This window comes from Anastrepha obliqua, chromosome 6 (genome assembly GCF_027943255.1).
Source record: "Anastrepha obliqua isolate idAnaObli1 chromosome 6, idAnaObli1_1.0, whole genome shotgun sequence".
In the NCBI taxonomy this organism is placed as follows: domain Eukaryota; kingdom Metazoa; phylum Arthropoda; class Insecta; order Diptera; family Tephritidae; genus Anastrepha; species Anastrepha obliqua.
Window position 1 is genome coordinate 48,237,514 of NC_072897.1, and position 72,089 is coordinate 48,309,602.

The window sequence follows — 72,089 nt, forward strand, 5'->3', positions numbered from 1 at the left end:
AGCTCGATAGTAGTAGTAGATAGGCTTCCCATCAAGCAGCGTGTCTTCCCAACAGCCGAAAAAGTACAGGTTCCAACCGGATCCCTCAGTCTCACAGCGTTACGATAAAATGGAACATTAGGTAGTCTTTAGTGAAAAGGGACGTTGCAGATTGTGCAAGACAGGAACCCCAACGTCCAAATGCCTGAAATGCAAAGTCCACCTTTGCTGTAATAACAATAAAAACTGTTTTTGTCTTATCATACCTAATTTTTCAAAATAAATAAAAATAATTAAAAGTTGTTCGAAGGAAAAAATTTCTTTATTTTGTATACCACCATTGCCCAAAGTTGCTCACAAGCAACTTTCGGCAGCGCTCAAACCGTGGGGCGTGATGACTCAAAATTTTCGAAAAAAATATGTATTTCAGTTCCTCTACGTATTTCAGCCCATACCTGCCAAGGGGGGAAAAAAAATTATTTCTATAAACATCACAAAAATAATCCATTATTAACTTTAATCCATTTTGCTGCCGTTCTAACTGGTGGTCCCAAGCAATTCAGCTCCGTTGTAAATTCCTCCCATTTTTTCGCTGCTTGTACTTTGGTGGAAATCCCTTTTGCGAATTGTGGATTCTCTTCCATTAATGCAACTAGCCTTTCTAATTGCTGTTTGGTACTCACGACTTTCGACCTGCATAATATTAACAAAATTAGTATATATTTATTATTTGGTTACTATAAAACAATAAATAATCGCAAACAACTTACATTTTAGCAAGTTTTCCCACAATACGCTACACAATCGAAAGCAAAATTGCATTCGACTCTAAATTCGGTATACAACGAAAATTTCGACAGCGTTGCACCGCTCATAATACCAAATTGACATTCGATTTTCGATCTTCGACAACCAACGAATATCGAAGATCGAATGCAACTCATAATAGGGGCCTATATTTATTAAAGATGCAATAGAAGTTTGCAGTTTTCTTTTATTTATTTTATATTTCAAAGTTTTATAATCTCTATAAAATGCAGACATGTATTATTCCCTGTGAAAAAAATTTCGTTTGGCAAAGGAACAAATGAATGCATATTCAAATGTACATAAATATGATAAGGCGATGCGTCGTGAGATAGATCATTGCAGTGCGTGTGCACATACATACATACATACATATGTAACACCATACCCTACAAGACAGCTGACTATCATATAAGCACTCATATTATCATCATCACTATCCTCATCCAACTACACATTTTTGTTCTAGCCGTGGGAAAGTTCTGATAGTTTCCCCTTGTCGGTGTGATATTCTATCTCTCTTTTACCAATAGCAATTTCTTATAACTGAAAAATATATCTGCCCTGCTCTAAAGGCATACTAAACTCCTCATTGTTGTCATCATAAACTCATCAGCACAAATGGCCTAAACTCCTCATTTTTGTCATCAGAAACTCATCAGCACAAATGGCTTAAACTCCTCATTGTTGTCATCATAAACTCATCAGCACAAATGGCCTAAACTCCTCATTTTTGTCATCAGAAACTCATCAGCACAAATGGCCTAAACTCCTCATTGTTGTCATCAGAAACTCATCATCACGAATGGCCTAAACTCCTCATTGTTGTCATCAGAAACTCATCAGCACAAATGGCCTAAACTCCTCATTGTTGTCATCACAAACTCATCACCACGAATGGCCTAAACTCCTCATTCGAAATTACACGACGAAAACGAAATTACATTTATATTATTATATTCATTTATTGTTTACAAACTAATTAATATAAAATGTTATATTATATATTTACATATTTAAATTTATTCTAATAATATATATTTTTCATTTCTTGTTTACAAACTAAGAATTTTCATTTACATATTTACAGATTTAAAGATTTTACATATTTACAGATTTAAAGATTTTACATATTTACAGATTTAAAGATTTTACATATTTACAGATTTAAAGATTTTACACATTTACAAATTTAAAGATTTTACATATTTACAGATTTAAAGTTTTTCTATTAATATATTTTTTTTGGTTACATCTATTGTGTATAATAATTTTCAAATTTATAAGGAAAACCTACAATAGAACCTAAAATTGGCCATAATGTCCGATTCGAACTTTTAAATACTTTCAGACCATCAATTCCAACGTCTTTATAAACCTTATCTACATCTTTCAAATATTCAAAATTTTTTGATTTAAAAAAAAACTGAAAAAACTAAAAGAGTTTTAGCGGATAAAGGTATTCCTTCAACCCCAACCTTCTTCAATGTTTGCAGTAAGTCAGTCAATGTACTTTTGTTGTTGCAACTTAAATTTTGATTGTAGACAAATTTATTTCGTGTATGATCTGAAAAAAAGAAAATTTTTGTTAGTTAGTATTTAACTAGTTAAGTTTATGTTAGTAATTTACAATACCTTATTTAAAGTTCACGTTATATTTTCATTGATGACAAATTGCCGCTTTTATTTAATGTATAATCTTCTGAAAAAAAAAAAAAATTATTATTTCTATATTATTATTTCATTATCTATATATATAAAAAGAAGTTACATTTCCTTGGTAATCTTATAACTCAAGAACCGCCGAACCGATTAACACAAAAATTTCAGAGTTCTTTTCTATCTTTGAGGAGGTGGTTTGTGTGAAGTTTGATTGAAATCGGTGCAGCCGTTCCTGAGTTATGACATTTTATGTGAGTAATGGTTTCCTCTCATACGAAATGCCTGTATGGGAAAAACAACAACAAATACACAGCCGCTTATGAGCGTTTCTGTTGTACTGTTGTGGTTGTAAGTGTTGTGTGTTGTATTATGTTAATATTAATTTTGGACGAAAATATAATAAAAACTGGAGCATTCAAGGAACTGGAAAAACATTTTTAACTTTATTTATTTTAGCATAATTTATTTAGCGTAAAAAATTGAAATGGAAATTAAAGAATCAAAGTTTAATTACAAGTTTTTATCGGCTCTTTAACCTTACCTGTATATAGGTGACCACCACAATCAAATTTTAAAAAAGTACAGAAAAGGCTATTGTGACATCTTTAGAAAGTATGTTGAATGAAAAAAATCAACTAATTAACTGTTTAAACATTTTACGAGTTCTATAAAGAAAACTTAATATGAAAAATTTCTTGCGATATAAAGAAAACATTTTATGTATGGTGGTGCGAAGCCCACTGGGAAATGCTAGTTATTATTATTTTTATATAATATTATTATATTTATTATTTTTACTTTTTATGAAAATATTATTTTATCGCAATTTTCACTATTTTGAACAATTATCACAATTTCTTCAGAGCAGCCACAAAACTGCAACTTCACACGTTGTTGTTGTTTTTGTTGTAGCAGCATAAGCATTCTCCATACATATACGGAGAATACTGCTGAAGTGACAGTCCATGTTAAAAATGCTTATGAAACCACGATAAAATCACATTTGGTTAGAATTTGAATACAATATACATACCTGATTTACACTCGATTTATTCACATTTCACTTTTCACTGTAATATTTTAAATAATACTCGTATCACAAAAAACACAACCGCCTTCCACGAGGAAAATTTTTACAATTATGAATAACTAGATGCGCTTTTTGTTTGAAAGCGCGGCTAGAAGTTCCTTTCAATACTTCTTAGTATTGCCAATACCTGGGAGCAACTAATAGTCGGAATGGCTTGCTGCCAGAAATAGAGCACAAAAAATAATTGACGAAAACAATTCGTTTTTACGTTAAAGGAAAAATTTCGCGATTTAAATGTAATACATATAATTAATTGTTTTAAAATATTATATAATATGTTTTTTGGGTTATAATATAATTTTTATAAGACCACTGTCAAATTCAATCACCCTTTCCTGAATACATTTCGAATACATGTAATTCTATTGAAAACTGAGAGTTGGTTTTTGTATGTAAATATGTATGTTTTTTTAAATTTTTGCTTATTTATGTATTTTATACTGAGTGTGCTTATTTTTTATACTTATATGTATCTACATCAATGAAAATAAGGAAACTGTAAATTCCCAATTTTTGTTTTAAAAATACCCAATCAATATTTCTCCCGTTGTAGCATTATTGACGAATAGTATAAAAAGGAGCATTTCAACAGCGCTTTCACGAGAAAAAGAGTTTCACATTTAGTTATCTCTTTTGCTCATTCGACAACTTTCAATTTGTCAATGCGCATGTATTAGAGACTAATAAAATATTTGTCAATGTGTTGGAATTTTTGGCGAAAGTACTCAGCACTGTCTTGTAGGGTAAGAATTGAAGATGCAATTGAACTTTTGCACAAACATAACTAACATAATACATGTATATATTTACATTGATATACATATATGCATGTATATTCACCAATATACCAATATGCTCTTTGAATTCTTGTCTAAAATTAGTTTCGAGTCGAAAAATTAGTAAAAAAATTCATCAAATTTGTATGAAGTTTTTAATCTACTAAAACGCACACAACAAAATGTGAGGTCGTTTTATAATGTATTTTGTTTAAATTCTTCTTTTTAAATTAAATCAACAAACATTAAAGTTACTTTGATTTTAAATGTTGGCGCACAATTTCAAATCTTTATTTGTTTGAAAATATAAATTGAATAAATTTTCGTTTATCAAGGGAACATAGAACTTCACAAGCAAATCCCTTGCAAAATGCCGTCGGCATTCGTCAATTTGATTTCATACAGTAACCAAAAACTGAGCAGAGCCAATGTAGGTGCACATAATTCACTGTAATCAGCTCTGTTAAGAAGTTCCCCGCCGTCGAGTTGAGCGAGGTTTCACTTCATTTTTGACAATTCACACTATTCGTAGCTCATGAGACTTCTCTATACATTAACGTTCTCTGCAACAATAATAGCAATTGCCGATAGTGTAACCAGATGATTAAACAAAGTGGAACTAAATACAGGATGGGCCAAATAAGACCTACTAATGTACGCACAAATAAATCTTTTATTTTTTTCCATATTTATTTTTCTCTTTTTGTAGGTTATAATTGAATTCTTGGAATTTTATTATGGAATCCTACACTACAACACAACGCGTTAAAATTATCGAGTTTTCCTATTCTTACAGTTTTATTATTTCATCATTTAATTTGCTAATGTAAATGTATTATTTTTAGACAAATTGTGTGTTTAGTTTTAGTTCGTTTGATTTGATATTCTATTAATATAGGGGTTTTCAGTAAGAGCGCTTCAACTTTTGAACTGTTTTGAATAAAACACAAACGGTTTGACTTTTTTAACCAATTTTTTTTTATTATCGAGTTTGAACATATACATTTAAGTATGAAATTCGATTTCTTTTGCATGACCAGCGCGTGCACGTTTTACGAAGTCCAATCGTTGAACCCAATTTTCGACCACTCTTTTGCATAAATCGGCCGAAATTCCAGCAATTTCGCGTTCAATATTGGCTCTGAGCTCACGAATCGTCGCCGGCTTGTTACTGTAGACCAATGACTTCACATAACCCCAAAACGGGACGGCTTGTTAAATGGACCGTAAAATGGCCGTAATGCTCTTAAAGTAGCAGCAACAGAACGATTATTTTCATAAAAAATTTGCACGATTTGCAATCGTTGCTCAAGTGTGTAGCGTTCCATGATGAAATGTATACTAATGAAGTTTACAAATGACAAGCGAAAAATAAAAAATATTGCGTCGTTCGCCCTCCCTATCGGAAAAAAGTTGAAGCGCACCTATTGAATAACCCTATATATTGTTTATATTAGCATTATGCCAATAGTCAGTAATAATCTTTACATTTTTTGACTCAATTAAATAAAGAAAATAAATAAAAACTCCTCGGCTAGAGAACAAAAAAACAAAGCTAAATCAAGTTACGGACCACGATAGGCGCCATCAATGAGGTGCATCACGGTGCAGCGCATTACATTAAAGATTGCATGGTGCCAAAGGCAACACGCAAAATAACAACAGCCACATGCTAATCGTTGTTAAACTGTTCTCTTCAGATGACCACAAATGGACACATCTCCTTAAATCAATGGCTGGCTTGTGCAAGTTACGCAAAATATCTCTCAAACTATTTGACATTGGATCAGCCGGATGTGTATATGTGTGTGTATGTATTTATTCTACCAAAGGTGTTGCGTGTGGTGATGTCGTTTGAACTCCGGAGTAAAAAACTACTAACATCAGTTTAGCACAGCAATAGGTTCCAGTGAATAGTGAATTTATGAATAGAACAATACCTGGTTTTACTTTCTCCAATATTGGTAAATGTATAGTTGTTGAATCCGCCCATGACGTCTGGTTCTACGTTACCGGAATGACTCAGGTTTTTCCCGACCAAGGGCTTGCCGCCCCAGTTAACTAGCCCTCTCTACTACACCGTACCTTACCACCGTTACCGCTCAATGAAAAATCTAATACGATTGGTCTTGATGGCATTTATCCCAATTTTTTTTTTAATTTTTTACGGTCTTTATGTTTTAAATATCATTTTAACCTCGTCTCTTTTTCCTCACTGCTGGAAGTCCGCTAAAATCCATCCGATTAGAAAACCTAATGGGAACTTTACGCCCTACCTGGGGACTATGTTTCTTGTCCAAAGTACTTGAGCGTATAATGCATGCTCAGATAAATTATTTTCCGAGTCGAAATATGCTGGTAAATCGGTACTAATATCGTTTTAGATCAAACAGAAGCTGTATAAAAGCGCTAATTAGGGTATCGAACGACATCAGACTCAACATTGATAACGATCGCGTAATTGTATTAAAATTTCTGGATCATTCCAAAGCTTTCGACACTGTTAATCACGAACTTCTGGCCTTGAAATTTAGAAAAATTTTTAACTTCTCATAGATAGCATTACACTTAATAAAGTCATAGGCCCCTATTATGAGTTGCATTCGATCTTCGATATTCGTTGGTTGTCGAAGATCGAAAATCGAATGTCAATTTGGTATTATGAGCGATGCAACGCTGTCGAAATTTTCGTTGTATACCGAATTTAGAGTCGAATGCAATTTTGCTTTCGATTGTGTAGCGTATTGTGGGAAAACTTGTTAAAATGTAAGTTGTTTGCGATTATTTATTGTTTTATAGTAACCAAATAATAAATATATACTAAAATTGTTAATTTTATGCAGGTCGAAAGTCGTGAGTACCAAACAATAATTAGAAAGGCGAATCCACAATTCGCAAAAGGGATTTGCACCAAAGTTCAAGCAGCAAAAAAATGGGAGGAATTTACAACGGAGCTGAATTGCTTGGGAGCACCAGTGAGAAAGGCAACAAAATGGATTAAGCTTAATAATGGTTTTGTTTTTGTGATGTTTATAGAAATACATTTTTTCCCTTGGTAGGTATGGGCTGAAATACGTAGAGGAACTGAAATACATATTTTTTTCGAATGTCGAATAATTGAATAAAGAAAATTTATAACAAAAATAAAACAGAAACTGTGGCGTAAAGGTTTCTATTTAATACTTTTTAGTTTTTCTATAATATTCTCAAAATTTCATTTCTTATGTTTTCTACTTCTCCGTTATTTGACTCCACTTCAATATCTTCAGCATCATCGTACACAATGGGCTGAGCAAGTCCTAGCATACCTTCATTACCAATACTCAATTGGTACGATCCCTGAGCACAAAATCGCAGAACTGTGGCTAGCTTTAACATATTTGGAATGGATTTGGCTCGATTGCACTGCTGCAACTGGTTTTCTGTACTGGACAGTAGGTTCATAAACGCCTCTTTAGATAATCTAAAGTTTTTTCAAAATCTGTAACGAAATTTCTGTAATATTAAGTACGTCAACACTTTTTGAAAATTCTAAACTTACTCAGTGGAAGCCATTTCTAGGGAGTTGGATGCGCCCCTCAACTGTTTTCTACTTCTAGCTAGTTCACTAATCTTTCATCGTTCGATGAATCGTCGAACCACAACTCCGTTGTACTCATTTTCACAAAAAATACTTTTTTTAACTTTTAAAAATGTTGTTAGCAAAGAATTTCAACACAATCGGTTTTTCTTTTATTTTGATTTTCTGTATCAGCTGAGAAAAATTATCTATTGTAAATACGTCGAGCGATCGAAATTCACAATAGTCCTATTCTTCAACGAATGAGCACCATAATACCAAATGAAAATTCGTTCGATCAGCACTTTCGACTACAGTCGAAGATCGAATGTTGCTCATAATAAGGGCCATAGCTCAGTGATCGCTCGCAAGCTGTTTGTGCTGGTGACATTATATAACTAATTACGGAAGTAGTATGGTGGCATTATATACTACTTACCCGTATCTATTGTTCTCGGTCCTCTATTGTTTGTGTTATATGGTAATGATCTTCAAAGCGTGTTGAAATATTGTGATATTCATGTACATATATGCAAATGATATCCAATTATATGTCAGCTGCTCTTTTGTATCTGTCAATAATTGTAATAATAACCTCAATACTGACTTGTTAACGAGAAGTAGGCCTGTGACAATGAGTCACTTTTAAATCCGGGTAAATTACAGTGTATCGTTATTTACAAGAAGACTTTTAATCTCGAAGGCTGCAGGTAAGTGAAATTGTTGACACTGCCAGAAATCAAGGAATAATTTTGAATGGAACTCTACAGTTCTAATGCAATAGACAAGGTATGTGGAATGCTTCGTTTATGAGCTATTCAGCACTTCACCCCAATGAAAAATAGACTGCTTTTAGCTAAAACATTTCTGTTACCAGTAAGTTGCCAATATACACGTACATATAAATGTTCTTATAATACATCCTTGTCCTTGTTCATCTCTTTCTACGTCCACTTTTTTACAGCCTACTATTTCTCTTTTTCAAAAATTTTCCATAAAACATTACTAATGTTATTTCTAAGCTCTCAGAATTAAATATATATAAATATAAAATATATTTTATATTTTATTTATGATTTCTGAAGGAATCGATTCACTTTGAATGTAAGTTTTGTTCTTTACTAAGTAGGTTTTAAAAACTCAAAACAATCGTTTTCAAGCTTTTTAAACTCTTTCCAAATTCAAAAAATGTTCTCTACTCACGTTTCTTCTGACATTTTCAAATCGGTAAACGTGAAAAGCGCAGTTGAAAGAAAAAAGTATTTAAGAATAATTGAGGTTTGTGTGATACAAGAATATCAATCATACGAGCTAAAACTAAACACACAATTTGTCTAAAAATAATACATTTACATTAGCAAATTAAATGATGAAATAATAAAACTGATTTAGAGTACGAGCAATAATTGCATTTGATTCCAAATTCGTTTTGAATATCTTGAGTTAAAAAGGTTAAGACCTTCGTAAAGTTCTCGCCGGAATAAGAAAGTTATTGCGTTGCAAAAGAAGATTTTTTATACCCCATTCTATTGACAGCAAATTGGTGATAAGGTCTCCAAATAATTATTCATATTTTAGTACTTTCTCCCTGACATTTTTCTAGCTGCCTCTAATAAAAATGTGATTTTTATAGTTATGTAAAATATAGGGTGGGCCATGTAAAATTTGCTTTTTGAATCGGCTATAAAAAAAAACTAATCAATATCTTTTCAAACTTGTTTTTTATTTTGAAGATTGAACATTGTCATTTAGGAATAAAAAAATAATATCGTTCAAATGACTGCTACGACTGGCTTTACAGTAGGCCATTCGATCAACCCAATGTGTAAGAATAGAAAAACTCGATAATTTTAATGCGTTGTGTTGTAGTGTAGGATTCCATAATAAAATTCCAAGAATTCAATTATAACCTACAAAAAGAGAAAAATAAATATGTAAAAAAATAAAAGATTTATTTGTGCGTACATTAGTAGGTCTTATTTGGCCCATCCTGTATTTAGTTCCACTTTGTTTAATCATCTGGTTACACTATCGGCAATTGCTATTATTGTTGCAGAGAACGTTAATGTATAGAGAAGTCTCATGAGCTACGAATAGTGTGAATTGTCAAAAATGAAGTGAAACCTCGCTCAACTCGACGGCGGGGAACTTCTTAACAGAGCTGATTACAGTGAATTATGTGCACCTACATTGGCTCTGCTCAGTTTTTGGTTACTGTATGAAATCAAATTGACGAATGCCGACGGCATTTTGCAAGGGATTTGCTTGTGAAGTTCTATGTTCCCTTGATAAACGAAAATTTATTCAATTTATATTTTCAAACAAATAAAGATTTGAAATTGTGCGCCAACATTTAAAATCAAAGTAACTTTAATGTTTGTTGATTTAATTTAAAAAGAAGAATTTAAACAAAATACATTATAAAACGACCTCACATTTTGTTGTGTGCGTTTTAGTAGATTAAAAACTTCATACAAATTTGATGAATTTTTTTACTAATTTTTCGACTCGAAACTAATTTTAGACAAGAATTCAAAGAGCATATTGGTATATTGGTGAATATACATGCATATATGTATATCAATGTAAATATATACAAGTATTATGTTAGTTATGTTTGTGCAAAAGTTCAATTGCATCTTCAATTCTTACCCTACAAGACAGTGCTGAGTACTTTCGCCAAAAATTCCAACACATTGACAAATATTTTATTAGTCTCTAATACATGCGCATTGACAAATTGAAAGTTGTCGAATGAGCAAAAGAGATAACTAAATGTGAAACTCTTTTTCTCGTGAAAGCGCTGTTGAAATGCTCCTTTTTATACTATTCGTCAATAATGCTACAACGGGAGAAATATTGATTGGGTATTTTTAAAACAAAAATTGGGAATTTACAGTTTCCTTATTTTCATTGATGTAGATACATATAAGTATAAAAAAATAAGCACACTCAGTATAAAATACATAAATAAGCAAAAATTAAAAAAAACATACATATTTACATACAAAAACCAACTCTCAGTTTTCAATAGAATTACATGTATTCGAAATGTATTCAGGAAAGGGTGATTGAATTTGACAGTGGTCTTATAAAAATTATATTATAACCCAAAAAACATATTATATAATATTTTAAAACAATTAATTATATGTATTACATTTAAATCGCGAAATTTTTCCTTTAACGTAAAAACGAATTGTTTTCGTCAATTATTTTTTGTGCTCTATTTCTGGCAGCAAGCCATTCCGACTATTAGTTGTTCCCAGGAATTGGCAATACTAAGAAGTATTGAAAGGAATTCTAGGCGCGCTTTCAAACAAAAAGCGCATCTAGTTATTCATAATTGTAAAAATTTTCCTCGTGGAAGGCGGTTGTGTTTTTTGTGATACGAGTATTATTTAAAATATTACAGTGAAAAGTGAATTGTGAATAAATCGAGTGTAAATCAGGTATGTATATTGTATTCAAATTCTAACCAAATGTGATTTTATCGTGGTTTCATAAGCATTTTTAACATGGACTGTCACTTCAGCAGTATTCTCCGTATATGTATGGAGAATGCTTATGCTGCTACAACAAAAACAACAACAACGTGTGAAGTTGCAGTTTTGTGGCTGCTCTGAAGAAATTGTGATAATTGTTCAAAATAGTGAAAATTGCGATAAAATAATATTTTCATAAAAAGTGAAAATAATAAATATAATAATATTATATAAAAATAATAATAACTAGCATTTCCCAGTGGGCTTCGCACCACCATACATAAAATGTTTTCTTTATATCGCAAGAAATTTTTCATATTAAGTTTTCTTTATAGAACTCGTAAAATGTTTAAACAGTTAATTAGTTGATTTTTTTCATTCAACATACTTTCTAAAGATGTCACAATAGCCTTTTCTGTACTTTTTTAAAATTTGATTGTGGTGGTCACCTATATACAGGTAAGGTTAAAGAGCCGATAAAAACTTGTAATTAAACTTTGATTCTTTAATTTCCATTTCAATTTTTTACGCTAAATAAATTATGCTAAAATAAATAAAGTTAAAAATGTTTTTCCAGTTCCTTGAATGCTCCAGTTTTTATTATATTTTCGTCCAAAATTAATATTAACATAATACAACACACAACACTTACAACCACAACAGTACAACAGAAACGCTCATAAGCGGCTGTGTATTTGTTGTTGTTTTTCCCATACAGGCATTTCGTATGAGAGGAAACCATTACTCACATAAAATGTCATAACTCAGGAACGGCTGCACCGATTTCAATCAAACTTCACACAAACCACCTCCTCAAAGATAGAAAAGAACTCTGAAATTTTTGTGTTAATCGGTTCGGCGGTTCTTGAGTTATAAGATTACCAAGGAAATGTAACTTCTTTTTATATATATAGACTAGCAAACCCCGCCCGCTTCGCTGGGCACACTAAAATAGAATAGATATGGTTTAGAACAGAAAAGATATGGTTTTCATATTATTTATTTCTTTATTCTTTATTCCAGCGCTTTGGCATACACAATATTTTTTGTTTTTCTATTTGTTTTTGAGTAAATATATAATGCTGTTGGCTTCCCAACACGTGAACAGCCAACGTATAGTTGACCATGGGTGAATACTGGTTCTTCTAAGTTCATCCCGCATATTTCTAAAGTTCGCCCTTGTGATTTATTGATAGTTATTGCAAATGTTAAGCGAATGGGTAGTTGCAAACGCTTGAATTCAAATGGCAATTCAGGTGGAATCATTGGAATTCTCGGTATTAGAACGTCTTCATTTGATGCCCATATTGTACATACACAACCAAAGGTTACCCGGGTCCACGTTTTGACCTATATCTCGAGATCCCAGTCACGGAGCGGCATGAAAAATACTCAGAACTAAAGCATTCATCAACATCTTCCATTTGATACCCATATTGTACATACACATTCTAGGCTCCACGTTTTGGTCTCTATCTCGAGACCCTAGTCACGGAGCGGCATGAAAAATACTCTGAACTAAAGCATTCACCAACAGCTTCCATCTGATATCCATATTGTACATACACATTCTAGGCTCCACGTTTTGGTCTCTATCTCGAGACCCTAGTCACGGAGCGGCATGAAAAATACTCTGAACTAAAGCATTCATCAACATCTTCCATTTGATACCCATATTGTACATACACATTCTAGGCTCCACGTTTTGGTCTCTATCTCGAGACCCTAGTCACGGAGCGGCATGAAAAATACTCTGAACTAAAGCATTCACCAACAGCTTCCATCTGATATCCATATTGTACAAACACATTCTAGGCTCCACGTTTTGGTCTCTATCTCGAGACCCTAGTCACGGAGCGGCATGAAAACTACTCTGAACTAAAGCATTCATCAACAGCTTCCATTCGATACCCATATTGTACATACACATTCTAGGCTCCACGTTTTGGTCTCTATCTCAAGACCCTAGTCACGGAGCGGCGTGAGAAATACTCTGAACTAAAGCATTCACCAACAGCTTCCATTTGATACCCATATTGTACATACACATTCTAGGCTCCACGTTTTGGTCTCTATCTCGAGACCCTAGACATTTTCCAGGAGACCAAATTGTGAATCTAAACCATTCTCGAATCCCATTGAACACACACAAAAAATTTCATCAAAATCGGTTCAGTCGTTTAGGAGGAGTTCAGTGACAAACACACGAACATAAGAAATATATATATAAAGATAATGAAATAATAATATAGAAATAATAAATTTTTTTTTTTTTTTCAGAAGATTATACATTAAATAAAAGCGGCAATTTGTCATCAATGAAAATATAACGTGAACTTTAAATAAGGTATTGTAAATTACTAACATAAACTTAACTAGTTAAATACTAACTAACAAAAATTTTCTTTTTTTCAGATCATACACGAAATAAATTTGTCTACAATCAAAATTTAAGTTGCAACAACAAAAGTACATTGACTGACTTACTGCAAACATTGAAGAAGGTTGGGGTTGAAGGAATACCTTTATCCGCTAAAACTCTTTTAGTTTTTTCAGTTTTTTTTTAAATCAAAAAATTTTGAATATTTGAAAGATGTAGATAAGGTTTATAAAGACGTTGGAATTGATGGTCTGAAAGTATTTAAAAGTTCGAATCGGACATTATGGCCAATTTTAGGTTCTATTGTAGGTTTTCCTTATAAATTTGAAAATTATTATACACAATAGATGTAACCAAAAAAAATATATTAATAGAAAAACTTTAAATCTGTAAATATGTAAAATCTTTAAATTTGTAAATGTGTAAAATCTTTAAATCTGTAAATATGTAAAATCTTTAAATCTGTAAATATGTAAAATCTTTAAATCTGTAAATATGTAAAATCTTTAAATCTGTAAATATGTAAATGAAAATTCTTAGTTTGTAAACAAGAAATGAAAAATATATATTATTAGAATAAATTTAAATATGTAAATATATAATATAACATTTTATATTAATTAGTTTGTAAACAATAAATGAATATAATAATATAAATGTAATTTCGTTTTCGTCGTGTAATTTCGAATTAGGAGTTTAGACCATTCGTGGTGATGAGTTTGTGATGACAACAATGAGGAGTTTAGGCCATTTGTGCTGATGAGTTTCTGATGACAAAAATGAGGAGTTTAGGCCATTCGTGATGATGAGTTTCTGATGACAACAATGAGGAGTTTAGGCCATTTGTGCTGATGAGTTTATGATGACAACAATGAGGAGTTTAGTATGCCTTTAGAGCAGGGCAGATATATTTTTCAGTTATAAGAAATTGCTATTGGTAAAAGAGAGATAGAATATCACACCGACAAGGGGAAACTATCAGAACTTTCCCACGGCTAGAACAAAAATGTGTAGTTGGATGAGGATAGTGATGATGATAATATGAGTGCTTATATGATAGTCAGCTGTCTTGTAGGGTATGGTGTTACATATGTATGTATGTATGTATGTGCACACGCACTGCAATGATCTATCTCACGACGCATCGCCTTATCATATTTATGTACATTTGAATATGCATTCATTTGTTCCTTTGCCAAACGAAATTTTTTTCACAGGGAATAATACATGTCTGCATTTTATAGAGATTATAAAACTTTGAAATATAAAATAAATAAAAGAAAACTGCAAACTTCTATTGCATCTTTAATAAATATAGGCCCCTATTATGAGTTGCATTCGATCTTCGATATTCGTTGGTTGTCGAAGATCGAAAATCGAATGTCAATTTGGTAATATGAGCGGTGCAACGCTGTCGAAATTTTCGTTGTATACCGAATTTAGAGTCGAATGCAATTTTGCTTTCGATTGTGTAGCGTATTGTGGGAAAACTTGCTAAAATGTAAGTTGTTTGCGATTATTTATTGTTTTATAGTAACCAAATAATAAATATATACTAATTTTGTTAATATTATGCAGGTCGAAAGTCGTGAGTACCAAACAGCAATTAGAAAGGCTAGTTGAATTAATGGAAGAGAATCCACAATTCGCAAAAGGGATTTCCACCAAAGTACAAGCAGCGAAAAAATGGGAGGGATTTACAACGGAGCTGAATTGCTGGGACCACCAGTTAGAACGGCAGCAAAATGGATTAAAGTTAATAATGGATTTTTTTGTGATGTTTATAGAAATAATTTTTGGGCTGAAATACGTAGAGGAACTGAAATACATATTTTTTTCGAATGACGAATAATTGAATAAAGAAAATTTATAACAAAAATAAAACAGAAACTGTGGCGTACAGGTTTCTATTTAATACTTTTTAGATTTTTCTATAATATTCTAAGAATTTCATTTCTTATGTTTCCTGCTTCTCCGTTATTTGGCTCCACTTCAATATCTTCAGCATCATCCGGAAGTTGAACATTATAAAACAAGCAAATGTTGTGCAAAGCTGCACACACTTAATAATTTGTGTTGCTTTTTTTGGAGAATAGTGAAGAGCTCTTGGCTCGGGTGCACTGCTGCAACTGGTTTTCTGTACTGGGCAGTAGGTTTATAAACGCCTGTTTAGATAATCTAAAGTTCTTTAAAAAACTGTAAGGAAATTTCTGTAATATTAAGTACGTCAACACATTTTGAAAATACTAAACTTACTCAGTGGAAGCCATTTCTAGGGGATTGGATGCCCCCTCAGCTGTTTTCTACACCTAACTAGTTCCACTAATCTTTCATCGACCGATGAATCGTCGAACCACAAAACCGTTGTACTCATTTTCACAAAAAATACTTTTTTTAACTTTTAAGAATGTTGTTAGCAAAGAATTTCAACACAATCGGTTTTTCTTTTATTTTGATTTGCTGTATCAGCTGAGAAAAAATTATCTATTATAAATGCGTCGAGCGATCGAAATTCACAATAGTCCTATTCTTTGACGAATGAGCACCATAATACCAAATGAAAATTCGTTCGATCAGCACTTTCGACTATAGTCGAAGATCGAATGTTGCTCATAATAAGGGCCATAGTGTTGCACGCATATGTATGCACTGAAGCAACCATGACCTACCTCACGAGCATCGCATCATATTTCATGCAATAATTAGGGAGTAAGTATCCGAATGATCGATTTCCTGCCTAACAAATGCTAAAACAATTCTCTTCTGCATGTGCGCCTACATATTAGCATGTGCGTATATGCACCCTTGATGCCCTAGCCTATGTACGTATTTACATATATGTGTTTTGACATATACATATATAATTATCCAATCAATAAATTCTTTATAGAAAACGCTTCATTACCAGGCACACAGGAAGATGGCATATGAACATATAAATATGTGAATTTTTTATACATATGCTATACTCTGGCAACTAGAATCATGGCCTAGCCTATGTACTTACATATTTGTGTTCTGAACTTCGAGCAAAACCATGCTTATTAGTATACACATATGCATGTACATACAACCGCACACGCAGGGCACTCACTTTATTCCTCTAAATACGTATGTCGTTGAAAGCTAAAATTCTATGCCTAGCGACTACAAGAACAAAATGCATTCATAGGCGCAGGCGTAGCGACCATCATTCTAGTTGCCATGGTGCTGAACAGCGTAAAATATTCGCGGCGGCGCTGAACAGTTTCAACAAAAACTCATCATCAAAAAATTCATTGATAAATTCGAGCTCATATTATATTTCTACGAGCAAAGTATTTACTTTCATTCATAAAACGAGCCGCCATATGCCAATTTTCTCGACCATTCGAAAATAGTCAATATTGGAATATTTCGCGTAGAATTATTTGCCAATATTTGGTAAATCTTGAATTTTTATTAAATCGAGTGGCCGCGGCTCTGTGCATACAAGTTAGTCCGCGCACCGCCAACTCAAACTAGTGTATTCGAAACTGAACTTGCTTTATTGATTTTTTATTCTTACTTTTATACAATAATTTCGCTTATTTGCTATTATATTTTTATGTACACAGCTTTTTGCATTTCCGTATTATTGCTTTGCCATAATTTATATTTTTGCTAACACATCTTTTTATATCCTAAGCTTACATTTTTGTTTAATAAAAAATGCTTAATACTCGTATCAGTTTACTTTATTGTTTTATAAAAATGCTTAATATTAGTTTTGTTGTTGTTTTATTGGGTGTGCTTATAAAAATGTTTAATTGTAGAAAGTGCGATGTGCTAATAAATGCTTAATATCAGTTTACATTAATGTTTTATAAAAATGCTTAATATTAGTTTTGTTGTTGTTCTATTGGGTGTGCTTATAAAAATGCTTAATTGTAGAAAGTGCGATGTGCTAATAAAGGTGCTTAGTATTAAGTGGTTGTTGTATTGTGTGTGTAGAATGTGTGGTGTGCTAACTCCCCCTTTCTTAAGTGTCAACGTCTCGTTGGCGAAATTCTAGTATTTTATCGCAATTGGCGTATAGTAGGGATGATCGATGTTAGAAAAACATCGATGTTGACATCGATGTCATAATCGAAAGCCAAACATCGATGTTCGATATTTGTCGAAAACTAAACATAGATGTTGGCTAACATCGATGATTTTTGCATTAATAATCACATAAATAAAATTAAAAAAAAAAAACAAATAAATTAAATTTTAAAGTAAACAGAAAAAAATAAAATATAGTTTAAACAAACTGAAAATGTATATATAAAACACAAATAAGATCAAAAAGATACACAACTAATTAAAAATAACATAAATACAGTAAAATCGTTCGAAATTTATTAAGAAACAGAAGATCAAATTATTACAAATTCCTATATTTTTTATCCACTGACTGAAAGAAAAGTAATTTTGATAGAGAAGAACCTTTCAATCTATTTCTTTGCTGGTAAAGAGGAGAGCCACAGTCTTTCGGATGGCGTTGATGTAGCGATAGTACTCAAATATTTCACTGCTTTTTTTTAAATTTCGGATAAGTGGAACCGATGGCATTATTCCAAACTTGGATAGGATCTTGTTTGAGATCAGACACTGGATGAGATCAAATGAGTAAATTATGACAGCCAACGCACGCACAACATAAATATTTATCAACAAACAACAAACGAAAACGAAACGAACAGAAAAGAGGCTCTCTCTCTGTTTTCTGTTCTCTCTCAGAGAGCGTGAGCGCGAGCGAGACGACGAAGAACGTCAACGAAGGAAGGGAACAACCCGTGCGCAGTGCGCACTCGCTCTACTCGCTTGATACTGTGGATGTAAGTTAACATCGATATTCGATGATCGATTCCGTTAACATCGATGTTACGATATTTTTCGTATAGCAACATCGATGTTAAAACATCGATGTTTTTGCTTTCAACATCGATGATCATCGAACATCGATGTTCATCGAGCATCCCTAGCGTATGGTCTATAATTGGTGGTATATAGAATGATGTCTTTTTATGTTGTATGTGTTTAAGATAGAAATATACTGTTGAGGTTAAAAATACTGCGAGAAGAATCGCTGCGAAGCTTGAGCTAATTGATATTATGTTTTTTCGCGATACGTGGTCTATTCTTTTGAGGTTGGTCAAATGAAGCTGATGTATATTAAATATTCTAAATCAAGTTTGATTCGGTTTTCTGTCAGATTGGTTTGGAGTATAGGAGGTAAAATTTTGTAGGAGCTAGTTTGCCAGTTTGAATAGCTAACATTATTCAGGGTTATAGTTTCATTAAGAAATTTTACAATGTAAGTGCCATTTAAAAATATAGATGTGGTATTGTATGTCATATTTCCTATAAAGTTCGAAAGGAAAATTGTTCCTTCTGTAATTAATTCAATTGTAGCTTTATTCTCGTATTGGTAGTTAGCAATCATTGCTGGTTCTGCATATTTGAGAGCTTGAAGTTAGTTTTTGAAAGGCAGTGTTTCTGTTTGGGAAAGGATGTTTGCAATATCTCCTTTATTCAAAATTTGTGAGTGGATAATTCCTTTTTTTGCTAATTGAGTAGCCATAACAATTTTTGAAATTTCCTCCTTAATAATTCCTAATTTATTAAATAAGGTTTGTTCAAATAGTCCAGTATTTCCTCTGTCCATTTCGTCTAAAACTTTATTGTACCCGTCTTATATTTTATTAGTTGTCTTGGTTAAATATTGGCCAAAAATTTGGCCAAAAGTCATTGAAAGATTTTTCAAAATGCAATATAGTATCATCATATAGATAAGTGAAAGTAGTTATTTTGTAAATGTTATAAGTTTTAATGAAATATTTAAGCTTGTGTAATAAGTTAATATAAGTGTAAGGCTTAAATGATCACCATATAGCTATTGTTCTAAACTGTCACTGTTTTACTGAAATGTAGTATTTGTCATTAATTATATTGCATTTTCTCATTAGTTGCAATCATGTAGTATGTGAAAATAGTCAATAGCTGAAAAAATAAATCTGATGTTAGAAATATTGAGAATAATTGTGAAATTTTTTTTTTTTTTACTACTTGTTAATACGCCGATTGAGCCTTGCGCAAAACTCCAGAAGCTATTAACAATTTCTTTACATTAACGTCTTCAGTAGTTCATGTGTAACAAGCTAAAGGTGCGGTTTGCTGCGGTATTTCATTTTCTTTTTAAAAAAAACGAAGTTTTACTGATCTATGCGCGAGTTGACTGTATATCAATCATTTGCCAATAGGGTGTAAAAAGTTAACCAAGTATTAAGAGTCACACAATTTTAACTTATTTAATTCATAATGACTTCATTGAAGAAAAAAGTGGTTCTTCAAATTATGTTAGGTAATAATGACATGAATATATCCGTTGATTCAATTTTAACTAAAATTGGTATCAATAAATCAGATGTAGGTTGTAAAGGATTGGAACGCTTGAAAAATGCTTTAAATAGTTTAAAGTCAAAAAGAAATGCAAAATATCAGCATTGCAGTAGGAAAATAGCTGTCTTTGAGTCACAAAATTCAGAGTGGTTAGATTCTGAATTTACTATTCCTGACTTAGACCTCACAGCTAAAATAAGTAAGACTGAAATACTTAATACTCGATTTTGCAGAAAAATCTACTAGATCGAAAAGACGAAAAGTGTCTAAAATCAGTGAAGAACATGATAATGAGCGTCAGAAACTATTAATGGCTACTAGTCATGCGGCACGAGTTTCAGGGGAAGCAGATTTGCGATCGGTACTTAACGAACTTTCAAAAAGCGAGGAACAGGCTAAGAAAATTAGAAAAATAATGACAACACCTTTTCCTACAATAGAAAAGAAAAGCCCAGAAGTAGCTTTAGCATTTCTTTTCGATAATTCTATGTCTAAACAAGTCTATCAGAATATGCGATTAGCGACCAAATCTAGTGGAGCAGACATTTGGCCTGCGTATAATGCGATTAGAGAAGCCAAAGAAAAGTTAAGACCGTCGAAAGAGTCAATTAAAATTTCTGAAACGTTAGCTGAAGTATCACTTCAAGAACTTTTAAACCACACGGTGAATAGAATAATAGAACTACAAAGAGAAGTTTTACACTCTCTTATTAAAAAAAAATAAAATTACTGAGCTCAAAACTGTTCTGATGTGTTCTTGGGGATTTGATGGGAGTAGTGGGCATTCGCCTTACAAACAAGGTTATGATAGTGTCAATGAGAAACAGACTCCTACAGATGAAAATCTGTTCGTTACTACACTTATCCCCTTAAGGTTATCAAGTGAAGTGGATGTAATTTTGTGGAATAATGTTACATCTCAATCTCCAAGATTTTGTCGCCCTATTCAAATTCGATACGCAAAGGAATCAACAGAAGTAATTCTTGCCCAAAAGAAGGCCATCGAAGAACAAATTCTGAAATTACAAGCCTTTGAAATTTTGATTGAAGGCTGTCGTCTTAAAGTACAATATACATTATTAATGACTTTAATTGACGGTAAGGTATTAAATACGATCCCCAACACGCCATCAATGAAAACTTGTGCTATCTGTCATGCTGTTCCTAAACAATTTAACGATCTATCTAATATAAAGAGTGTGAAATTTATGCCTCATGAGGAGTCACTGTTACATGGAATCAGCCCTTTGCATGACTGGATAAGAATTTTCGAATTTTGCTTGCATGTTTCTTATAAATTGGTTATCAAAAGATGGGATGCCAGAGGCACTAAGAATAAAGAACAGGTAGCATTAAGAAAACAAGAGGTGCAATCAATTCTGTGGGGAAAAATGGGACTCAGAGTGGATAAACCAAAGCCTGGAGGATGTGGTACCAGCAATGATGGAAACACAGCTCGCAGGGCATTTAAAGATAGTAAACTTTTGTCTGATTGCCTTGGTCTTAATCACGAATTGCTTCAACGTTTTAAGGTAATTTTAATTAGCCTCTCTTGTCATCTTCCTCTCGATTCAAGTCGATTTGAAGAATTTTGCACCTCTACTGCAAAACTGTATGTCTCGCTCTATGTCTCAAACGGTTCACAAAATTCTTATTCATAGCGGAGAAATAATAAAAAACAACATCTTACCGGTAGGTATGCTCGGAGAAGAAGCATCTGAAGCAAGAAATAAGGACTACACAAAATTTAGACTCCAGCATAGTAGGATGGCAAATTTGGAAGACTTGTTTTGTAGAGCTATGGACACCTCTGATCCTCTTTTATCGAGTTTACGTTTAAAAGAACGCCTTCAACAAAAAGTTCAATTATCTCTTCCTAAAGAAGTGCAACTTTTATTGAAAGAGGTTGAAGTAGATTCTAATCAATCAGGAAGTACCAATTACGTACAGGTAAGTGAAGAACTAGACGAATATGAAATTGAGGAAATTAAAAAAAAAAAATAAATAATTGGCGCGTACACTTCTGTTAGGTGTTTGGCCGAGCTCCTCCTCCTATTTGTGGTGTGCGTCTTGGTGTTGTTCCACAAATGGAGGGACCTACAGTTTCAAGCCGACTCCGAACGGCAGATATTTTTATGAGGAGCTTTTTCATGGCAGAAATACACTCGGAGGTTTGCCATTGCCTGCCGAGGGGCGACCGCTATTAGAAAGATGTTTTTATTAATTTTGCTTTCACCGAGATTCGAACCAACGACTTCTCAGTGAATTCCGAATGGTGATCACGCACCAACCCATTCGGCTACGGCGGCCGATTGAGGAAATTGATTTTACAAAAAAATCTTATATTTAGATGACATAGAATTATCCGAGGAAGAAGACTCACAATCTGATGTAAATGACGATAATTGAACTCGTAGAGCAAGCAATTAGTATTTACCTATTTTTAAAAAAATTTATAAAAAAATAAAAACCAATAAAATAATATTTAAAAACTTAAAAAAAAAACAACAAAAAATTAAAAAAAAGGAGTCTGAAGTCGCACTGTAACCTCCTCGTGGTAGATTCCGGAAACTACAACTTATTATGTAGGCTAACTGCAGGCGTGTCTCTTTATCTGACATATTGGATCCTCCATTTTCAATTGTTTAAATCTAATTGCAGATTTGTCAACAGCGATACAAAAAAGCCCGAGTAACAAGTTTCAAATTAATCAGATAAAATTAAAAAAAAAGGTCCGCATAAGGGATTTGACATTTTTAATTTCTAAAATCTGGCAGCAGATTCGTAATCAGCGCCCCCAAAAACCCCTAAATACTAAGTTTGGTAAAAAAAAATTAATTTTAAAAAATTTATGTCCGCCATATTGGATCCGCCATTTTGAATTGTTGAAATCTGACTTCATATTCGTAATCAGAGACCATCAAAACCCCTGAATACCAAATTTGGTGAATAAAATCCAATTTTTTAAATTTCATGTCCGCCATATTGGATCCGTCATTTTGAATTGTTGAAATCTGACTTCATATTCGTAATCAGAGACCCCAAAACCTGTACATAGCGGTATTAAAAGTTATAAATTGTTGGTGTTTTGGGAATTATGAATTTTGGCCACTTATAAGGGTCTCCTGGCCCACTGTGAGATGGCTCAAAACTGGACAACAAAGTAGGTGGAGGGGTCTACTCCGACAAACTCGGAGTATGCCAATCATTTCGCTTACCTGATCATTGCAGTGTATTTCAGGCGGAAGTCACTGCCATAAAAAAGGGACTTAAAGAAATAAAAACGAGAGTATTATCCACAAATGAAGTCTTCATTTACTCGGACAGTCAAGCAGCAATAAAAGCGCTGGAATCAAAAACGCACTCGTCAAAAACAGTTTTAGAATGTTTTAAACTACTAGATGATGTATCTAAGTGCTACAAGGTGCACCTTATCTGGGTACCAGGCCACAGGAACATTGAAGAAAACTGTAAGGCGGATGAACTTGCAAAAACCGGTACAACGCTCGATCTCGAACCGGATAAGGCGCTGATACCCATGCCCATAGCTACTTGTAAATTACTTATAGACAGGGAAACCATCAAAAAGGTAAATACAAGCTGGCAAAACCTCACAACATGCGAACTAAGCAGACAGACATGGCCGAACTGGAACAGCGGTCGATCGAAGATCTTGCTAAGATTCAACAGAGAATCTATAAGAAAAATGATAGGTGTATTACCTGGTCATTTTTTAATAGGCAGCCACGCTAGAAGATTAGGACTCCCGTACTTCGATTTCTGTAGAAGCTGTCTTAATACAGAAGAAGAGGAAACAGTCAGACATCTTTTATGTGCGAGTGAAAGCCTAGCTATGAGAAGGCTGCGCACTCTCGATACAGCATTTCTAACCGATGTAGCGGATATAGCCCATCTAAAACTAACGAAGCTCTGCTCGTTTATTAAAGCAACCGGATGGTTTGAAAAGGAACACTTAGAGTAAGGATAAGCTCCAGTGGTATCACAATGGACCTGCGGAAGGTCTAAGTGTGTCTTACGACAACCACCCTACCTACCTACCTACCATATATATATATAGCTGTTATATACCGCCGAGCTTACCTCCAGCAGTATTTGAAAAAATCCTTGACGAAGTGGTCAGAGAAGCCTTGACAACAGCGCCGAATTTAATAGCTGGAGTTATATCGAAATCAAAGAACATGACCCGAATAGCCCGGTTGAATTGAAATGGAAAGTATCCAAGGCGAATGAAAAAGCGGGGCATATTTTCATTTACTGCCAAAGATATAGTAAAGAACGAGTATATATGTATATAGCATTTTTGGAAAACCAAATAACAGAACTAATAACAACGAACAATGTTTTTCCACACATGCCACAATCTAAAGAAGTATGGGATTGTATTAAAAAATTGTCAGCGTTCGTACTCAATTATTTGAGACAAATGGAGGGAAGGCGAAAAAGAGAAAGCATAGCACTAAATAGCTGAAATTCGGTGGTATAATAGTCCACACTTTTCCTGTAATAGTAGATGTAGTAACTAACGGTTGTGCCGTAGGACCATTTTCTAGATAAATTTATTTGGATGCAGGTAAACTGACGATACCGGACATAGAAACGTATCTTTCTATGGTATGACAGAGACATGGTGGGTGGGGGAGTACTGTTATGACAGGGGTGGCGAAAGAAATGCAGAGAATGTATATAAAGCTATCCCAAAAAGATGGTAAAGCAAGGCGTGAAAATATTGCAGAAGAAGAAATTCGTCGTTCGATCGTCATGTCTTATTTCGATGCCCAGGCTATCCTCCCGAAACCTGTAGCATATTAAACGAAGAAAATATTATAGATATTTTGCTGAAATCGGGTGATAACTGGAAGCGAATCTGTGCGCATGCAAAACATATCCACAATGATTTAAGACGCGCGGAGGTTCGTAAACGTTATACCTAACAGCCTATGAGCCAACCAGCCCCGTGAGGTAAATCCATTTTGGCAGTTCCGCGGGAAGTGGTCGATTGTGAAGAGGTGATTATTACGTAGGTATAGCTGTGAGGCTACAAATCGTGCATATTGCTATGCCGGTATGGAAGTACTTGCGAGAGTTTATTCTTCACGGGCGTCATCGCAGCGAAAAAGACACATTTGAAAATACTGGAAAGTAGCTACCTAATGTATGTGTTCATTGCCAATTAAGCAGTGCAAGCAATTAAGCAAAAAGCTATCACCTTCTCAACATGCACCCAGCAAAGGCAAATCAGTGGAAACATTAAAAAATAATATTAAGTAATGTTGTGTTTATAACTTATTAAATTATACACTAAAATAAACAATTAAATAAAATTGTTAACAAGAAAACGAAAATGAACACCACCAAATAGAATTAGAAATTACGATAGTTATTAAGCGCATGTAAAATTTATTAATTTGTGACTTTTATTTAGCAATCCAGTGATTAAACTGAGAAGAATTATTGTGAGACATTTTATTTGAATGAGAACGTAACAAATTCGTAACCAAATTTAGAAAAATCGATTTTATGGATCGGTTTAAAAAATTACAGACATTTTTTTTATTTCTTCTTTCAAGAAATTTCAATGCATTTGTCTATTTCTCTCACATTAGTCAATACTGGGGTATATTAATTACAAAAAAAATTATTTTGCCATCTAAACTATAAGATATAAAATTATGATTACCTAACAGTACGCGCAAAACTGGCAACGCTGCAGATGTAACATATGATGCAGCTGATACCAATGACAGTTTGACAATTTCAACCAAAGTATAAGTGTTATGTTTTATAGATCGGGACGTGCATTCATTTTGCAGGACAACTTGGTTAAGCCTAACCTTTTCTCTTCTATTTGAAGCTTTTATCGACAAGATAAGGGTGCATTTGAATTGAGTGAAGTATTTTAAACTTCACTCATTTTCTGCATTTAATTTGATATAATAAAAAACACCATCTATAAAAATATGCGAGCTAGGTATCCATATGGCGCCCCCACTCACTGACGTTACTATAGTCTCTGTCAGTTGTCCGTGAGATACACAAAATTGAGCAAAACTTGTGCGCGTAGAAAACAGCTGCTTTAGTTTAGTTACATACATATTTGCACAATACATCGGTTTGTGTGCGTTTGTGTTTGATTGTATCGACACAATATTGCCATTCATATGTTTACATAGATACATTTACACACAAAAAAAAGAAGAAGAAGAATCCCACTCCGCGACCTGATGCCGTAGTTATCACAAAAACTGGCAACATGTCATATAGCGACTTATTGAGGGCGGTCAAAACAAATGAAGGCTATAGCCGCTTGGTGAAAATGTGTCACGAATCAGAAAGACAGCCAAAGGAGAGATACTGCTGCAACTTACAGAGCACAGACAGGGCGTACTCGAGAATATAAAGAAGGGATTGCTAAGTTACTGGAAGATCAGACGGAAATAAAAGCGGTCACAAGTCAAGGAACTAAGTAACTTTTGTGAAAGCTCAATTAAAAATTTAAGATCGGAATATGCAGGTACTTAAAAAGCCGCTATAAGCCTTCCAGCGCTATTGAGCGCAGAAAAGATTAAGATTGGCTGGGTTATCTGCAGAATTCGTAGAAAATTGAACCTCACAAAGTGTTATACTATGTATGCCTAGAATACGGACATACGCAACTAAATGTACAAATTCTGAAGACAGGAGTGAGTGTTGTATGAAATGTGGTGGGAAAGGTCATTTCGCAAAAACCTGTGAAAGGGAGTCTTTTTGTATTGTGCGCAATAACAGGATGCAGACGTGGTGGTAGTATGTGAGGAATAAACCAATCCAGACGCTGGAACGTGGGTTTCGGATGGAACAAAGAAGGCAGCTATATGGGTCCTAGGAAATAAGATTATCCAAGATGGGAAACTGGCAGACAAAACCAACTACACTAGAGCAAAAATTTCTGATATTTGTATTGAATTGTATTGAAAAAATTCTTGACGAAGTGGTCAGAGAAGCCTTGACAACATCGCCAAATTTAATAGCTGGAGATTTCAATGCATGGGCCTTAGAATGAGGAAGTAAGTGTACTAATCAGTGAGGGAAAGCCTTATCCTTACTTGACGTTGTGTTATTAAACACTTTAAGAAAAAACCCTTTCGAGAAGAATGGTCGTGGCTCCATTATTGACTTAGCTTTTATAAGCAGATCTCTAGCTGTAAGGAAGAAGTGGCAGATTTGCGACATTTATACCCACGTCGACCACTTGGCCATAATGATCGAAATAAAAAATCCGAAACAAAGTAAATGAAACATCAAGCCTGCTAAAAAAGCCCAGACAATAGGGTGGAAGATCCAGACCATAGACGAAGAGATTTTTAGTCTTATGCTAAACGCTCATCCAACTGACATAAACGTCGCGAATGAGCAAGTTCAACTACTGGTAACACGCCTGACCAAAACCTGTGATGCTGCAATGAAAAAACACACTTACGTGCGGAAACCGGCATAGCTGAACTTAGAGGCGCTTGCCACAAAGCTAGACGACAATACCAAGGAAGCAGAGGAAGAAGTGAAAAAGAATGGTTGCGAGAAGTTTTCAAAATGAAACGCAAGAGCCTCAAAAATACGATTAAAAACGAAAGTCTTCCTGCTTCAAAGAACTATGGTTAAAGCTGATGAAAATCCGTGGGGAGGAGCGTATAGGTTGGTGATGCCTAAGATTAGTGGATGCAAAGGAAAAGCACTGACTGGTTCTGTTATCTTAAAAAAGGTTGTGGAAATCCTTTTCCCAAGACAAAACGATGACCAAGAATACCGACTATCAGCAGACGCAACATTTATCACAGATATACCTACAGTCACGGAAACAGAGGTAAATACAGACGTGGTCCGTTTTGGAACCGCTAAAGCTTTAAGACTAGATGGAATACCTAAAGGAGCTCTTAAACTTGCACTGAAAGAAGACGCAAAACCCTTCACGGAGACGTATCAGAAGTGTTTTCGAGATGGTGTTTTCCCAAATATTTGGAAACAGCAACGACTTGTCTTTCACCGAAACCTAAAAAGACGCCGGGTCAACCAAGTTTGACGTAAAAAATGCATTTAACTCTTAATGCTGGTCCCACATTATGCAAGCTTTAGGCAACCTGGAAACGCCGTCATACCTTTTGCGTTTGATGAGAAGCTATCTATCAGATAGAATACTACTCTATGAAACAGACGAAGGAGTTAAGCAGTATAGAGTAACAGGAGGAGTACCACAAAGCTCCGTGCTGGGTGCTCTATTGTGGGTGCTCCGCATTCCAATACCAAAAACGACCCAATTAATCGGCTTTATGTAGTGCAACAGTTTGCAAACTGAAAAACTGGTTTACATCGTCAAACCTACAGCTTGCCGGCGAAAACATTGAAGCAGTTCTGATCAAAAGCAGAAAAAAATTTAGAACATCACAGTAAGCATAGACCGGCATAACATCAACAGTCAACCGTATTTGAAATACTTGGTAGTCAAGATTGATGCACGCTTAAACTTCAAAGCGCACTTTGAAAAAGCTTGTGAGAAAACAGCACGGGTAAATACGGAGCGTTGCCACGACAGTCGATTCTACGTTACCAAAACGACCCGGACTTATATCCGGCCAAGGACTGTCACTACAGCAGCATTCTCCGTATGTAAGTATGGGGAATTTTTATGCTGCTACAATAACAACAACAACGGCGCTATCTCGAATAATGGCTAACATAGGAGGGCCAGGTCAAAACAGAAGGCTACTACTTGCAAAAGTTACCCAATCCATTGTAATGTATGTAGCACCTGTGTGGGGACAAGCGTTAAAATACGAAACATACGGCAAGATTACAAAATCTCTGTTTCGACAGAGCGCTATTAGAGTCGCAAGCGCTTTTCGCACTGTATCCCATGAAGCTATCGGGGTAATTTCTGGCATAATGCTCCCAGATATAATGGAAGAGTATGTGACAAATGCAGAAGACTTGGCAGGTCGTTAATAGCTGAGGAGCGCAAAGAAATCAGATACGAGAGTCTATCTAAATGGCAAAGACGCTGGGATATAACAACCAAAGGGAGACGGTCACATCGACTCAGTAGAAATGTGCAGGCATGGGTCGATAGAAAACACGGCAGTGCTGACTTTTATATGACGCAGTTCCTAACAGGACAGGTTGTTTTAGAGAATATCGCCACAAGTATGGCCATGATGATGGAGTTATATGCTCATTTTGTGCCAAGGGTGCTTTCCATTTGAATTCAACCGGGCTATTCGGGTCAGGTTCTTCGATCTCGATGTAACTCAAATATGTTGCTCTCTGGTCAAAATAATGAGACACGTATTTTTTTGTTCGCCCGAAAAAGTTTTTTTTCAAGATTTATCGGCAAATTTGTTTTTCGGCTCAAAACCGATTTTTTTAATTAAATAAGAAAAAAATTTTTTTAAATGCTCATAACTTAGTCAAAAATGAACATATTTTAATAATTCTGGGTTCAAAATGATCGTCATTACTTGCACGAGCGATTTCATGTAGAAACAATTGCAAAAACGCAGTTGAACATTTTTTATTTTGCAAAAAAAAAACATTCGAAAGTTTTTCGAAATTCAATATTTCAAAAAGTGTATTTTTTTTTCAACTTTTTCAAAATCAAGAGAACACCTCAAACTTCAATTCAGCTGAATGCCCAGTAGCTAAAATGAGTTGTTTTTGAGTAATAAGAAATTTTTTTTTAAATGCTCATTACTTAGTCAAAAATGAACCCATTTCAATGATTCTGGGTTCAAAATGATTGTCATTACTTTCGTGAGCGATTTCATATAGAAACAATTGCAAAAAGTAGTTGAAGATCTTTTATTTTGCAAAAGTGCAAGCAATTGAGCAAAAAGTTATCACCTTCTCAACATGCATCCATCAAAGGCAAATCAGTGGAAACATTAAAAAATAATATTAAATAGTGTTGTGTTTATAACTTATTAAATTATACACTAATATAAACTATTAAGTAAAATTGTTAACAATAAAACGAAAATGAACACCACCAAATAGCGAGACAGCAGTCGACAGAAGATACGGATCGCCAAATTTAGAAATTACGATAGTTATTAAGCACATGTATAAAGCATTAATTTGTGACTTTTATTTAGCAATCCAGTGATTGAACTGAGAAGAATTATTGTGAGACATTTTATTTGAATGAGAACGTAACAAATTCGTAACCAAATTTAGACAAATCGATTTTATGGATCGGTTTAAAAAAATTACAGACATTTTTTTTATTTCTTCTTTCAAGAAATTTCAATGCATTTGTCGTTTTCTCTCACATTAGTCAATACTGGTATATTAATTACAAAAAAAATTATTTTGCCATCTAAACTATAAGATATAAAATTATGATTACCTGAACAGTACGCACAAAACTGGCAACGCTGCAGATGTAACATATGATGCAGCTGATACCAATGACAGTTTGACAATTTCAACCAAATTATAAGTGTTATGTTTTATGGATCGGGACGTGCATTCATTTTGCAGGACAACTTGGTTAAGCCTAACCTTTTCTCTTCTATTTGAAGCTTTTATCGACAAGATAAGGGTGCATTTGAATTGAGTGAAGTATTTTAAATTTCACTCATCTTCTGCATTTAATTTGATATAATAAAAAACACCATCTATAAAAATATGCGAGCTAGGTATCCATATGGCGCCCCCACTCACTGACGTTACTATAGTCTTTGTCAGTTGTCCGTGAGATACACAAAATTGAGCAAAACTTGTGCGCGTAGAAAACAGCTGCTTTAGTTTAGTTACATATTTACACAATACATCGGTTTGTGTGCGTTTGTGTTTGATTGTATCGACACAATATTGCCATTTATATGTTTACATAGATATATTTATATTACGTTTCCACCAAAAGCAAACACCGTGTTTGCAGGAGTTGTGTTTGGGAGAACTGTCAACTGTTTCCACCGAAAGTTTGGGAGAAACTGTGTTTGAACTGTCTTTTGTTGACATTGTGATATAAGAATTATAAAAATTGATAAAATTATAAAATGGTGCATAAAATTCAATTTGTTATGTTGATTTTATCATTTTATTTTAAAATAATTGATAGTGAGTTGGTCACATATTATTTAAAAAAAAGGTTAAGGGAAAATAAAATAATTTTAAGCGTTGCTGCCAATTTAATGCGTTCGCAAAGTGTATGGTCTTTGGTATTGTAAACAGATTTATGATACATTATTTGTGTATAATGTACATGTATATTTTAGAAACATTCCAGTACCTTTTGGGAAGTAGACTGCCAGAGTAATGGGGACAAGTTTTTCAAAGATAATTTCCGAATGGAAAGATCCTGCTTTGAAAAATTGTGCAGCAAACTTGAAAAAATAGCCAAAAGAAAAACGAACTATCGAAACCCGATTTCACTAAAAAAGCGCGTGGCAATTGCTCTGTATGCACTAGGATCTTCTAGTGAATACAGATCAATTGGACATTTGTTTGGAGTAGGCAAAGCAACTGTTTGCAAAATACTCATCGAGTTTTGCAATGAAGGTGGGACATCTTTGGCTCCAATATATTTGAAAAATTTTCCACTGACAAGGGCGCAAATTGAGAATGGAGTCGCAGATTTTAATGCAATGGGCTATCCACAATGTATTGGAGCAATAGGTAGGTTTATAAGTAATGCGATAAAAATAACGTTTAATCAAACGCATCTTTATTATACAGATGGATGTCATATTGAAATTCATCCAAGAAAAGAAGAAGCCATTGATTACTACAACTACAAAGGGTGGTATTCCGTAGTACTATTGGCTTTGGTAGACGCAAAATATAGATTTGTTTACCAGTCACCGACTAACATTCGTTGCGTACGGTCACTATCTCTTCCGCTGTGTAGTAGTTGTACTCTCTTTGCATTCATATTCGTTTACCTACGTAAACACATTAATAAATTCACTTAAATTGCCCGTGTACAGTTGCTTACGCGAGTGATAACCGAGGGTTTAGTGTTATTATATAGGTGTGAAACAATGCCCCTTGGGGCATCCCCACCTAGGGAAAATAGGTTCGCCCTACTTTCCCCTGGTGTTCATAGCAAGCGTAAAAAACCCAACAAAACGCGAGAATCATACCCCGAACTACCTCCAATTGTTTTTGCGAAAACAGACGACCCTAAATTTATTGTGATAAAATCAAGTGAAGAAACAAAACCAATATCCAATTATTCCTGCTTTGCAGTGCACAAAGCTATATTAGCTATCAGCAAGAACATAATTTCCATTTCTGAGTTGCGTGATGGAAGCCTCTTAGTGCTTACTAAGAATAAAAAAATCGCTGAGAAATTCATATCTTCAAAACTTCTTCCCGGTATATGTTTAATTAATGTAACTTATCAAACAAATCTAAACTGTGTAAAAGGCACCATATTTGCCCCTTTCCTAAACAACCTAACCGATTCAGAAATCGTTGATGGCTTAAAAATGCATGGCGTGATCGCTGCATACAAATTCCAAAAGAAATCACAAGACACTCTAATTCCAACTGGCGCAATACTTCTATCATTCGACAGCTACTCTCTGCCAGAAAAAATCGACGTCGCCTGGAGGAAAGTTTCTGTTCGTCCATATTATCCAAACCCAACGCGATGTAAGTCATGCCAATTACTTGGTCATACTTTAAAATACTGCAAAAATCCTTCCACCTGCGCCATATGCAGCCTACCACCCCATGTAGGGTCCGAATGTTCTAGAACAATGTGCGCAAACTGCGCTGGCGACCACCCATCATTTGCAAGCAACTGCCCAAAGTTCGTACAAGCTAAAGAAATACTAAAAATTAAAACAATAAATAAATGCAGTATGCGCGAAGCAGCAAAAAAATATAATGCCTCTACCACCTCTAAACCCTTCGCTTCAACATTCTCTCAAATCATCGCAAGCACTTCTTCTTCTGCAAAAAGCACAATCATGCAAAGCAAAGAATTGACAACTATGTACCAATAATTCGACAACAACCCAGTCTTCTCTTGCCACCGCCTCCACTAATTCCTCCTATCCCATATATTCTCAAATAACCGCAAACACAGCTCCCTCAACCAAAAATTCAATTATACAAACACCTAAAGAATCGATAGCAACACAAAATTCAATATCATCCCATTCCTCTACTTCTATAGCTTCTACTACCTCTTTCATTCCCTTAACACACCCTCCTCTAAAAACCAGCTTCTCAGCTGACTCTATCGCAAAAACAAGTACAAAGAACGATAATCCCCCTTTGTATTCATTTCCTAATTCGAACAATATAAATTCAACAGTTTTCAACATTCTTAATACGAGTACTAAACCAATTTATACTAACAACTATGATTCCGTTTCTCAGACACAGCTCACCTCAGATTGTGATGACGAAATGTCTACTGTCTCAGTTCTCACTAAGACAAATGACATTTCACCACGCGTCAGCTCAGATTAACCTTCTCAGACGACTCGCTCAGCTCTGCCTCGCAGAACTTTGATACGTAGTCAAGTCGAGCTTAATCTTTCTCTCTACTTAGATCACTTTCCTTTCTTTCTATCCTTATGTTCTCAATTATACAATGGAATATCAATGGCTATTTCAACAACTATATTCACCTTGAAATCCTCATCAATTCTTACTCACCTGCAATTATTCTCTTAAGCGAAACTCACCTTCCTCACAATTACGCACCACATACACCAAGGAAATATATTGGTTACTTTCACAATTTGCCCAGTATTAATACAAATAAACAAGGTACGGCGATACTAATTAGGCGCAATATTCCACACAAACAAATATCAATCGTATCAAATGTATCTTCCATAGCGCTAGAAGTTGACTTGCCTAAAAAAATTGGTATTGTCGGCCTATATATCCACCCTACACAACGTATTGTTTCGAGTGATATCTTAGGAATCATAAAACAACTTCCTTCTGATCTAATTATGGGCGGGGATTTCAATGCTTGGAGTACAATTTGGGGTTCCGCGTATACCAACTCAAGAGGCGAATGTATCGAAGATGTTTTAATGTCCTCAAACCTTATATGTCTAAATGACGGGTCTGCAACACACTTCTCCACCCGGAATTCCTTCACTACTGTCGATCTAACTTTCTGTTCTGCTTCGATTGCACCACTATGCCCATGGCAAGTCTCTAACTCTCTTCACGGTAGCGATCATTATCCGATCACCATCCAACTAAATGCCCAAACCCAATCCACATTTAAGTCAAACGCTAAGTTTATTCTAGAATCAGCCGATTGGGCGAAATTTAGCACTAAATGTATTAATTTGTGTGAAACTTTACGTGCTTCCAGCCACGTCTACCAAGAAGCAGCCAATATTTCAAAAATTATTCGAACAGCAGCACATCACGCTATACCACAAACTTCCCCAAAAAGTAGTAAGAAAAGGATTCCTTGGTGGAACTCTCATTTATCCCAACTTCGTGAAAACAAACAGAATAAATGGCACGAATACAAACGCTTTCGCACTATTGCAAACTTGGTAAGCTACAAAAAGGCAAATGCTCTTTTTAAGCGCGCCGCCAAAAATGCCAAGCGTAAGAAGTTCGAAGAGTTAACGGCTAGCATAAATCCTAACACTAAGCCCCGAAAAATATGGCATGATATTAAAATGCTCACTGGTTCAGGTAAGCAAACTACTTTCGCCCACATTAACTCCACAAATGGCGTTATCAGTTCTCCACTCGAAATAGCCAATTATTTTGCCTCCTTCTACGCTTCTAACTCAAACGACGCCAGCTTTTCAAGCAACTTTTGCTCGGCAAAATACAACTGTCTAAACGACCAAGCAAACATTATAAACAATTTATCACCTGCTGCCAGGACAATTGAATCGAAAATCACTATTAATGAATTGGAGTTCGCGCTCTCTACCGTGAAAGGTAAAACTCCTGGGCTTGATCGAATCTCTTATCCTATGATTCAAAATTTACCCAGTTGCATGAAATGCAGACTAACTAATCTGTATAATCAAATCCTAAATTACGGCTTTTACCCTCAAGCGTGGAAAACTTCCTATATCGTACCAATTTTGAAACCCAATAAACCTCCTACTTCTGTTGAAAGCTATAGGCCCATCTCTCTGTTATCATGCCTGGGTAAACTAATGGAAAAACTGGTTGCAAATAGGTTGATGTGGTATATTAAGAACAACAAAGTTATTAGTTCTAACCAGGTAGCATATAAAAAAGGCAGTGGCACAATTGATGCTCTTTTGCACCTTGACTATGTCGTCACAAACGCACTCTCGTCAAGAAACCATGTTTCACTTCTAGCAATCGATTTGGAGAAGGCTTTCGACCGAATTGGAGTGCATATCATTTTGAAACAATTAACTACGTTAAAGGTTGGTTCCAAATTATAAACTTTGTTAAAAGCTTTCTCACTAACAGAAAATGCAGAGTGAGAATAAATGGTTTTGCCTCAATTATTGTAAATCTAGAGAATGGAACGCCACAAGGGTCTCCACTCTCCGCGCTTCTTTTTATAATAGCGTTCGATGAAATTGCCAAGCTATCAGCGAACTATCCCAGCATAGAATGTCAGCTCTACGCCGACGATGTTTTCTTTTTCACGAAAAATGCTAATCTTCTTTCAGTCTCGCGTATTTTCGAAAGCATTCTCCGAGACAATGACATGGTCCTCAACCTCAGGCACATCAATTTCTTTCGAAAAATCTAAAACTTTGCACATTTGCAAAAAATCTAGTTGCTCTGGGTTGCCAACACAATTTTTTGGCCATTCCATAATGCCAGTAAATGAAATAAAAATTCTAGGTGTAATTATAGACTCTAAGTATAAGTTTAAAAAACATTGTAAATACATAAAAGATTGTATATTATTATGACACGGTTAAATATAATTAAATACCTATCTTCTAAGAAATCTTTTGTACATCCGTCTTCACTTGTTCATGCATGCAGAGCACTCATCCTATCAAAAATCGATTACGGCCTTCCTATATACGGAAACGCAGATAAACGTTCAATTAGCCAAATATCATCGCCTTATCACTCTGCGATACGCAGGAGCATTAGAGCGTTCCCAACTACACCACTTCGAAACTTGTTTGCGGAAACAGGTTTGCCAAAGATTCAAGATCGGATCGCAGGCAGTACTCATAAACTTTTACCAAAACTACTTTTCACCTACAATGTCAATCTTATTAAAGATTTCAGAAACGCATCTTTAAGAAAGAGGCATCCTAAAATTATGTCGGTTGTAGCCAAATGTTTTAGCTTGCAAAGGAGACTTGAACTGCCGGGTACCCTTCGCTACCGCACAGCTGAAACGCAACCTCCATGGACGATACGCAATATTCCATTTGCTATTAACACGCTGCAGCGACCAAAAGAACATACAGCGAAGGAAATTTACAAAGCACTGTTTACATCCGAAAAAGAAAAGTACTCCAAACAGGGATGGAATTTTATATTTACAGATGGATCAAAAACTCAAACCTCAACATCTTTTGCCGTCACAAAGGAAAACGGGGACACGATCAAACATGGTTTTTTGCACCCAATATGCTCTGCTTTTACAGCAGAAACAGCGGCATTGTTAGAAGCCTCCATTTATGCCAAACAAATTAAAGGCAAAATAATTATATGCACAGACAGCCAATCATGCATCAATGCCATCGATCAAACTCATATAAATACAATTAGAAATATTCTCATAAGCTATCCAAACAGAATTAAGCTAATGTGGGTTCCAGGACATTCGGGGATTACCGGCAATGAAAACGCTGATGCCGCAGCTAGAAGCGTTTCTAATCTACCGTCAATGCTTCATAAATACTACTCTAAAAGTGACATCCTCCTAGAGATTACAAAACAACGGCGCATTTATCTGTTAGATAACTGGAAAAACTACCAACACCACTACGCTTTCTTAAATCCATCTAGATCAAAGATATCACTTCCTTCCGACCTGCCATTAAAAGTTCTCAAACCGTACTCGCGCCTACGCCTGGGCCACACTATTCTCACACATGCACACCTCCTACAACGTACGCTGCCAGCCGAATGCCCCTTCTGTGACGAAACCGTAACCTTAGATCATATTCTACAATCTTGTCGAAATCTACACACCTCCAGACAACAATTCTTTGGATCCTCTCCTGCACTGGATTTTCTTAAAGAGCCATCTGCAAGTAATATACTGACTGTCTACAAAATTCTAAAAGCCAACGACTTGTTAAGACGGATCTAACATGTACCTTTGTTTATTTTATTTAGTTATAAGCATTTAAATATTATATGATAATTACTTAACGTTAGACCTAATTTAAAGTACATTTACAGTTTTTGTTATCTGACAGCCGATGGCCTATGCTGCTAGTGCTGCTGCCTTCTTATATTTGTATAACTTGTTATTATACAAATTTAATAATAATAATAATAATAATAATAGATTTGTTTATATACATTGCGGCAGACCTGGAAGATGCAACGACTCCGGAATTTTTGAAAAATCATCGCTAAAGCGCGAGTTGCAAAGTTGTGCACTTCTTGATGAATTGAGCTTGCTGTATGGATCCACAAAAATACCAGTCCATATTATAGGGGACTCTGCTTTTCGTCTCTCGCAGCATTTAATGAAGCCATATCCGCATAGTGTGACCAATACACCCGAACAAAAAAAATTCAACTATAGATTGTCTAAGTGCCGGCGTGTTGTGGAAAATGCTTTTGGCCATTTAAAAGCCCGGTAAATACAACTTAGAGATTCTAATATTTTTAAAAATTGGTAATACAGGTTCTATTTTAGATTTAGGAGAATTGGAAAAGGCGTGGATAACCACATCAAAAATGTAAACACAGTTATTTCATGTGCATGTGTTTTACATAATTTTTTGATTGCTGAGAAGGATTTAATTTTGGAAAATTGGCTAGTGGAAATGCATCGCGATTCCAGGCGCAATATTCAATACGGCACCAATGCAGTTGACCGATCTGAAGGAGAATCGATAAGAAATGCGTTAAAGGAATATTTCAGTGAGTAATATAACTTCTTTCATGTAGATTCTCCCGTATGTTTTATTAAATTAACCATAATTTATTGGTTAAAAAGGTTATTTGGTTTAAACAATTTTATCTTCAAACCAAATATTTATTTAAATATTTCGACCTACAAAGAGTCCAATTGGTTTAAATCTGAAAAACAACTTTTCACCAGAACAATAAAATTTGTAATACATAGTTTTATAAAATAACATTTTATTCATTTTGGAAAAATATAGTAGTAGGCACTTAGTGCAACTTTAAAAGGCACAATTCATTAAAATTTAAATATCATTTCACATATTAATTTTTAACAATAAAATTTGTAATACATAGTTTTATAAAATAACATTTTATTCATTTTTGAAAAAAGATAGTAGTAGGCACTTAGTGCAACTTTAAAAGGCACAATTCATTAAAACTTAAATATCATTTCACATATTAATTTTTAACAATAAAATTTGTAATACATAGTTTTATAAAATAACATTTTATTCATTGCACTTAGTGCAACTTTAAAAGGCACAATTCATTAAAACTTAAATATCATTTCACATATTAATTTTTAACAATAAAATTTGTAATACATAGTTTTATAAAATAACATTTTATTCATTTTTGAAAAAAGATAGTAGTAGGCACTTAGTGCAACTTTAAAAGGCACAATTCATTAAAACTTAAATATCATTTCACATATTAATTTTTAACAATAAAATTTGTAATACATAGTTTTATAAAATAACATTTCATTCATTTTTGAAAAAAGATAGTAGTAGGCACTTAGTGCAACTTTAAAAGGCACAATTCATTAAAGCTTAAATATCATTTCACATATTAATTTTTAACAATAAAATTTGTAATACATAGTTTTATAAAATAACATTTCATTCATTTTTGAAAAAAGATAGTAGTAGGCACTTAGTGCAACTTTAAAAGGCACAATTCATTAAAACTTAAATATCATTTCACATATTAATTTTTAAGCACTTTCACAAACAATATTTCAAAGGATTTATAATTATAAGTTTTAGTTAATTAATTTCTCTCCAAGAAACTAACCACACTTTTTGTCAATAACTCAATAGCAGCAACCTTTTTTTTCGATTTCAATTAACTCAGCAGTTAATTTATTGTTTTCCGTCATACAAGATTTTATTGTTTCGTTTAATTCACTTACTTTCGCATTTTTTGTTTTTGCTGCAGGTGCGGAAGCTTCGTGCAGTGCTGGAGACGATGGTGGCGAAAATGTAAACGAAGCAGACGGAGCAGCTTCGTTTGAGGAGCATGAAGGTGATATCGGCGAATTTGATGGAGCTGGCGAAGCAACCGAATCAGGCATGCCTACATATATAAATAGAAATTAACATTATACAATTAGATGTAAATACAAATAAAATTACATATATAAATAAAACAAATACCTGTTATACTATCGACAACGACCGCATCAACATTATTCACTCTATCCCTTCCTATTATTTGGTGCACCCAAGAAACAGGAGAACATCCTGATAGTGCTTCCAAAAAACAGGAGAACATCCTGTCCCCTGCTCTGCTTTGCATTTTCTGCAAAGGAAATTTTGAGGCTGTAACAAAATTACTTTAATGAAATAATATATTAAATGCCTTACCTATATTTCATTGTGAAATTGTGGATTTTATATTTCACGTCAACTGGACGGACCTCATGTCCAAGCACTCCCAGCGACTGAGCCATCTCCGCATATATGTGCGAGTTCTTGCGTGGCCCTCGCAATTCAGCTGCCTTATCACCCCATATATCAAGGAATGCTTCGTCCGCGGAAGGAAGCCAAATTTTTTGACATTTTTTAATGTTTTCCATTACAACGAGTTGATTCAGTATTCCTGAGGAAAGATTGTGGACTTATTTGGCCAGCTTAATATTATATTAATGAAATTAGATGTAAATACAAATAAAATTACATATATAAATAAAAGAAATACCTGTTATACTATCCGCAACGAGTTGATTCAGTATTCCTGAGGAAAGATTGTAGACTTATTGGGCCAGCTTAATATTATATTAATGAAATTAGATGTAAATACAAATAAAATTACACATATAAATAAAAGAAATACCTGTTATACTATCCGCAACGAGTTGATTCAGTATTCCTGAGGAAAGATTGTAGACTTATTTGGCTTATTTGACTTATTTTATATTTTGCGCGCACCACTTAACGATTACCACAAGAAAAATATTAAACGTCAATCAAATGTCATATTGACAAATTGTAATCATTGTTGCCATGTTTCGATAAGAATGCAATAATAAATGAGGAAAATGAGCAACATTGCCACCACTTAATAATTAAATTAGACGCAAACCCAACAAAACACGCTTTGAAAAGTGGGTTTAGGTATGGAGTTGTGTTTTAATTTTGTATGGGATTTGACAGGTGTTTTGTTTCGTGTTTGCGCTAAGAAGACGATAGCGGCAGAGAACCCAAACTCCGGCTGCGGTGGAAACGTATTATTCTTCTTCTTCTTAATTGGCGAGCTAACCGCTTACGCGATTTTGGCCGAGATTAACAAAGCGCGCCAGTCGTTTCTTTCTCGTGCTAACCGGCGCCAATTGGACACGCCAAGTGAAGCCAAGTCCTTCTCCACCTGATCTTTCCAACGCAGAGGAGGCCTTCCTCTTCTTCTGCTACCACCAGCTGGTACCGCATCGAATACTTTCAAAGCCGGAGCGTTTGTATCCATTCGGACGACATGACCCAGCCAACGAAGCCGCTGGATCTTTATTCGCTGCGCTATGCCTATGTCGTCGTAAAGCTCATACAGCTCATACGTATTATTACACACAAAAAAAAGAAGAAGATGAGTCCTACTCCGCGACCTGATGCCGTAGTTATCACAAAAACTGGCAACATGTCATATAGCGACTTATTGAGGGCGGTCAAAACAAATGAAGGCTCTAGCCGCTTGGTGAAAATGTGTCACGAATCAGAAAGACAGCCAAAGGAGAGATACTTCTGCAACTTACAGAGCACAGACAGGGCGTACTCGAGAATATAAAGAAGGGATTGCTAAGTTACTGGAAGATCAGACGGAAATAAAAGCGCTCACCAGTCAAGGAACTAAGTAACTTTTGCGAAAGCTCAATTAAAAATTTAAGATCGGAATATGCAGGTACTTAAAAAGCCGCTATAAGCCTTCCAGCGCTAGAAGCAGGGTACTTATTGAGCGCAGAAAAGATTAAGATTGGCTGGGTTATCTGCAGAATTCGTAAAAAATTGAACCTCACAAAGTGTTATACTATGTATGCCTAGAATACGGACATACGCAACTAAATGTACAAATTCTGAAGACAGGAGTGAGTGCTGTATGAAATGTGGTGGGAAAGGTCATTTCGCAAAAACCTGTGAAAGGGAACCTCTTTGTATTGTGTGCAATAACAGGACGCAGACGTGGTGGTAGTATGTGAGGAATAAACCAATCCAGACGCTGGAACGTGGGTTTCGGATGGAACAAAGAAGGCAGCTATATGGGTCCTAGGAAATAAGATTATCCAAGATGGGAAACTGGCAGACAAAACCAACTACACTAGAGCAAAAATTTCTGATATTTGTATTGAATTGTATTGAAAAAATTCTTGACGAAGTGGTCAGAGAAGCCTTGACAACATCACCAAATTTAATAGCTGGAGATTTCAATGCATGGGCCTTAGAATGAGGAAGTAAGTGTACTAATCAGTGAGGCAAAGCCTTATCCTTACTTCACGTTGTGTTATTAAACACTTTAAGAAAAAACCCTTTCGAGAAGAATGGTCGTGGCTCCATTATTGACTTAGCTTTTATAAGCAGATCTCTAGCTGTAAGAAAGAAGTGGCAGATTTGCGACATTTATACCCACGTCGACCACTTGGCCATAATGATCGAAATAAAAAATCCGAAACAAAGTAAATGAAACATCAAGCCTGCTAAAAAAGCTCAGACAATAGGGTGGAAGATCCAGACCATAGACGAAGAGATTTTTAGTCTTATGCTAAACGCTCATCCAACTGACATAAACGTCGCGAATGAGCAAGTTCAACTACTGGTAACACGCCTGACCAAAGCCTGTGATGCTGCAATGAAAAAACACACTTACGTGCGGAAACCGGCATAGCTGAACTCAGAGGCGCTTGCCACAAAGCTAGACGACAATACCAAGGAAGCAGAGGAAGAAGTGAAAAAGAATGGTTGCGAGAAGTTTTCAAAAGGAAACTCAAGGGCCTCAAAAATACGATTAAAAAAGAAAGTATTCCTGCTTCAAAGAACTGTGGGTCAAAGCTGATGAAAATCCGTGGGGAGGAGCGTATAAGTTGGTGATGTCTAAGATCAGTGGATGCAAAGCAAAAGCACTCACTTGCACTGTTATCTTAAAAAAGGTTGTGGAAATCCTTTTCCCAAGACAAAACGATGACCACGAATACCGACTATCAGCAGACGCATCATTTATTACAGATATACCTACAGTCACGGAAACAGAGGTAAATACAGACGTGGTCCGTTTTGGAACCGCTAAAGCTTTAAGACTAGATGGAATACCTAAAGGAGCTCTTAAACTTGCACTGAAAGAAGATGATGCAATTAAAAGGCTTATATAAATAGCTGAAAATGCCACTGAAAGAACAAGATGGATGCATGGTTCCAATGAGTATTGCGCCATTACAACGTTTAACGTAAAAAATGCATTTAACTCTGCATGCTGGTCCCACATTATGCAAGCTTTAGGGAACCTGGAAACGCCGTCATACCTTTTGCGTTTGATGAAAAGCTATCTATCAGATAGAATACTACTCTATCAAACAGACGAAGGAGTTAAGCAGTATAGAGTAACTGGAGGAGTACCACAAAGCTCCGTGCTGGGTGCTCTATAGTGCAATGTGCTCTACGACAGAATCCTCCGCATTCCAATATCAAAAAAAGCCCAATTAATCGGCTATATCTAGTGCAACAGTTTGCAAACTAAAAAACTGGTTTACATCGTCAAACCTACAGCTTGCCGGCCAAAACACTGAAGCAGTTCTGATCAAAAGCAGAAAAAAATTTAGAACATCACAGTAAGCATAAACGGGCATAACATCAACAGCCAACCGTATTTGAAATACTTGGTAGTCATTATTGATGCACGCTTAAACTTCAAAGGGGACTTTGAAAAAGCTTGTGAGAAAACAGCACGGGTAAATACGGCGCTATCTCGAATAATGGCTACCATAGGCGGGCCAGGTCAAAACAGAAGGCTACTACTTGCAAAAGTTGCCCAATCCATTATAATGTATGCTGCACCTGTGTGGGGACAAGCGTTAAAATACGAAACATACGGCCAGATTACAAAATCTCTGTTTCGACAGAGCGCTATTAGAGTCGCAAGCGCTTTTCGCACTGTATCCCATGAAGCTATCGGGGTAATTTCTGGCATAATGCTCCCAGATATAATGGCTCTGGGAAGTAAAAGAGTATATGACAAATGCAGAAGACTTGGCAGGTCGTTAATAGCTGATGAGCGCAAAGAAATCAGATACGAGAGTCTATCTAAATGGCAAAGACGCTGGGATATAACAACCAAAGGGAGATGGACAAATCGACTCATTAGAAATGTGCAGGCATGGGTGGATAGAAAACACGGTAGTGCCGACTTTTATATGACGCAGTTCCTGACAGGACATGGTTGTTTTAGAGAATATCGCCACAAGTATGGCCATGATGATGGAGTTATATGATCATCCTTTGTGCCAAGGCGAATGAAAAAGCGGAGCATATTTTCTTTCGCTGCCAAAGATATAGTAAAGAACGAGTATATATGTATATAGTATTTTTGGAAAACGAACAATGTTGTTCCACACATGCCACAATCTAAAGAAGTATGGGATTGTATTAAAAAATTGTCAGCGTTCGTACTCAATGATTTGAAACAAATGGAGGGAAGGCGAAAAAGAGAAAGCATAGCACTAAATAGGTGAAATTCTGTACTATAATAGTCCACACTTTTCCTGTAATAGTAGATGTAGTAACTAACGGTTACTACTACGCCCTTGGGGGAACCTGTTATCCCTATAGGGCGCGTCCCCAGGTGGTGGATAGGGGAATGCCTCCCAGATATGGAAGGTAGGAGAGTAAGACTCCCGCGAACCACACAGGTCGAAGACGTAAACTTCGTTAAAAAACTCCCTCAACCCAAGGTGTAACGCGACCCGTGCCTGTTGGGTGGGTTTGGCAGCCGGGGCATAAAACGAGGCTGTCTTTTAACGGAGCCCTCCTGACACCAGGCCGCCTCAGGTTGTAACGGGCGCTGCCATGGCGGGCCGTTTATTTCCCCTAAATCCTCATTGGTCACCGCACATGGCGACATGTGCAGCCTTCTGGAAGGGCAGGTGACCGTACGAAACAGTATGAGCAAACAACAAAAACAAACAAAAACTTCGGATAACGCTACAAAGAAGACGGACAAACGGACGGACACAAACCCAAAACGAACGGATATACGGACGCACCCATTGACACAACAGATGGACAGCACGGACCGACACTAACGATCTGAGGAAGTTGGGAACTTCCTCAGAGGACGAACTCTTGGCCTCCAGCCAAGAGACGGTTGATGGCAAAACTGTGGGCCACAGGACGCCATCAACCTTAAATCAACCATTCACATCCGCTGATGCCAATGGGCAAAAGCGCCAAAACGTTAAGAAAGGCCCGTCCAGGTATAAGCTTTACCAGAGTTCTCTGACTATTCTCGGAAGAATAAAAAAAAATGAGGCTGAAGGGAAAACTCATCCAAAGGGCGCGGCCGATAAGGCAAGGTGCCAAAAGGTGATCGATGAGTACCTGCCGTTCCAGGCCACCCAGAAGGCAGAAGCCGTGAAACGCAATCGTTCGCAGGACGAAAGCGACAAACTAACGAAGAAGCACAAAGTGTCAGTTCACACCGCTTCAATACCAAAACCAACTAAACGCTTATTTAATGAGGTGGCACGGGATCACCTGCAAATAGCTTTGGTTGATGAAATAACTAACCGCGGTAAACCTGCATCGGATAAGTGGTCCGAAATCGAGGCACGGCTGTCCCGTATTATCGTCGATCACACCATGGCAAACCCGGAGGGGCATGTGCCAGGATTTGATTCAATGGAGGTGGTCCGCGGATACAGGGTGATCAAGTGCGAGGATCAACTCTCCCTTTACTTCCTGCAAGCAGTTGTGGGCAAGATCCAGAGCGACTGGGAAGGTTTGAGGCTCAAACTAATCCCGGCCAGCAAAATCCCTCGACGGCCGAGGGCTCGCATTTGGATTCCGAACATGGAATTCGAAGCTAAGCAACTTATTCCATGCCTGCAGGCACACAACCGCACTGTTCCGATGGATGACTGGAGCATCATCAAAGCGGAGGCTCCGCAAAAGAACAGTGTGTCCTTCCTTCTCCAAATATCGGAGGAGAGCATCGAGCCACGGGAAAAGTGGACAATAAACTTCGGTTCGGCGTCAGGAAAACGAGTTGCTCACAGGCATGCAACTTGACGACGCCGCATCTACCAAAAACGATGGCGCTAATGAGCAGCACCCGGGATTGCAGCTTGGCGACGCCGTCAAATTGTAAAGCGACCAGCAGTATGGGTCTCAAGGTTGTCCAAATAAACCTGCAGCACTCGCGGACTGCAACGGACAACCTAACCGTTCTCCTGGCGGAGGAGGACGTCGACATCACTTTAATCCAGGAGCCCTGGGTGCGGAGCACCGAGGATAAGGGGTTTACTGGGAACAACCACAACCTTTTCTAAAAACGGACTGAAGGTAGCCCCAGATCTTGTATTGTAGCTAAGAAACATTTTTAACATATTTTTAGTCCCATCATATTGTTCACAGGATGTGACGGCTGTGGAGGTAGAAGCCGCTGACGGTATCGGCATCATATTGGCTTCCATCTACATGGCACATGATCGGCTAGCACCACCCGAGAAATAAGAACCTGCTGCTCGGATGCGATGCCAACGCGAGGCATGCGTTGTGGGGAAGCTCTGAGACAAACGACCGAGGTGAGTCTTTATATAATTTTATTATTAATACTAACTTATCGGTTTGTAACAGGGGTAACACTCCCACTTTCACCTTTCCTAGTGCGGAGTACTTCAGAGGATGGGAGGAAGTGATTGATGTTACTCTACTGTCTGAAAATAGCTCAGTAAGGGTATGTAGATAATTGGAGGGTATCCAATAAAAGGTCCTTTTCTGAGCATAGTTGGATCTTGTACGATTTGGATCTTAAGGTAGATCCACCCCTACCGTATAGAAATTCTTTAAGAACCAACTGGAAGAGGTTCAAGAATGCAGTAAACAAGAGGATAGAAGAGACTCCTATCCCTCAAATCACTCTCACGGAAAACCTTGAGAGTAGGGTCATAACACTGGAAAAGGCATTTAGTAGGGCCTACAAAACGTCCTGCTCCATAAAATTTAGCAAAAAACTCTCCCTCCTTGGTGGAGCAGTGAGCTCTTAAAACTAAGGGAAAAATCTAGATCAACGTTTAACCTCAGCTACTCGACGGGAAATTGGGAATTGTACAGAGAAAGTCGGAGACAGTACAAGAAGGCAATCAGGGCCGCCAAAAAAGAGAGCTGGAGGGAATTTTGTTCATCAATCGAATCCACCAGGGATTCTGCTAGGCTCAGCCGTGTTCTTTCCAAAGACCACTCAATGGCTTCTTGCGTCAAGAAACCTGATGGAACTTGGACTGCTACATCAGAAGAATCGCTAGAGCTTCTGCTAAACACGCATTTTCCGGGATGCAGCGCTTACGAAAGGGAGAGTGGAAACATTAGGCGGAGCCAATATAATCCACAGCATCTTGCAAATGAAATTATTACCAAAGAAACAGTTGCATGGGCAATCAAATCTTTCTCACCCTTTAAATCTCCGGGGCCAGATGGGATCATTCCAAAGATGTTACAGGAAACCTTGGACTGTATCCTACCATGGCTAGAAGAAATTTTTAAAGCGTGTTTAAACTTAGGCCATATTCCAGATAGTTGGAAACTAGTCAAGGTGGTCTTCATACCAAAAGTAACAGGACTATGAATAAGTTCGTGCGGTTTTACAACAGATGGCGTAACTTGATTATTATTCCATCGATCCACATTTCCAAACATTCATTGGAGAGCTACTGTCGTAAGGCACAAACGTCAGTATAAGTTTTTTATTTGAAGCGTAAACAACAATATTTTTACCACACTTGAAAATGTCGAATTTCGTGCCAAATAATGTGTTTTTGCGGGGAATTTTTTAATATGAAGAAAAAAGCAGCCGAAAGTCATCGTATCTTGGTGGAAGTTTATGGTGAGCATGCTCTAGCTGAGCGAACGTGCCAGAAGTGGTTTGCACGCTTAAAAAGTGGTGATTTTGGCTTGGAAGACGAAAAACGCGAGGGTGCGCCGCCAAAGTTCATGGATACCGAATTGGAGGAATTGCTCGATCAAGATCCGGCTCAAACGCAAGAAGAGGTTGCAAAAACTTTGGGAGTTGATCAATCAACCATTTCCAAACGTTTAAAAGCCATGGGAATGATCCGAAAGGTAGGCCATTGGGTGCCGTATGAATTGAAGCCAAGAGACGTTGAACGCCGTTTTATGGCATGCGAACAACTGCTTCAACGGCACAAAAGAAGGGTTTTTTGCATCGAATTGTGACTGGCGATGAAAAGTGGGTCCATTACGACAATCCAAAACGTCGGGCAACGTATGGATACCCTGGCCATGCTTCAACATCGACGTCGGCGCAGAATATTCATGGCCTGAAGGTTATGCTGTGTATCTGGTGGGACCAGCTGGGTGTTGTGTATTATGAGCTACTGAAACCGAATGAAACGATTACGGGGGATGTCTACCGACGACAATTGATGCGTTTGAGCCGAGCACTGCCAGAAAAACGGCCGCAATACGCCGATAGACACGACAAAGTTATTTTGCAACATGACAATGCTCGGCCACATGTTGCACAAGTGGTCAAAACATACTTAGAAACGCTCAAATGGGATGTCCTACCCCACCCGCCGTATAGTCCAGACCTTGCGCCATCCGATTACTATCTCTTCCGATCGATGCAACATGGCCTGGCTGACCAGCACTTCCGTAATTACGATGAAGTCAAAAAATGGATCGATTCGTGGATTGCGGCAAAACCGACCGAATTTTTCACAAAGGGAATCCGTGAATTGCCAGAAAGATGGGAAAAAGTAGTAGTAAGCGGTGGACAATACTTTGAATATTAAATTTGTAACCATTTTACGTCAATAAAGTTTCAAATTTCGAAAAAAAACCGCACGAACTTATTCATAGTCCTATTAGGTAGAAGAGTACATGAATCAGCGAAGGACTTCAGGCCAATCAGTCTTTCGCCTTTCCTGTTAAAAACTTTTGAAAGACTTTTGGATACGCACCTCAGAAGCTCTTTGGAGAGCTCGGGTTTATCAACTGCACAACACGCATACCTTAAAGGCAAATCTACGGAGACAGCGCTTCACGAGGTAATCGGAACAATAGAGGGCTCTCTAGAGAGCAAACATTATACCATGGCGGCATTCTTGGATATCGAAGGCGCCTTTAACAATGTTAGCACAGATGCCATCCAACGGGCGTTGATAGACCTGGAGGTGGACAGTTGCATTAGTAACTGGGTCATCTCCATGCTAGAAACCAGGATCATCAAAGCTAATATGGGTAATATCAACATAACCAAGAAGGTCCACGGGGGCACTACACAAGGGGGAGTATTATCTCCACTTCTTTGGCTATGCGTGATCAGCAAAATCTTAATAAAACTTGACGGAGGTGGGGTAAAAGTGGTGGCGTACGCTGATGATGTGGTGTTAATGGTGTCAGTACTGTGTCCAAATACGATCAGTGGGATCGTCCAAAGGGCGTTAGGCGAGCTTAACTCTTAGGCCACAGGATGTGGGCTAAGTTTAAACCCGCGTAAAACAGAACTTATGCTTTTTACCACCAGATACAAGGTACCAACTTTTACCCTACCAAATATCAACGGACAAACTCTGTCTTTATCAACCAGCGCAAAGTACTTAGGGGTCATTTTGGACTCCAAACTTAGCTGGAAATTAAACGTCGAAGAACGGGTAAGGAAAGCAGAAATTGCTTTATATGCCTGCAAACGTATGCTTGGAAGAAGATGGGGTCTTCAACCTAAGCATACATTATGGCTGCATAAGGCGGTTATACGACCCATTTTATCGTATGGTTCGGTAGTTTGGTGGAAAGCTCTAGGGAGAGAGTACAATACCAAATTACTCGGCAGAATACAAAGATCAGCCTGTGCAATAACGGTCGGTGCAATCAGATCATGTCCTAGAAAGGCTCTCAATGCACTGACACACGTTATTCCAATAGACCTACATATAAAGAAGACGGCAACCATGAGGGCATTTAGGTTAAACGAAGTGGGTCGCTGGAAAGGAAAAACTTATGGTCACGCTAGTCTATTATTGCGACAAACTCAGTTAACCTCGGTGAGGACTGACTACATCGTCCCGATGGTAACGTTCAATAAGAATTTTGCCACACTCTTTCCATCTAAAACAGAATGGAATAAGGGATTCTCTCTAAACAACTTCGATACCACAGTCAATACAGATGGCAGTAAAATGGATTGTGGTGTTGGAGTTGGTATATATTCTCATAGACTTGGAATTGAAAAATCTGTGCGTCTTTCTAATACCAGCAGCGTCTTCCAAGCGGAAGTACTAGCAATTGGGGAAGCCTGTAGGTTACTAATCGCAGATTTTTCTTTTAAGGGAAATATCGCTATTCTTTCGGATAGCCAAGCCGCAATCCAGGCGCTGGACGCGACTATAACAACCTCTAAAGTGGAGGCAGATGAACTGGCAAGAGGGGGATCTGCCATGAATAACGCTCTTGCAGAATCGGTACTCACACCATTAGGTGCAGTCAAGAGCACAATTTCCCAAAAATACCTCCGAATCGCTGACTGTAGGTGCAAAGTCCAGACGAAATGCAAAATTAGCAGAACGTTATGGCCCACCTACAACCTCAAGCAATCGTCGGCATTAATAAGAATGAAACGACGGGACGCCTGGAGACTAACGGCAGTCATAACTGGCTTTTGGTCTATCAGAGAACAAGCAACCAAAATGGGTATCCCTCACAATACATACTGTCACAGTGGTAAACAACCGGAGAAAAAGGAGACAATCTTCCATTTCCTCTGTGAATGCCCTGCCCTATGGAAGGACAGAATGTTAACCCTGGGCCAACCGCTGTTCGAGAATCTCGAACAACTATCTGGCTTAGACGTTAACAACCTAATAAGGTTCCTTAACCGCACAGACCGGATATAGTTATGCTGTAAAAACCGTTAAACAAGTTGGTAACGAGGATGTGGCAACAAAATGGCGCGGAAGCGCTAGTTGGATTCTGGAAGAATCACCACTCTAACCAACCAACCAACCAAACTAACGATACCGGACATAGAAACTTACCTTTCTATGGTATGATAAAGACATGGTTGGTGGGGGAGTATTGTGGCGAAAGAAATGCAGAGAATGTATATAAAGATATCCCAACAAGATGGTAAAGAAAGGCGTAAAAATATTGCAGAAGAAGAAATGCGTCGTTCGATCGTCAAGTCTTATTTCGATGCCCAGACTATCCTCCCGAAACCTGTAGCATATTAAACGAAGAAAATATTATAGATATTTTGCTGAAATCGGGTGATAACTGGAAGAGATTCTGCGCGCACGCAAAACATATCCACAATGATTTAAGACACGTGGATATTGGTATGCCGGTATAGGAGTACTTGCGAGAGTTTCTTCTTCACGGGCGTCATCGCAGCGAAAAAAACACATTTGAAAAGACTGGAAAGTAGGTACCTAATGTAAGTGTTCATTGCCAATTAAGCAGTGCAAGCAATTAAGCAAAAAGCTATCACCTTCTCAACATGCATCCATCAAAGGCAAATCAGTGGAAACATTAAAAAATAATATTAAGTAGTGTTGTGTTTATAACTTATTAAATTATACACTAATATAAACTATTAAGTAAAATTGTTAACAATAAAACGAAAATGAACACCACCAAATAGCGAGACAGAAGTCGACAGAAGATACGGATCGCCAAATTTAGAAATTACGATAGTTATTAAGCACATGTATAAGACATTAATTTGTGACTTTTATTTAGCAATCCAGTGATTGAACTGAGAAGAATTATTGTGAGACATTTTATTTGAATGAGAACGGAACAAGTTCGTAACCAAATTTAGAAAAATCGATTTTATGGATGGGTTTAAAAAATTACAGACATATTTTTTAATGATAAAATTATGATTACCTCAACAGTACGCGCAAAACTGGCAACACTGCAGATGTAACATATGATGCAGCTGATACCAATGACAGTTTGACAATTTCAACCAAAGTATAAGTGTTATGTTTCATATATCGGGACGTGCATTCATTTTGCAGGACAACTTGGTTAAGCCTAACCTTTTCTCTTCTATTTGAAGCTTTTATCGACAAGATAAGGGTGCATTTGAATTGAGTGAAGTATTTTAAATTTCACTCATTTTCTGCATTTAATTTGATATAATAAAAAACACCATCTATAAAAATATGCGGGCTAGGTATCCATATGGCGCCCCCACTCACTGACGTTACTGTAGTCTCTGTCAGTTGTCCGTGAGATACACAAAATTGAGCAAAACTTGTGCGCGTAGAAAACAGCTGCTTTAGTTTAGTTACATATTTACACAATATATCGGTTTGTGTGCGTTTGTGTTTGATTGTATCGACACAATATTGCCATTCATATGTTTACATACATATATTTACACACAAAAAAAAGAAGAAGATGAATCCCACTCCGCGACCTGATGCCATAGTTATCACAAAAACTGGCAACATGCCATATAGCGACTTATTGAGTGCGGTCAAAACAAATGAAGGCTCTAGCCGCTTGGTGAAAATGTGTCACGAATCAGAAAGACAGCCAAAGGAGAGATACTGCTGCAACTTACAAGAACACAGACAGGGCGTAGAGAACGTTAAATATAGAGAATTCTCACGAGCTACGAATAGTGTGAATTGTCAAAAATGAAGTGAAACCGCGAACACTATTTCACCTCGCTTAACTCGACAGCGGGGAAGTTCTTAACAGAGCTGATTACAGTGAATTATGTACAAGTACATTGGCTCAGCTCAGTTTTTGGTTTTTGTATGAAATCAAATTGACGAATGCCGACGGCATTTTGCAAGGCATTTTTGCTTGTGCATTTTTATGTTCCCTTGGTAAACGAAAATTTATTCAATTTGTATTTTCAAACAAAGGTGATGAAAAAAATGATTGAATTTATTATATGCGCCAACATTTCAAATCAAAGTAACTTTAATATTTTGATTTAATTTAAAAAAATACATTATAAAACAACCTCTCACATTTTGGTATGTGCGTTTTAGTAAATTTAAAACTAAACAAATTTGATGAAAATTTTTACTAATTTTTTGAGTCGAAATTAATTCATAGCATACAAGTGTTTTGGTATATCGACATATGTATTTACATTTGAACATGCATTTATTTGTTCCTTTGGCAAACCAAATCTTTTTCAATTTACATTTTATTACAGGGAATAATAATATACATACATTTGTATGTATGCATTTTCTAGATAGTATAAAACTTTAAAATAAATAAAGGAAAACTTCAAAGAAACGTATTTGCATATATGGGACAACTAAATTCAATTGCATCTTTATTAAATATGTATATGTTGCACGCATATGTGTGCACTGAAGCAACATGACCTACCTCACGAGCATCGCCTTATATTTCATGTAAATAACCTAATGATCAAATTCCTGCCTCACAAATGCTCATACTCATGTACATTTGTATGTGCGTATGTACACTTGGTGCCCATATCCTTCAACCAAATCAAAAAATTCTGTATACAAAACGCTTCATTACCAGGCACACAGGAAGATGGCATATGCAAATATAAATATTGAATTCAAGCAAAACAATGCTTATTAATATACACATATGCATGTGCATACAACCGCACACACAGGGCACTCACTTTATTTCTCAAAATGCGTATGTCGTTCAAAGCTAAAATTCTATGCCTAGCGACTACAAGAACAAAATGCAGTCATAGACGCAGGCGTAGCGGCCATCATTCTAGTTGCCATAGCGCTGAACAGTCGCGGCGGCGCCGAACAGTTTCAACTATTGTACTGTGCAACAAAAACTCATCATCAAAAAATTCATTGATAAGTTCGAGCTCATAGTTCTAAGAGCAAGAACTTTCATTCATAAAACGAGCCGCCCATATGCCAATTTTCTCGACAATTCGAAAATAGTCAATATTGGAATATTTCGCGTAGAATTATTTGCCAATATTTGATAAATCTTCAATTTTTGTCAAGTCGAGTGCCCGCGGCTTCGTACATATGAATGCATCAATATATGTACGTAAATATGTGTATATGTACAATGCTGTGCCTATGAATGTGTGCAGCGCCTATGAGTGCGCGCTGGATTTCTTGAGAAGTCTACCGTTTTATTTTGAGCTGTCGCTAGTGAGCATACATACACACAGCAGAGAACGTTAAATATAGAGAATTCTCACGAGCTACGAATAGTGTGAATTGTCAAAAATGAAGTGAAACGGCGAACACTGTTCACCTCGCTCAACTCGAAGGCGGTGAAGTTTTTAACAGAGCTGATTACAGTGAATTATGTACAAGTACATTGGCTCTGCTCAGTTTTTGGTTTCTGTATGAAATCAAATTGACGAATGCCGACGGCATTTTGCAAGGCATTTTTGCTTGTGCATTTTTATGTTCCCTTGGTAAACGAAAATTTATTCAATTTGTATTTTCAAACAAAGGTGATGAAAAAAATGATTGAATTTATTATATGCGCCATATCAAATCAAAGTATGTAACTTTAATATTTTGATTTAATTTAAAAAAATACATTATAAAACGACCTCTCACATTTTGGTATGTGCGTTTTAGTAAATTTAAAACTAAACAAATTTGATGAAAATTTTTACTAATTTTTTGAGTCGAAATTAATTCATAGCATACAAGTGTTTTGGTATATCGACATATGTACATATTTACATTTGAATATGCATTTTTTGTTCCTTTGGCAAACCAAATCTTTTTCAATTTACATTTTATTACAGGGAATAATAATATACATACATTTGTATGTATGCATTTTCTAGATAGTATAAAACTTTAAAATAAATAAAGGAAACAAAGAAACGTATTTGCATATATGGGACAACTAAATTCAATTGCATCTTTATTAAATATATATATGTTGCACGCATATGTGTGCACTGAAGCAACATGACCTACCTCACGAGCATCGCCTTATATTTCATGTAAATAACCTAATGATCAAATTCCTGCCTCACAAATGCTAAAACAAATTTCTTTTGAATACTCATGTACATATTTGTATGTGCGTATGTACACTTGGTGCTGATCCCTTCAAACAAATCAAAAAGTTCTGTATACAAACGCTTCATTACCAGGCACACAGGAAGATGGCATATGCAAATATAAATATTGAATTCAAGCAAAACAATGCTCTATACATATGCATGTACATACAACCGCACACACAGGGCATTCGCTTTATTCCTCAAAATGCGTATGTCGTTCAAAGCTAAAATTCTATGCCCAGCGATTACAAGAACAAAATGCAGTCATAGACGCAGGCGTAGCGGCCATCATTCTAGTTGCCATAGCGCTGAACAGTCGCGGCGGCGCCGAACAGTTTCAACTATTGTTCTGTGCAACAAAAACTCATCTTCAAAAAATTCATTGTTAAATTCGAGCTCATAGTTCTAAGAGCAAGAACTTTCATTCATAAAACGAGCCGCCCATATGCCAATTTTCTCGACAATTTGAAATTAGTCAATATTGGAATATTTCGCGAAGAATTATTTGCCAATATTTGGTAAATCTTCAATTTTTGTCAAGTCGAGTGCCCGCGGCATCGTACATATGTATGCAAAAATATATGTATGTAAATATGTCGTTCTAAATGCTCGACAGCCGCAGCTGCTGTGCGTCAAGTGCGCGCATGAGCATACAGTAAGTTGCAGAAGAAAACAAGTAGCTTAAAAAAAAGGTCTGATTCGGACATTTTAATACTAAGATAAAATTTGGAAACAATTATTTTATGTTAACTGATAGTAGGCAAATAGTTAATTAGTAGATTACTTTACGTATGTAGTTTTTCAATTGATAAAAAGTGCACAAAACATATGCATATAACTGCAGTTAGAAACTTACTCTGAAATCAGAGCATTTGAAGATGCCTGTAACATTTCAAGCTTACTGTGCATACAATGCTGTGCCAATGAATGTGCGCTGCGCCATGAGTGCGCGCTGGATTTCTTGCGAAGTTTTACCGTTTTATCTTGAGCTGTGGCTGGTGAGCACACATACACACAGCATATACATATGCGCAAATGTATATAAATTCACAAATTTACATTTGCATATGCCATCTTCCTGTGCGCCTGGTAATGAAGCGTTTGCTATAGAGGATTTTGATTCAGTTGAAGGTAATTCAACAAAGTTTTACAGACACCAGACAGACAGACATAACATATGTACATAATTTGGATGATTTGGAGAAATTCAAATATATAGGTCATATTAAAAAGCTACCTAACATTCTTTGCTTCTAATCACCAACAAATTCTTATCGACTGCTGCTAAATTTACATAATTCAGCCCCTCACTGTTAATTTTTGTTGAAAAATCTGTCTATGGTGAATTGTCTTCGCGAGACGAGTACCCCTCGAAAATGAACACTTTCCAGTCAGTAAGACTTCTCTATTCATTAACGTTCTCTGCACACAGCATATACATATGCGCAAATGTATATAAATTCACAAATTTACATTTGCATATGCCATCTTCCTGTGCGCCTGGTAAAGAAGTGTTTTCTATAGAGGATTTGTATTCAGTTGAAGGGATTCAACAAAGTTTTACAGACACCAGACAGACAGACATAACATACATATGTATATAATTTTGGATGATTTGGAAAAATTCAAATATATAGGTCATATTAAAAAGCTACCTAACATTCTTTGCTTCTAATCACCAAGAAATTCTTATCGACTGCTGCTAAATTTACATAATTCAGCCCCTTACTGTTAATTTTTGTTGAAAAATGTGTCAGTGGTGAAATTGTCTTCGCGAGACGAGTACCCCTCGAAAATGAACACTTTCCAGTCATTAAGACTTCTCTATTCATTAACGTTCTCTGCAGGGCGTACTCGAGAATATAAAGAAGGGATTGCTAAGTTACAAGTCAAGGAACTAATTAACTTTTGCGAAAGCTCAATTAAAAATTTAAGATCGGCATATGCAGGTACTTAAATAGCCGCTATAAGCCTTCCAGTGCTAGAAGCAGGGTACTTATTGAGCGCAGAAAAGATTAAGATTGGCTGGGTTATCTGCAGAACTCGTAAAAAATTGAACCTCACAAAGTGTTATACTATGTATGCCTAGAATACGGACATACGCAACTAAATGTACAAATTCTGAAGACAGGAGTCAGTACTGTATGAAATGTGGTCAAGGTCATTTCGCAAAAACCTGTGAAAGAGAACCTTTTTGTATTGTGTGCAGATTTAACACTAAGCACCAAATGGGTAGTAAAAAATGCCAAATTTACCAGACAGCATGCAAAACAAAAAGAAAATGAGAGTGATCCAAATAAAAAAATAAAAATCACTGGAGGGATGCGCAAACGATGTACGAACAGGACGAAGACGTGGCGGTAATATGTGAGGAATAAACCAATCCAGACGCTGGAACGTCGGTTTCGGATGGAACAAAGAAGGCAGGTATATGGGTCCTAGGAAATAAGATTATCCAAGATGGGAAACTGGCAGACAAAACCAGCTACACTAGAGCAAAAATTTCTGATATTTGTATTAAATTGTCTTGAAAAAATTCTTGACGAAGTGGTCAGAGAAGCCTTGACAACATCGCCAAAGTTAATAGCTGGAGATTTCAATGCATGGGCCTTAGAATGAGGAAGTAAGTGTACTAATCAGTGAGGGAAAGCCTTCTCCTTACTTCACGTTGTGTTATTAAACACTTTAAGAAAAAGCCCTTTCGAGAAGAATGGTCGTGGCTCCATTATTGACTTAGCTTTTATAAGCAGATCTCTAGCTGTAAGAAAGAAGTGGCAGATTTGCGACATTTATACCCACGTCGACCACTTGGCCATAATGATCGAAATAAAAAATCCGAAACAAAGTAAACGAAACATCAAGCCTGCTAAAAAAGCCCAGACAATAGGGTGGAAGATCCAGACCATAGACGAAGAGATTTTTAATCTTATGCTAAACGCTCATCCAACTAACATAAACGTCGCGACTGAGCAAGTTCAACTACTGGTAACACGCCTGACCAAAACCTGTGATGCTGCAATGAAAAAACACACTTACGTGCGGAAACCGGCATAGCTGAACTTAGAGGCGCTTGCCACAAAGCTAGACGACAATACCAAGGAAGCAGAGGAAGAAGTGAAAAAGAATGGTTGCGAGAAGTTTTCAAAATGAAACGCAAGAGCCTCAAAAATACGATTAAAAACGAAAGTCTTCCTGCTTCAAAGAACTATGGTTAAAGCTGATGAAAATCCGTGGGGAAGAGCGTATAGGTTGGTGATGTCTAAGATTAGTGGATGCAAAGGAAAAGGACTGACTTGCCCTGTTATCTTAAAAAAGGTTGTGGAAATCCTTTTCCCAAGACAAAACGATGACCAAGAATACCGACTATCAGCAGACGCATCATTTATCACAGATATACCTACAGTCACGGAAACAGAGGTAAATACAGACGTGGGCCGTTTTGGAACCGCTAAAGCTTTAAGACTAGATGGAATACCTAAAGGAGCTCTTAAACTTGCACTGAAATAAGACGCAAAACCCTTCACGGAGACGTATCAGAAGTGTTTTTGAGATGGTGTTTTCCCAAATATTTGGAAACAGCAACGACTTGTCTTTCGCCGAAACCTAGTAAGACGCCGAGTCAACCAAGCTCATATCGACCACTCTGTATGATTGATACGATGGACAAAATTTAGAACGGCTTATTGCTGATCGCTTGGAGCAGCACCTTAGTGAAAAATATGGCTTGTCCGACAACCAATATGGTTTCCGCAGGGGACGCTCCATTATTGATGCAATTAAAAAGCTTATATAAATAGCTGAAAATGCCATTGAAAGAACAAGATGGATGCATGGTACCAATGAGTATTGCGCCATTACAACGTTTGACGTAAAAAATGCATTTAACTCTGCATGCTGGTCCCACATTATGCAAGCTTTAGGGAACCTGGAAACGTCGCCATACCTCTTGCGTTTGATGAAAAGCTATCTATCAGATAGAATACTACTCTATGAAACAGTCGAAGGAGTTAAGCAGTATAGAGTAACTGGAGGAGTACCACAAAGCTCCGTGCTGGGTGCTCTATTGTGGAATGTGCTCTACGACGGAATCCTCCGCATCCCTATACCAAAAACGGCCCAATTAATCGGCTATATGTAGTGCAACAGTTTGCAAACTAAAAAACTGGCTTACGTCGTCAAGCCTACAGCTTGCCGGCCAAAACACTAAAGCAGTTCTGATCAAAAGCAGAAAAAAAATTTAGAACATCACAGTAAGCATAGACGGTCAAAAATGAACCCATTTTAATGATTCTGGGTTCAAAATGATCGTCATTACTTGCATGAGCGATTTCATGTAGAAACAATTGCAAAAAAGTAGTTGAAGATTTTTTATTTTGCAAAAAAAAAAGTGCGAAATAGGTTTTTTACTCAAAAATTCATTACTCAAAAACCACTCATTTTAGCTACTGGGCATTCAGCTCCATTGAAGTTTGAGGTGTTCTCTTGATTTGGAAAAAGTTAAAAAAAAAATACACTTTTTGAAATATTGAATTTCGAAAAAGTTTCGAATCTTTTTTGTTTTTGCAAAATAAAAAATTTTCAACTACGTTTTTGCAATTGTTTCTACATGAAATCGCTCGTGCAAGTAATAGCGATCGTTTGGAACCCAAAATTATTAAAATATGTTCATTTTTGACTAAGTTATGAGCATTTAAAAAAATTTTTTTCTTATATAATTAAATAAAATCGATTTTGAGCCGAAAAACAAAATTGCCGATAAATCTTGAAAAAAAAATTTTCGGGCGAACAAGCCCGGTTGAATTGAAATGGAAAGCATCCATGGCGAATGAAAAAGCGGAGCATATTTTCATTCACTGCCAAAGATATAGTAAAGAACGAGTATATATGTATATAGTATCTTCGGAAAACCAAATAAGAGAACTAATAATAACAAACAATGTTTTTCCATACATGCCACAATCTAAAGAAGTATGGGATTGTATTAAAAAATTGTCAGCGTTCGTACTCAATGATTTGAGACAAATGGAGGGAAGGCGAAAAAGAGAAAGCATAGCACTAAATAGCTGAAATTCTGTGGTATAATAGTCCACACTTTTCCTGTAATAGTAGATGTAGAACAGAACAGAGAACAGTTTGGCAACTCTGCATGGTGACAGTCGTGTAACTTGTGCGCTCCTATAAAAGTCAGTTTTAGCGGAAGTGGTACTGTTGGTGATTGCAGTTGTAAGGCGAAACGTTTGTACGAGTGAGTTGGAATTGGGAAATAAGCAGATTAGCCTGGTGGTGTTTCTTTTGGTGTTCCTTTTGTTCACTTCTTCGCGCGGATCAGTGTCCTAGTAACTGGAAGGAGAAGCGACGTCTAGCGGAAGGATCAAATACTGAAACAATTTTTTGGTTCGTGCATTAGATAAATGAGTGTTCAGACAATTGGAAGGTGAAGCGACTTCTGGCGGAAGGACATCATCCCAAAACGATTTCTGGTTTGTGTATTAGCTAAAGGAGGTGAAATACCATCCTATAAAGGTAGAAGGCGCAACTTAGCATCCTGGAGAAAAGAAAAGCTTACCAGCTGTCCCCAATGGACACTAAAAATCAAACCCCAAAAATGCACAAAATGATTACACAAAAAGTTGGTGATTTGGATTAGAAACTCTTAAGCTTATAATCAAAGAGAGTAACAATGAGATGCTTAAAAATTAAATGAATTAAGTAGTGATGTTGCGGAGCTAAAGAAACAAAATGAATATTTATCGCAGGAGATCGAAAAAATTAAAGCTGATAAGAATATGGATAAAATAAGACTCGCCCAGTTGGAAGACCATATCAAAAAACAAAATTTAATTTTCAAAGGCCTAACTGTAAGTACATCGACCAAGGAGGCAGTTGATAAAGTGTGCAAGGAAGTACTACAGATAAACGACGCATCAATTGTCAAATCGACAAAGAAAATCTACGAGCGAAATGGAAAAATGACTGTGCTGGCAGAAATCAGATCAGAAAAGGATATCGGAGATACTTTCAAAAAATCAAGCAAGCTTGCGGGTACAACAATTTATGTAGAAAGAGATCTTAATTTAGAGCGGCAACAAGACAAGAAAGTTATGATGCAGTTAAAAAAGGATATTATGGCGATTTCCTCTAAACATCGAATTGGCGTCCGAGATGATAGGATGAAAGTAGCAAACAAATGGTTGAGATGGAATAAAGATAAAAAGCTGGAATGTGGCATGGAAGATGCAAATATTACATTGCAACTTCTATATGAAAACAGACTTCCGAACGTTAAAACAGATTATAATATATTGTTAAGTAAAATTATTTCAAAAAATTAGAAAACGTCTGTCATAGCAAAATGATTAACAAAAATAACCTTAAAAGTATTAGAATTGAAAATAATTTAAAATGTGCACAAATTAAAATTAATATTATTTCCTTTAATGTCAATGGCCTTGAAAACAAATATATGTTCCCTGCGTTTTTCGACTATGTTAAAAAGCATGACGTTTTTGAACTTATAGAGACCCACCTAACCGAAGAGAAAATAAATCAAGCAAAGAAATATTTCCCAGATTTTGACACTTACTGGAAACCAGCAAGTCGTAGCAGCAAATTTGGAAGAGCGTCTGGAGGTTGCGTGTATGGAGTCAAAAAAGAGTTGCAAAAAAAGGGCATACGACATAGTTTCAAAGCCGAAAATGGAGTAGATGTGATAAGATTCCACGTAAAGGGTGACATAATCACATTTATACCACTGTATATAAGAGGAGCAGTTTGGCACGAAGAAATTGAGGTTGTTAAGGAATTTTTCAAGGAAAACACAGAGAAGATTTCAGTCGTTATGGGAGATCTAAATGTTAGAGTTGGAAATATACAACAAAATATCGAAGACTTGTACACAGCTACATTCTCAGCAGATACTGGAAAAAGAGCTCAAGAGACGCGGTATTAAATAATAGAGGCAAAAATTTTATGGATTTCTGTGAAGACTATGGTCTAATTATACTGAATGGCAGAACAGCTGGTGATGAGGAAGGTAATTTGACTTACATAAGTGCGGTTGGTAATTCCGTAAACGATATATGCGCAGTTTCCCAAGAAGGTTTGAAATACATTGAAAGATTCGAAGTTGAATCAAAGGTATGGTCTGACCACATGCCAATTAAATTAATATTAAAAACAAATATGGTACTAAACGAACTGGAAAACATCAACTTATTGCCGAAAGCAGTGCTTAAAGGAAAAGATAAGATAAATTATCAATTAAAACTAAACCAATACCTAAATAAGTTTAAAAATGTAGGAGAAATAATGGATCTGAAGAAGCTTGCCAACGTAATAAAAATGTCAGTGCCACAGTCACCTGCCAGAAATATTAAAATCACTTTTAAAAATGCATGGTTCAATTTCAAATGTTTTAAGGCTAGGGAGCTATCCTTCAAATATCTGAATGACTTTAGAAAATCTAACATTGAAGACGATAAGCAAAAATATCTAAAAGCAAATCAATTTTATAGAAACGCATGTGAAAAAGCAAAGAAAGAATATTACGAAAAAATTGAAAAACGAATCAACAAAACTGCAAATGCAAAAGAATGGTGGAGTTTAGCGAAGGATATAAGAGGAAAGTCATTTCAGGTTGGTAAAAAAATCACTGCGAACGATTTTAAATACTATTTTCAAAGCCTATTAAACCAACCGCAATTAACAAAAGACATTTATTACGCAGCTGCGCTATGTAAAGATGAATATCTCGATAAAGATATAACATTTATGGAAGTTGAAAAAACCATTGAAAATGCTAAAATCAATAAAGCGCCAGGAGGAGATAGAATACCTTATGAGCTGCTAAAGTTTGCTTCGCCAGAATTTAAGTTCGAGTTAACAAAGGTATACAACATAATTTTTGAGATCGGAAGAATCGATGAAACTTTTGAAAAAACGATAATTTTCCCAATTTTTAAGAAGAGAGATGTAAATGCAGCCAGTAACTATCGGGGAATATCGTTTATGAATTCTATCGCAAAGGTGTTAATGGGATTGATAAACGCAAGACTTGCAAATTGGGTAGAAAAAAACAACGTGCTCACAGAATTCCAAGCTGGCTTTAGAAGAAACTATTCAACTGTAGATAACATTTATAATCTTGCGTCTATTGTACATCTAAAGTTTCATGAAAATCAAAAAGTTTACGCATATTTTGTTGATTTCAAAGCGGCGTTCGACAGGGTGCCGAGGAGACCGATGATTTATAAACTACGACAGATGGGAATATCTAGCAAAATAACGAACCTCATAGAAAATATTTACGATAATACTAGATCTGCGGTTTGGACGGGAAAAGAAGTATCCGACTATTTTGAAACCTGCACTGGTGTGAAACAAGGATGTCTGTTGTCGCCATTATTGTTCATTTTATATCTAAACGATTTGCACGACTATTTAGAAGGTGGACTATTGGTTGAGGGCATGAATATACGTCTTCTCCTTTATGCCGATGATATTGTTCTCCTAGCGGATAACCCTAAAGTCATACAATCCATGATTAATAACCTGGAGAAATACTGCGCTGAATGGAATATGGAAGTAAACCCAAATAAATCGGAGATGATGGTCTTTAGAAGAGGGGGACGACTTTCCCAGGCTGAAAAATGGTGGTACCAAGGTAAAGAAATTAAAATGGTGGCCGAATATAAATATCTTTGTGTCATTCTCACACCCAAAATGACATTCGGCAAGCACTTAGAAGCCAGAAATACTTCAGCAAAAGCTAGTATTAATTGCACATGGAACGATTTTTTAGCGAAGCCATTCATTTCATTAAAATCAAAATGGAAGCTGTTCCAAGCGGTATGCAGAGCGATCCAAACCTACGCAGCGCAAGTTTGGGGATATGCCTTATTCGATGAGGTAAATAAACTTCAACGTTACTTTATTAAGGGGTTAGGGGTAGTCAGAGGCTCGAAAAAATGATGGTTTTCACGAATTTTTTTTTGTTACTTAATTAATTTATTTAACAAAAATAAAAACATAGCATAAAAACATCATGTTTTAACTTGACTAAAATTTAAAAAAAAAAAAATTAATAATTGCAAAAGTTATCGCTGTTTGTGTGAAGCCCGTTTCTCCAGAAGTCCCTTGCGGTGAACATCACAAGTCCTTGCAGATTCATCTAAAACCAATCGGACAAGAAAAATTAGTTTTATTAATAGATAATCTTGTGCCTGATCGAAGCTTTTTTTTTCAAAATGAACAAAATGGCGGCCTCATAAAATTTTTTTCCAGATTTTCGGGAAAAAACCAACAGTTAATTGTTAAAAAAAAATCGAAATTTTTGAAAAAAAAAAAATCCTTCGATCAGGCACAAGTTTTTTATGTTTTTCAAAAGCTGTATAAATTTTATTGAAATCTACGTAGCGGTTTTTAAGTTAGAGTGTTCACCAGTTTGAAAAACATAGTTTTGAGAAAAACGCATTTAAAGTTTTGCTATCGGCTCCGGAGCGGCCGAACGCCCTTTGTTAATTGTTGAATAACTTGAAAAGTATTTGTCGGATTCACTTCAAATTTTTACACAATATTTTTAAAACATTATACTTTAAGAAAATGCAAAAAAAAAAAAAATCGATTTTTTGAAAATTCTGACTACCCCTAACCCCTTAAAAGAATCCTCAAACTACCCGAGTTCACTCCAAATTATGCAATAACATTAGAAACTAATATAGAAGATAGCCACATGTATTCTTTAGAATTACACATGAAGTATATCTGGAAAACTATTTATAAATATAATTGCAACAGACTCCCACACAAACTAACACAAGGCATCTTAAGTAAAAATGTGTTTTGGCTTAAACATCTAAACGACATGGGAATGGAGTTCGGTCTGAAGTTTGAAGAAAACATCACCTCTATAGACTGGCAAGATCGCTGTGTGCAACTTCTTACCGAAATGAAAATAAAAGATATCAACATGGCAAGGCAAAAAGCACAGTCAAGCGCGAAGCGAATTTATAAACATTTAGACTACTCAAAAGGGGAATCATATATTAAAGAAGATATGCGGCTAGCTGATATTACGACAATTTTCAAAGCAAGATGTGGTTTACTGAAGCTAAATGCAACTACGTATGGAAATGCTCAGAAAATATGCACCCTCTGCAATTTAAACGAGGAAGAAAATATGCAGCACTTCTTAGGAAGATGTCCGGTACTGAAGGAGATCAGAATAAAATACCTAAACGCAGCGAGGCTAAATGAAGCAGAAGTAATAGATATACTTAATGGCCATAATTGGAAAAGACTAACTTGCTTTATATACTCAGCCTTACGCTATAGAAATTTTCTTATTGCAGAGTTAAATTTTTGATTAATTTTTGAGTTGTGACAGACAACATTGTTATTGCCACAAATTTATTATTTCTTTCTTTATGTATTTATGTATATATTTAAACGAATTATTGTAAAAATTATTGAAATGTAAGATGAAATATTTATAAATAAATAAAGAATTACTACTACTACTACTAGTAGATGTAGTAACTAACGGTTGTGCCGTAGGACCATTTTCTAGATAAATTTATTTGGATGCAGGTAAACTGACGATACCGGACATAGAAACTTACCTTTCTATGGTATGACAGAGACATGGTTGGTGGGGGAGTACTGTTATGACAGGGTTGGCGAAAGAAATGCAGAGAATGTATATAAAGATATCCCAACAAGATGGTAAAGTAAGGCGTGAAAATATTGCAGAAGAAGAAATTCGTCGTTCGATCGTCATGTCTTATTTCGATGCCCAGGCTATCCTCCCGAAACCTGTAGCATATTAAACGAAGAAAATATTATAGATATTTTGCTGAAATCGGGTGATAACTGGAAGCGAGTCTGCGCGCATGCAAAACATATCCACAATGATTTAAGACGCGCGGAGGTTCGTAAACGTTATACCTAACAGCCTATGAGCCAACCAGCCCCGTGAGGTAAAACCATTTTGGCAGTTCCGCGGGAAGTGGTCGATTGTGGAGAGGTGATTATTACGTAGGTGTGGCTGTGAGGCTACAAATCGTACATATTGCTATGCCGGTATAGGAGTACTTGTGAGAGTTTCTTCTTCACGGGCGTCATCGCAGCGAAAAAAACACATTTGAAAAGACTGGAAAGTAACTACCTAATGTATGTGTTCATTGCCAATTAAGCAGTGCAAGCAATTAAGCAAAAAGCTATCACCTTCTCAACATGCATCCATCAAAGGCAAATCAGTGGAAACATTAAAAAATAATATTAAATAGTGTTGTGTTTATAACTTATTAAATTATACACTAATATAAACTATTAAGTAAAATTGTTAACAATAAAACGAAAATGAACACCACCAAATAGCGAGACAGAAGTCGACAGAAGATACGGATCGCCAAATTTAGAAATTACGATAGTTATTAAGCACATGTATAAGACATTAATTTGTGACTTTTATTTAGCAATCCAGTGATTGAACTGAGAAGAATTATTGTGAGACATTTTATTTGAATGAGAACGGAACAAGTTCGTAACCAAATTTAGAAAAATCGATTTTATGGATCGGTTTAAAAAATTACAGACATTTTTTTTATTTCTTCTTTCAAGAAATTTCAATGCATTTGTCTATTTCTCTCACATTAGTCAATACTGGGGTATATTAACTACAAAGAAAATTATTTTGCCAACTAAACTATAAGATATAAAATTATGATTACCTGAACAGTACGCACAAAGCTGGCAACGCTGCAGATGTAACATATGATGCAGCTGATACCAATGACAGTTTGACAATTTCAACCAAAGTATAAGTGTTATGTTTCATAGATCGAGACGTGCATTCATTTTGCGAGACAACTTGGTTAAGCCTAACCTTTTCTCTTCTATTTGAAGCTTTTATCGACAAGATAAGGGTGCATTTAAATTGAGTGAAGTATTTTAAATTTCACTCATTTTCTGCATTTAATTTGATATAATAAAAAACACCATCTATAAAAATATGCGGGCTAGGTATCCATATGGCGCCCCCACTCACTGACGTTACTGTAGTCTCTGTCAGTTGTCCGTGAGATACACAAAATCGAGCAAAACTTGTGCGCGTAGAAAACAGCTGCTTTAGTTTAGTTACATATTTACACAATATATCGGTTTGTGTGCGTTTGTGTTTGATTGTATCGACACAATATTGCCATTCATATGTTTACATACATATATTTACACAGAAAAAAAAAGAAGAAGATGAATCCCACTCCGCGACCTGATGCCATAGTTATCACAAAAACTGGCAACATGCCATATAGCGACTTATTGAGTGCGGTCAAAACAAATGAAGGCTCTAGCCGCTTGGTGAAAATGTGTCACGAATCAGAAAGACAGCCAAAGGAGAGATACTGCTGCAACTTACAGAGCACAGACAGGGCGTACTCGAGAATATAAAGATCAGACGGAAATAAAAGCGCTCACAAGTCAAGGAACTAATTAACTTTTGCGAAAGCTCAATTAAAAATTTAAGATCGGAGTATGCAGGTACTTAAATAGCCGCTATAAGCCTTCCAGCGCTAGAAGCAGGGTACTTATTGAGCGCAGAAAAGATTAAGATTGGCTGGGTTATCTGCAGAATTCGTAAAAAATTGAACCTCACAAAGTGTTATACTATGTATGCCTAGAATACGGACATACGCAACTAAATGTACAAATTCTGAAGACAGGAGTGAGTGCTGTATGAAATGTGGTGGGAAAGGTCATTTCGCAAAAACCTGTGAAAGGGAACATTTTTGTATTGTGTGCAGGTTTAACACTAAGCACCAAATGGGTAGAAAAAAATGCCCAATTTACCAGACAGCATGCAAAACAAAAAGAAAATGAGAGTGATCCAAATAAATATAAAAAAAATCACTGCAGGGAAGCGCAAACGATGTACGAACAGTACGCAGACCTTGCGGTAATATGTGAGGAATAAACCAATCCAGACGCTGGAACGTGGGTTTCGGATAGAACAAGGAAGGCAGGTATATGAGTCCTAAGAAATAAGACTATACAAGATGGGCAACTTGCAGACAAAACCATCTACACTAGAGCAAACATTTCAGGTGTATATATATATGTATATATATAGCTGTTATATACCGCCGAGCCTACCTTCAGCAGTATTTGAAAAAATCCTTGACGAAGTGGTCAGAGAAGCCTTGACAACATCGCCAAAGTTAATAGCTGGAGATTTCAATGCATGGGCCTTAGAATGAGGAAGTAAGTGTACTAATCAGTGAGGAAAAGCCTTATCCTTACTTGACGTTGTGTTATTAAACACTTTAAGAAAAAACCATTTCGAGAGGAATGGTCGTGGCTCCATTATTGACTTAGCTTTTATAAGCAGATCTCTAGCTGTAAGAAAGAAGTGGCAGATTTGCGACATTTATACCCACGTCGACCACTTGGCCATAATGATCGAAATAAAAAATCCGAAACAAATTAAATGAAACATCAAGCCTGCTAAAAAAGCCCAGACAATAGGGTGGAAGATCCAGACCATAGACGAAGAGATTTTTAATCTTATGCTAAACGCTCATCCAACTAACATAAACGACGCGAATGAGCAAGTTCAACTACTGGTAACACGCCTGACCAAAGCCTGTGATGCTGCAATGAAAAAACACACTTACGTGCGGAAACCGGCATAGCTGAACTCAGAGACGCTTGCCACAAAGCTGGACGACAATACCAAGGAAGCAGAGGAAGAAGTGAAAAAGAATGGTTGCGAGAAATTTTCAAAATGAAACGCAAGAGCCTCAAAAATACGATTAAAAACGAAAGTCTTCCTGCTTCAAAGAACTATGGTTAAAGCTGATGAAAATCCGTGGGGAAGAGCGTATAGGTTGGTGATGTCTAAGATTAGTGGATGCAAAGGAAAATCACTGACTTGCCCTGTTATCGTAAAAAAGGTTGTGGAAATCCTTTTCCCAAGACAAAACGATGAGCAAGAATACCGACTATCAGCAGACGCATCATTTATCATAGATATACCTACAGTCACGGAAACAGAGGTAAATACAGACGTGGGCAGTTTTGAAACCGCTAAAGCTTTAAGACTAGATGGAATACCTAAAGGAGCTTTTAAACTTGCACTGAAAGAAGACGCAAAACCCTTCACGGAGACGTATCAGAAGTGTTTTCGAGATGGTGTTTTCCCAAATATTTGGAAACAGCAACGACTTGTCTTTCGCCGAAACCTAATAAGACGCCGGGTCAACCAAGCTCATATCGACCACTCTGTATGATTAATACGATGGACAAAATTTAGAACGGCTTATTGCTGATCGCTTGGAGCAGCACCTTAGTGAAAACTAAGGCTTGTCCGACAACCAATATGGTTTCCGCAGGGGACGCTCCATTATTGATGCAAGTAAAAAGCTTATATAAATAGTTGAAAATGCCATTGAAAGAACAAGATGGATGCATGGTACCAATGAGTATTGCGCCATTACAACGTTTGACGTAAAAAATGCATTTAACTCTGCATGCTGGTCCCACATTATGCAAGCTTTAGGGAACCTGGAAACGTCGCCATACCTTTTGCGTTTGATGAGAAGCTATCTATCAGATAGAATACTACTCTATGAAACAGACGAAGGAGTTAAGCAGTATAGAGTAACTGGAGGAGTACCACAAAGCTCCGTGCTGGGTGCTCTATTGTGGAATGTGCTCTACAACGGAATCCTCCGCATCCCTATACCAAAAACCGCCCAATTAATCGGCTATATGTAGTGCAACAGTTTGCAAACTAAAAAACTGGCTTACGTCGTCAAGCCTACAGCTTGCCGGCCAAAACACTAAAGCAGTTCTGATCAAAAGCAGAAAAAAAATTTAGAACATCACAGTAAGCGTAGACGGTCAAAAATGAACCCATTTTAATGATTCTGGGTTCAAAATGATGGTCATTACTTGCATGAGCGATTTCATGTAAAAACAATTGCAAAAAAGTGGTTGAAGATTTTTTATTTTGCAAAAACCAAAAAGTGCGAAATAGGTTTTTTACTCAAAAATTCATTACTCAAAATCAACTCATTTTAGCTACTGGGCATTCAGCTCCATTGAAGTTTGAGGTGTTCTCTTGATTTGGAAAAAGTTAAAAAAAAAAAAATACACTTTTTGAAATATTGAATTTCGAAAAAGTTTCGAATCTTTTTTGTTTTTGCAAAATAAAAAATTTTCAACTACGTTTTTGCAATTGTTTCTACATGAAATCGCTCGTGTAAGTAATAGAGACCATTTGGAACCCAAAATTTTTAAAATCGGTTCATTTTTGACTAAGTTATGGGCATTTAAAAAAATTTTTTCTTATATAATTAAATAAAATCGATTTTGAGCCGAAAAATAAAATTGCCGATAAATCTTGAAAAAAAATTTTTCGGGCGAACAAAAAAATACGTGTCTCATTATTTTGACCAGAGAGCAACATATTTCAGTTACATCGAAATCGAAGAACATGACCCGAATAGCCCGGTTGAATTGAAATGGAAAGCATCCATGACGAATGAAAAAGCGGAGCATATTTTCATTCACTGCCAAAGATATAGTAAAGAACGAGTATATATGTATATAGTATTTTTGGAAAACCAAATAGCAGAACTAATAACAACGAACAATGTTTTTCCACACACGCCACAATCAAAAGAAGTGTGGGACTGTATTAAAAAATTGTCAGCGTTCGTACTCAATGATTTGAAACAAATGGAGGGAAGGCGAAAAAGAGAAAGCATAGCACTAAATAGCTGAAATTCGGTGGTATAAGAGTCCACACTTTTCCTGTAATAGTAGATGTAGTATCTAACGGTTGTGCGGTAGGACCATTTTCTAGATAAATTTATTTGGAGGAGCGTATAAGTTGGTGATGTCTAAGATTTATGGATGCAAAGGAAAAGCACTGACTTGCCCTGTTATCTTAAAAAAGGTTGTGGAAATCCTTTTCCCAAGACAAAACGATGACCAAGAATACCGACTATCAGCAGACGCATCATTTATTACAGATATACCTACAGTCACGGAAACAGAGGTAAATACAGACGTGGGCCGTTTTGGAACCGCTAACGCTTTAAGACTAGATGGAATACCTAAAGGAGCTCTTAAACTTGCACTGAAAGAAGACGCAAAACCTTTCGCGGAGACGTATCAGAAGTGTTTTCGAGATGGTGTTTTCGCAAATATTTGGAAACAGCAACGACTTGTCTTTCGCCGAAACCTAATAAGACGCCGGGTCAACCAAGCTCATATCGACCACTCTGTATGATTGATACGATGGACAAAATTTAGAACGGCTTATTGCTGATCGCTTGGAGCAGCACCTTAGTGAAAAATAAGGCTTGTCCGACAACTAATATGGTTTCCGCAGGGGACGCTCCATTATTGATGCAAGTAAAAAGCTTATATAAATAGCTGAAAATGCCATTGAAAGAACAAGATGTATGCATGGTACCAATGAGTATTGCGCCATTACAACGTTTGACGTAAAAAATGCATTTAACTCTGCATGCTGGTCCCACATTATGCAAGCTTTAGGGAACCTGGAAACGCCGCCATACCTTTTGCGTTTGATGAGAAGCTATCTATCAGATAGAATACTACTCTATGAATTAGACGAAGGAGTTAAGCAGTATAGAGTAACTGGAGGAGTACCACAAAGCTCCGTGCTGGGTGCTCTATTGTGGAATGTGCTCTACAACGGAATCCTCCGCATTCCAATACCAAAAACGGCCCAATTAATCGGCTATATGTAGTGCAACAGTTTGCAAACTAAAAAACTGGTTTACATCGTCAAACCTACAGCTTGCCGCCCAAAACACTAAAGCAGTTGTGATCAAAAGCAGAAAAAAATTTAGAACATCACAGTAAGCATAGCCGGGCATAACATCAACAGCCAACCGTATTTGAAATACTTGGTAGTGATGATTGATGCACGCTTAAACTTCAAAGCGCACTTTGAAAAAGCTTGTGAGAAAACAGCACGGGTAAATACGGCGCGTTTCCACGACAGTCGATTCTACGTTGCCGAAACGACCCGGACTTATATCCGGCCAAGGACTGTCACTACAGCAGCATTCTCCGTATGTAAGTATGGGGAATGCTTATACTGCTACAACAACAAAAACAACGGCGCTATCTCGAATAATGGCTAACATAGGCGGGCCAGGTCAAAACAGAAGGCTACTACTTGCAAAAGTTACCCAATCCATTGTAATGTATGCTGCACCTGTGTGGGGACAAGCGTTCAAATACGAAACATACGGCAAGATTACAAAATCTCTGTTTCGACAGAGCGCTATTAGAGTCGCAAGCGCTTTTCGCACTGTATTCCATAAAGCTATCGGGGTAATTTCTGGCATAATGCTCC

General features: G+C 36.3%; 2 protein-coding genes across 2 annotated transcripts; both read left to right on the plus strand.

The window, feature by feature from the left end:
* The first annotated feature begins 8,137 nt into the window (after positions 1-8,137).
* LOC129250484 (uncharacterized) lies at positions 8,138-39,564 on the plus strand. Its single transcript, XM_054890109.1, has 4 exons — positions 8,138-8,354; positions 37,635-37,907; positions 37,968-38,194; positions 39,404-39,564. Exons 2-4 carry the CDS (start codon positions 37,795-37,797, stop codon positions 39,562-39,564), a joined length of 501 nt encoding a protein of 166 aa, XP_054746084.1. The 5' UTR covers positions 8,138-8,354; positions 37,635-37,794.
* Positions 39,565-42,627: 3,063 nt separating this feature from the next.
* LOC129250485 (uncharacterized) lies at positions 42,628-46,170 on the plus strand. Its single transcript, XM_054890110.1, has 3 exons — positions 42,628-42,698; positions 44,718-45,702; positions 46,072-46,170. Exons 1-3 carry the CDS (start codon positions 42,628-42,630, stop codon positions 46,168-46,170), a joined length of 1,155 nt encoding a protein of 384 aa, XP_054746085.1.
* The last annotated feature ends 25,919 nt before the right edge of the window (positions 46,171-72,089 follow it).

Coding starts and splice junctions, on each gene's coding strand:
- LOC129250484 (XM_054890109.1), top strand. CDS start 37,795: ATGAAGCCATATCCGCATAGTGTGACCAATACACCCGAACAAAAAAAA. Junction 37,908..37,967: donor TTTGGCCATTTAAAAGCCCG/GTAAATACAACT, acceptor GTTCTATTTTAG/ATTTAGGAGAATTGGAAAAG. Junction 38,195..39,403: donor TGCGTTAAAGGAATATTTCA/GTGAGTAATATA, acceptor TTTTTGCTGCAG/GTGCGGAAGCTTCGTGCAGT.
- LOC129250485 (XM_054890110.1), top strand. CDS start 42,628: ATGACCACGAATACCGACTATCAGCAGACGCATCATTTATTACAGATA. Junction 42,699..44,717: donor CTACAGTCACGGAAACAGAG/GTAAATACAGAC, acceptor TTGACACAACAG/ATGGACAGCACGGACCGACA. Junction 45,703..46,071: donor GTTCGGCGTCAGGAAAACGA/GTTGCTCACAGG, acceptor TATTGTTCACAG/GATGTGACGGCTGTGGAGGT.